Source organism: Apium graveolens, unplaced genomic scaffold (genome assembly GCF_009905375.1).
Source record: "Apium graveolens cultivar Ventura unplaced genomic scaffold, ASM990537v1 ctg5669, whole genome shotgun sequence".
Classification (NCBI taxonomy): domain Eukaryota; kingdom Viridiplantae; phylum Streptophyta; class Magnoliopsida; order Apiales; family Apiaceae; genus Apium; species Apium graveolens.
Window position 1 is genome coordinate 90,145 of NW_027419048.1, and position 72,089 is coordinate 162,233.

Genomic DNA, 72,089 nt, shown 5'->3' on the forward strand with positions numbered 1-72,089 from the left:
CAGTCACACCATTATATTTGAAAGTACTGCAGATCTCGACAAAATTTCTTATGTGCATGTTGGGGTCTTCAGTCGCAGCACCTCCGAAAGAAACAGAATTCTGCACCATTTGAATAGTACCCGGCTTGATTTCAAAGGTGTTAGCCTGAATAGCTGGATAAAGAATGCTTGACTGAATGTCATCAATTTTGGGCCGAGAAAAATCCATAAGAGTTGGATCTGCCTGAACAATACGATCACCCATGATTGATGGTTTTTTATGCTCACTTCCTGAATCCGAATCTTCAAAATATATCTTCTCCGGAATATCAAGAGCTTCGTCTGTCTCCTCAGCTGTATCTAAAGTCCTCTTGCGAGTACGAGAACGAGTTTGCATAAATGCTCGCTAAAGTACCTGAAACACAACCGGAAACAATAAGTAACACGTCTTAATCACCGAGTCCTAATGACCAATGATGGTAAGTACATAAACTAAACAAATTGTTATTCCTAGAAGACTAACAATGAGATTTACAGAAGGGGGGTTGAATGTAAATCTCAAAACTTTTTCAAGTTTTGAGCAGTTTATAAAGTTGTGTGTTCAAGAAGAACAAGTGTGTGAATTGCTTTAAGCTAATACAGACAGATATATATTCAAGCACAAATGTAAAGAACACAACAGACCTTAAAAACTTTTCTGGTGGATTTGTTGTTCCACCAGAGATGGTGTATTAGAAAATCTGTGTTCAACAATGTTGATCACAGCTGCATCCTAGTACAAACTAGATGAATTTTCTCTCAAGATATTTCTTAACAGCTCTGGAAAAATCTCTCTCTTTACTAGCTTCTTCTTGGTTCATATATATATTACCAAGTGTACAAGTGAAAAACAATATAAAATTACAATAGTAAAATAAGTTCTTCACTTGCTTCTTTTCCTGTTCACTCAAGTACTTTGTTGACTATTGCAACTTTGTACAAAAGAAGAACGGCTGCTTTTTCTGTTGATCCTGAAATTCGGCTACCACATCTCAGTTTTCTCTGTCAACCCACGTGCCTCTGCTTGTAGGTACAACTACCACTTATCAACGGCTGATTAGCAGAACATCCGTTGAAGCTTTCATCCGTTGATGACTTCATCCGTTGAAGGATGTTATCCGTTGAAGCTTTCATCCGTTGATGCTCTCATCCGTTGAAGGATGTTATCCGTTGAAGCTTTAGAGACATCCGTTGAAGCTTAGCTTCTCATCCGTTGAAGGTCTTTTAAGTCATCCGTTGATACCACTTCATTTATACAAAATTACAAGGCATGAAATATTTACAATTGGCCTTCCTATCTGCATATCATCTAGTAGTCAACATGACTCATAGTTTCTCTCAACTTCTAAGAATTACAATTTTAAATACAGAGACTGAAATATGCTACAATACTAGACTTATTTCTAAGTAAAGCTACACCATCAACGGATAGCCAAAGTGGTCTTATCCGTTGAGGCTACAGACACTAAATTTCTACTTAAGTGTTTTGTTAAACATATCATCAAACTAATGCACATATATTCCTAACAATCTCCCCCTATTTATGTCTATAAGAACTGTAGGCATAAATTCAGGGTTAACTTGATGATAACAAAACACTTAACAAATATTTGAATTGAAACTAAGTAGAAATATAAAAAGTGCTGCAAAAGTGTATGTACTAGGAGGTAATTGAAGATTTACAGTATTTCCAAGGGTGCTCCTCTAGCCTGAGCAAATCATCATTTTCTTCTTTGTTCCCTGGTTTTCTTTCCTAGCCCTTTGTCATTTCCCTCAATTTGGAGTTGGAGTTTTCTGAAGAATTCAGCTTCATCTTCATCACTGATATCCAACTTAGATTGCATTTCCTTGAGAGTTTCATTGCTGGCAATCTTGAGTTGGTCTTCAAGTCTGAAAAATCTTCTGACTCCTTTGTCATCTCTAAATTCCATCAACCAATGAGGTGATTTGTGAATTTTAGTTCCCCTTTCTTGTATGAGTAAGGTTCTGGGCAAAGCATTTGGTTCCCTCCAAGTCTTCCTTATGTTGGCAATCTTGTTGAGAATTTCAGTCTTGGCTGTTCTGGTAAAGCCAGAATCCTTTTTGATGGCTGAAAAGACTCTGATCAAGGTAGAGTAGCCTTCATTTAGAATCCTGTGGAGAGGCCATGTTCTTTCCCCAGCTCCTTTATATCTGAACACTAATCTTTCTGGTAACTGTCTGTAGGCAGCTATTCCCCTTACATCCTCCAGCTCATCCAGATAGAGTTCAATGTCTGAAATTTCTTTTATGTCACAAATGTGAACATAATCATCTTTAGAAATGGGTGACTTAGGCTTAGGTTTTTGTTTTTGAGTGAATTTCTTAGAGGTTGTGGGAGGTGTAGATTTTGGTTTTCTTTTCTGTTTCTTTGGTGGTGGAAGAGTGGTTAGAAAGGTAGGCAATGTGATGTTGTCCCAATCAATAGGTTCCTCTTTTGGAATGATTGGTTCACCATGGATATTTATAGAGGGATCAGTAACAAAAGGTTCAGGTATGGAAGGTAGTGGTTTAGATATAGATTTGGTATCTTCAGGGTTATCTTCACTCCTTCTGTGTGCCTTGGCCTTTCTTCTGTTTCCCTTCTGCCATTCCTCTCTTTCCTCCATATTTTCACCAAATATGCTCCCAAGAACCTCATCTAAGTTAGCAATCTTTTCTTCACCCCTGACTTCAATTCCTTTCATTTCTTTAACTTGGCTTGACTTTAGCTGTTTTTCAAGCTTTGCTTGTGCTCTTTTGTCAGCCTTTAATTGCTTGGCTTCTTCTTTCTTAGCTATTGAGAATTTGGGATGTCCTTGCATCACACATATGCTCTTTCCCTCTCTAATGATAATAGCTCTATTTCTCCTTACAGCCTCATCCATGGACTTTTTGAGATAGGCAATACTCCTGCCTAAGATCTTGTTCTCATCATCTTTTGAAGGAGGAAAGTCCACTTCTTTTAAAGGATTCTTTGTTGAGTCCTTATTGGATCTTTCATTGGGCTTGAGGATTATAGCTTGTAGCTTTTTGGAAGAAGCTTCTCCATCCTTAAGACTCCCTACTGGCATGAGCTCCATGTTGATTGGTTCAATCTTTGTGCTAAATTTCACAGATGTTGATTTATTTTGTGTAGAACCAAACACCAATTGCAACCTTTCATCAATTCTCCTCCATTGTTCTTTCATTTGTATTTCAGCTGCTGCTAGCTGAATCAAATCAATTCCATCAGATTTTCCCTTGATTTGAATGATTGGAGAGGTAGTGATGGCAGGAACTAGCACTTTAGATATCTGAATCTTTGTAGAGGGCTCTCCTTCCCCTTCTCTTTTATTCTCCCCCTTTTTGTTATCATCAAGGAGAGGGGTCAAGCCCTGTGCTTTTGCCAGCTGCATTAGGAGATTGGTTTGAGATTGTTGGTTGAGAAGAAGGGTGGCCACAGAATCTTCAATTCCTTGAACTCTGTCTTCCAACTTGGCCAGCCTTTGTTCAGTAACTGATTCCTTTTTCAATCTCGAAACCAAGTCCTGCAAAGTACCATAGGGCATGACTGAATCCAATTTTTCTGAAGTGAAGGATTTCAAGTCAGCAATATCTTTCCTGAGATCATTTAGACTCATATCTTGCTTTACTTTCTGCAACTTCATGAGATGCAGTGAGTCCAGGTGAGCTTGGAGGATAGCCTTGATATTTGCATTTGAAGTGTTCTGAATGGCCTGTTGAATAGTGATGATTTGTTTGACCAGGTGGACATTGAATTCACCTGTTCTATGCTCCTTAGTCAGGGCCCATTCAGGTAGATTAGGAATGGAACTAGGGTCTTCATCTCCCCCTATGTTCATGCTTCCATCAGAAGAAATAGAGTCATCATCATCAGAATTTACTCCAAATTCCTCAGATGGCTCACCAGCTGTAGAAGGCATCCTGTTAATAGCAGCTTTATCCCTTTGAAGAGATTCTGTTGAGTGCACTAGATGTAGTGTCCTCTCTGCCTCCTCATTGCCCTGAGCAGCCAACAGTTGATAGGCTGTCACAGGATGAGTAAAAGTGTCAGCATCCAAGGAAATGTTATCAATTACAGCTTTGTAATGTTGCTGAAATTGTCTTTCCTTTTCAGCATCATCCACAATCATTGACTCATGAGCAATGGCTGGTTCCACCCTTGTATCAACTGTACCTGCTTTTCTCTCTTTTTCTCTATGTTCTTGCATCAGGGGCTCCCCCTGGCTCACACATCTCACTCCCTCACCTTCACCTTCTAAGGTGGTACTCCACTCACTGACTTTTGCCATGCTGGAAGAAATAGCATGCATTTTTGTGCTCTCAATCTCTCCTTTTGCCTGGGAGCAACCCAGCCTCTCACTCAAATTTTCACTCCCTGCCCTCAATCCTAAAAGTGATTGCACAGTATTCATGTCTTCTACACTTGGAATCATTTCAGTTGTTTGTGTAGAGACTATCAACGGATGTGGAATATCCGTTGAAGTTGAAACTGTTGTTATCAACGGATAACTGCTGTTAAGCTTATCCGTTGAAGAGCAACCACTTGTCAACGGATGAGTGATATCCATTGAAGAAGGAAAAGAAGATGAAATTGAAAGTGATATAACTGTTGAATCTGTATAGATTGATTTGATATGTGTTGATACAGATCCTTCAATTATATCTGAAAGAATTTGCGGGTGATCCAACAAATCATCTAAAAGATGATGATCACCTGTATTTGAGTGGGGCTCCTCCCTGAGTTGTAAAGAGGGAGAATCAGGAATTGATGGGAATAGCATATCCACATCCAGAGATGGTGAAGAAGTATTTGGTGATTGATGTGTAGTTATTGTGAGAGAATGGGGCTGTGACTCCACATTTATTGGAGTCACATCAAACTGAGTTTGAGAAGGCACAGAGACAGATGGATGTATCTGTGCAGTGCGTGCACCCTGTGTAGAAGATTGGGTTCTAGCCTTCTTTCTTCTAATAAAGGCTTTTGTAGGTGAGTGTTTGGCTTTAGTGTCCCTCCCTCTTTTGTTCTGTGTTCCTGGTTGGGAACTCTTTTCAATAGTAACATCCTTTTGGGAGGATGCTACTAGGGATGTGCTAAAAACCTTTTCAACCACCACAGCTTTTTGAGAAACTGGGGCTTGGCTAGCTTGGGAAGCACTCAACTCTCCTTCCTTATCCTGGGGGTTTCTTTGATGTTCACCCCTCCCCTCACCACTCACACCCTGTTCACTTCCCTCAGGGTTAATGGTTGTTGTTACAACTGTTGTCTTTTGAGAAACAACAGAGGTGGTTTTCTTTGTCTTGGATTTTGAAAGTTTAGATTTGGTGACCTTGGTAGAAATCTGTTGGGGCATTGACACAGATTTCATGGCCACACTAGAAGATAAAGAAATAGAGGGGTTGGAAGAAGTAGGAGTTGTAGAAGCAATTACCTCACCTACCTGGGGTGCATTCATGATTGGTAAATATACCAATTGCACACTGCTGTTAAGATCCATTCTCTTCAAGTCTGCAAGAACTCTTTTCTCTTGTGCCCAGCACTTGAGTTTATTATTCTCATTGATTATGACTAAACCTTCAGCAACATGGTTAGCCAATAACATAAAGAATCTAGCATAATAGATGTTATTAGATCTATTAGCTTTGTTACCTAATCTAGTACCTAATTCTAGCATCACATAGTTGCTAAAGTTAAAGTACCTATCAGAAACAAGCATATAGAACATGTTAACAAGAGATGAAGTTATGGCATCAAAATTACTAATTTTCCCAGAGAAAACCTTTATGAAGGCATCCCCAAGAAAACTCCATTCTTTCCTAAGGCCTTTTCGTCTAATACCCCCTAAATTAGCAGAGTTAAGAGAGTAACCTATGGAATCTAACATGCTGGATACATCACTATCAGTGTGTGGTGTCATGGCATTGTTCTCAGGTAATTTAAAACATGCTTGTAAGTCATCACAGTTAATACAGTGATTTTTACCTTTGAGAGTGAAGGAGATAGTCATATCCATGGAGTTGAACTCAGCAGTTGTCCAAATCTCTTCAACTACTTCACAGAAAATCGTTGGGGCTTCCAGCATTGCATAGCTAAGTTTACAGTTTTTGATGAAGTCCATCATTTTGTGATAATCTGAGTGGGCTTCATTCTTCTCTACCAGAGCTATGAAATTATTCTTCTCGTAGATGAACCCAGATTGAGACATAATCTTCACGACTGGTGCCATTGTTGTGAGTAGAAATTGCAGAGAATAACTTGAGGGTTTTGCAGAGAGAAAATGGTAAATGCTTGAAATTCTAAGAAAGCGTAAAGTAATAATGAACAATCAGAAGGGCTTATATGCTTTCAAAGAAAAAAAATAAATAAAGGATTAATCAATAAATAGGTGTTAGTGAATTTCAGCCGTTTAAGAATAAACTGTAAGTATTCTAATAACTACCTTTAAAACCAATACATACAGATGTATGTATGGTATCAACGGTTAAGAAAATAGAATCAACGGCTGTGAAACACCTCAAACGTCTGATGTGACATTTCAACGGATAATGTAAATTGTCATCCGTTGAAAGGTACTTCAGCTTTATCCGTTGACGGATAAAAGTTCCAGAGATATACTTGTCTTTCAACGGATAATGAATATCCGTTGATAGAGCAATTTTGACTTTCAACGGATAGGGAACATCCGTTGATGGAATAAACTTTGTTAAAAGTCAAGTTTGTTCTAGCAACTAATATATTTCAGGCTCCACATCAAATTGCAAAGAAGACATGAATTTTAAGAGTAATTAAGCATACCTAGCTCACTTACCAATCTTGTGAATGTTGATTCATCAAGTGGCTTGGTAAATATGTCAGCAATTTGTTGTTCACTTGGAACAAAATGTAGTTCCACTGTACCATTCATGACATGCTCCCTGATGAAGTGGTACTTAATATCAATGTGCTTGGTCCTTGAGTGCTGCACAGGATTCTCGGTTATGGCTATGGCACTTGTGTTGTCACAAAAGATAGGTATTCTATCAACATGAAGTCCATAATCAAGGAGTTGATTCCTCATCCATAACATTTGAGAACAGCAACTTCCAGCAGCAATGTATTCAGCCTCAGCTGTAGAAGTAGAGACTGAATTTTGCTTTTTGCTAAACCATGATACAAGCTTGTTTCCCAGGAATTGACAGGAGCCTGTTGTACTTTTCCTGTCTATTTTGCAACCTGCATAGTCTCTAGTGAAGTGATTCTCCAAAAGAAATTTTGATAATGTTTCATACCAGGCTCTAGGTGCTTGCTTCAGTCCATAGAGTGCTTTCAACAGATAATACACATAGTCTGGAAAATTTGGATCTTCAAATCCTGGAGGTTGACTTACATAGACTTCTTCCTCTAATTTCCCATTTAGAAATGCACTCTTGACATCCATTTGATAGACTTTGAAATTGGCATGGGCTGCATAGGCTAGAAAGATTCTGATAGCTTCAAGTCTTGCAACAGGAGCATATGTCTCATCAAAATCTATTCCCTCTTGCTGAGAATAGCCTTTAGCAACCAATCTGGCTTTGTTCCTTATGATAATGCCATTTTCATCCATCTTATTTCTGAATACCCATTTTGTATCAATAGGACTCTTGTTCTTTGGTTTGGGTACCAGCTTCCAAACTTGGTTTCTCTCAAATTGGTTTAGCTCTTCCTGCATAGCTAATATCCAATCTGGATCCAATAAGGCTTCTTCCACTTTCTTAGGTTCCTCCTGAGATAGAAAACTACTATACAGACATTCATCTTGAGTAGCTCTTCTTGTTTGCACTTTAGATGATGCATCACCAATGATCAGTTCAAAGGGATGATTCTTGGTCCATTTCCTTTGAGGTGGAAGATGAGCTCTAGATGAGGTGATCTCAGTATTGTCATGATGTGAGATAGAGTTTTGATTAGTTGAAACTCCCCCTGAGTTGTTGGTCCTTTGCAGGGAACTTGGAGTTCCATCAATTAATGATGTAAATTGATTATCAGTTGATGAGCTATGATCAACGGATGCTTCATTAAGTACTTCAACGGATGATGCACAATGTCTTTCAACGGATGCTGAATTTTGTGCATTATCCAGGAGCAAATTTTGTATTCCTTTTGAAGTGTCGTCTCCATCAATCTCTTCTTCACTATCATCACAATATATTTCAATATTGTCAAATTTGAGTCTCTCATAATGTTCCTCATCTGTTAGTCCATCAATCTTTTTATCATCAAACACAACATGCACAGATTCCATAACAATGTTGGTTCTTAGATTGTAGACCCTATAAGATTTTCCAGCTGAATAACCAACAAATATTCCTTCATCAGCCTTTGCATCAAACTTCCCTTTATGGTCAGATTGATTCCTTAGTATAAAACATTTACATCCAAAGACATGAAGAAAGTTTAGAGTTGGTTTTCTTTTCTTGAACAACTGATAAGGAGTCATGCCTTTAGCTTGATTGATCAGAGAAATATTTTGAGTGAAACAGGCACAATTAACAGCTTCAGCCCAAAAATATGTTGGTAACTTTGATTCTTCAAGCATTGTTCTGGCAGCCTCAATTAAAGATCTGTTCTTTCTTTCAACTACCCCATTTTGCTGAGGTGTTCTTGGAGCTGAGAACTCATGCATGATTCCATTTTCTTCACAGAACAGCCTTAATGTCAAATTCTTGAACTCAGTTCCATTGTCACTCCTGATGTTTCTTACTTTCAAGTCAGGATGATTATTGACTTGCCTGATGTGATTGATAATGATTTCACTTGCCTCATCCTTTGATCCAAGAAAATAGACCCATGAGAACTTTGAGAAATCATCTACAATCACTAGGCAATATCTTTTTCTTGCTATTGACAATACATTGACTGGTCCAAACAAATCCATATGTAGCAGCTGTAATGGTTCATCAATTGTTGTTTCAAGCTTCTTCTGAAATGATGCTTTCCTTTGTTTGCCTTTCTGACAAGCATCACACAGACCATCCCTTGAGAATTCAACAAGAGGAATTCCTCTTACTAAGTCCTTTTTGACTAGTTCATTCATTGTCTTGAAATTCAAATGGGATAGCTTCTTGTGCCATAGCCAACTCTCAACTGAACTTGCTTTGCTGAAAAGACAAGTAATAGATTCTGCATCTGTAGAGTTGAAGTCAGCTAAGTACACATTTCCTTTTCTAACTCCAGTTAGAACCACTTTGTTGTCTTTCTTACTAGTGACAACACAGGCTTCAGAATTGAAGGAAACTGTATTCCCTCTATCACATAGTTGACTGATACTCAGTAAGTTGTGCTTGAGACCATCAACTAATGCAACTTCTTCAATGATGACATTCCTTGTTGAAATCAAGCCATATCCCATAGTAAACCCTTTGCTGTCATCTCCAAAGGTTATGCTGGGGCCAGCTCTCTCTTTAAACTCTGTGAGCAGGGAGAAATCTCCAGTCATGTGTCTTGAACAGCCACTGTCCAAGTACCATAGATTTCTTCTATTTTCCTGCACACCACAAAATCAATCAATTTGATTTTGGTACCCAAGTTTCCTTGGGTCCATTCTTGTTAGCCTTTCTCCTAGACTTCATTCCTCCTGCATCTTTAGACTTAGGTGAGTTTGAGTCAACCTTGGTCTTAGATGTGGTTGGTTGAGGTGTAGGGTTAGTCACAACATTATCCAGCACATTTATAGTATTATTAGGCATGGATTGTGCATACATGTTATTCCACATTGGCATATTGTATGGCAATTGAGGCATACTGAATGCAGCAAGATAAGAATTGTTAAAATATGGCATGTTTGCAAAATGTGCATAAGGATTTTGTTGAGACATAACAGGCAGAGCATGTAGAGGTGATACAGACATGTTAGGCATGGAAGAGGGTACAGTTATGGGAGATTTCTTAATAGATTTACAGTTAGCAGATAGATGATTAACACTACTACAATGCACACAGCTTTTTCTAGGAGCATACTTGTCAGGTGTGTAATTGTTATGTTTGTTAACTCCTACCTTCCCATTTCTGTTGGATTTCCTTTTGGATTCCTTTTTATCCTCAACCATCTTGAGCCTATTGTTTAACTGTTCTAAGGTCATGTGCCCTACATTCACCTTTCTGACATCTTTGGATGTGCTTGCTCCTTCTTTGACAAAGTTCTTTGAAGTTGAACCAAACTTTTTGTTGAGTTTCTTTAGATTTTCTCTTTTAGAAACATCTGCCTGTTTTAATTGAGGAACCTTCAACGGATGTTCCTTTTCTTCCTTCAACGGATAACTTTCATCATCCGTTGATTCCACATCCGTTGACAGTCCATCAATTAATTCCAGTTTCTTTTTATTTTTATCCCAGGCAGTTTCACAGAATGATTCAATTCCTTGGACTTTGGCAATTTGAGCACTTACATCCCTAGATGTTTTCCAGGCTTTAATCACCTCTTGCTCTTTCTCTAATTGATTGGAAAGTATTTCTACTTTCTTAATAGATTCAGCTAGTTCATTTTCAACAGATACACAATGCAGCTTAGTCTTTTCTAGGTCAATTAACTTATCTTCTAACACAGCATTTCTATTACTTAAAAACAGATTGTTCTCTTTAATCCTACTATTTTCTTTAGCAAGAGATTTAAGAGATACACGCAAATGATACAGTTCAGTAGACATGTCATTAAAAGCATCATTGCACTCTTCTTTAGTAAGCTGTGTTATATCAGTAGTAATTACCTGGTTGCTTGATGAACTAACTTCATTCTCCTCAGAATCAGCCATGAGAGCCAAGTTAACATATTCCATGTCTTCATCCTCTTCTTCTCCATCAGCTGCCCAGTCTCTTTCTTGAGTAATGAAAGCCCTTTCCTTCTGTTTGAGCAGATCAAAATATTTCTTTTTGTAATCTACTTGATCAAACTTCTTCTTTTCAGAGGTTGGCTTTCTGCACTCACTTGCAAAGTGTCCACTCATACCACAATTAAAACACTTGAACTTGGATTTGTCCACCATGTTCTTATGGGGTTTAGTGGCTCTAGTGTTTTTCCTGAACTTCATCTTTGCAAATCTCCTGGACAGAAATGCAAGATGCTCATCAATACCATCAGAGTCATCTTGACTGGAGTTGTCTTCATTTTCAGCAACTTGCCCTTTACCCTTGTCTGATTCTGGATTTCTTACACCATCTTTGGAGCTTGATGTAGATCTCACAGTTTCTTTTCTGCATTCTTTCTCATTTTCAGCTACCAATGCAACTGAACCTCCTTTCTTTCTCCCCCTCTCCAATACCTCATCCTGTTCCAACTCTAGTTCATAAGTCTTCAAGATTCCATATAATCTTTCAAGAGTAAAGTCCTTATAATCTTGAGAGTTTCTTAAGGAAACAGTCATGGGTTTCCATTCCTTTGGTAAGGATCTCAAAAATTTAAGATTTGAATCCTTCACCTGGTACACTCTACCATACAGCTTCAGTCCATTCAACAGTTTTTGGAATCTATTGAATGTGTCATTTAAAGATTCATTTTCTTCAAAATGAAAGTGCTCATACTGTTGAATGAGAAGCTGCATTTTGTTCTCTCTTACTTGTTCTGTACCTTCACACAGCAGCTGAACTGTGTCCCAAACCTCTTTGGCAGTTGAACAATTTATCACATTATCAAACATATCCTTGTCAAGACCATTAAACAAAATGTTCATAGCCTTCTTATCCTTGTGGACTTCTTCTGTGTCTTCCATTGTCCATTCTGCTCTAGGTTTTGGAATGGATTGACCAACAGCAATTGTGGCCGTAGCAACTATGGCTACTTTGTGGGGAATGTGAGGACCATTCACAATGCAGTTGACATAACCTTCATCTTGGGAGAGTAGATGAAGGTGCATTTTCACCTTCCAGTGGTGATAACTGTCTTTGTCAAGAACTGGGATCTTTACTCCAATATCCTTCTTACTCATCTTTGTTAGATTCCAAGATCTTTAAACTCTTTGTGTGTCAAGAGCCTGCTCTGATACCAATTGTTATTCCTAGAAGACTAACAATGAGATTTACAGAAGGGGGGTTGAATGTAAATCTCAAAACTTTTTCAAGTTTTGAGCAGTTTATAAAGTTGTGTGTTCAAGAAGAACAAGTGTGTGAATTGCTTTAAGCTAATACAGACAGATATATATTCAAGCACAAATGTAAAGAACACAACAGACCTTAAAAACTTTTCTGGTGGATTTGTTGTTCCACCAGAGATGGTGTATTAGAAAATCTGTGTTCAACAATGTTGATCACAGCTGCATCCTAGTACAAACTAGATGAATTTTCTCTCAAGATATTTCTTAACAGCTCTGGAAAAATCTCTCTCTTTACTAGCTTCTTCTTGGTTCATATATATATTACCAAGTGTACAAGTGAAAAACAATATAAAATTACAATAGTAAAATAAGTTCTTCACTTGCTTCTTTTCCTGTTCACTCAAGTACTTTGTTGACTATTGCAACTTTGTACAAAAGAAGAACGGCTGCTTTTTCTGTTGATCCTGAAATTCGGCTACCACATCTCAGTTTTCTCTGTCAACCCACGTGCCTCTGCTTGTAGGTACAACTACCACTTATCAACGGCTGATTAGCAGAACATCCGTTGAAGCTTTCATCCGTTGATGACTTCATCCGTTGAAGGATGTTATCCGTTGAAGCTTTCATCCGTTGATGCTCTCATCCGTTGAAGGATGTTATCCGTTGAAGCTTTAGAGACATCCGTTGAAGCTTAGCTTCTCATCCGTTGAAGGTCTTTTAAGTCATCCGTTGATACCACTTCATTTATACAAAATTACAAGGCATGAAATATTTACAATTGGCCTTCCTATCTGCATATCATCTAGTAGTCAACATGACTCATAGTTTCTCTCAACTTCTAAGAATTACAATTTTAAATACAGAGACTGAAATATGCTACAATACTAGACTTATTTCTAAGTAAAGCTACACCATCAACGGATAGCCAAAGTGGTCTTATCCGTTGAGGCTACAGACACTAAATTTCTACTTAAGTGTTTTGTTAAACATATCATCAAACTAATGCACATATATTCCTAACACAAATACGCCAAGTCCCCGGTAGCGGCGCCAAAAACTTGTTAGGACGAAAACACGCGCTAATAACACACGCAAGTATACGCGTTCGCAAGTAATATAGAATACTTTTTAGTTCGTTCCCACAGAGACTCAGACTAATTATGTTCAATTACACTCACGCACCAATGTATAATTACTTCTCAATGTTAAGACAATAACACTCAGATTTGATTAATTAATTATTACTACAATTAACTACGAGAATTAAACACTTAATTAACACTTAAGTTATCAATATTAAAACACTCATGAGATCTCAACTTCATTATTACTTCCTTCAATAGCTATTGTTATTACCCTTAGCATGCAGCAACAATGATATTAATCGAATAACATGAAACTGATAAAAGCCAACTTTCATTGTACTAATACCATTCTACCAAGTATCCACAATTAAGATAGAAGTTAAATAGGCATCAATTATGTTGAGTCCCTATATGTCTATAGAAATTGACAATATAACGATTTAAGCACAAGTTATTCCTTTTGATTACACAGGGGAATAAATCGGTTAGAGTTACCCACTAATCATGTATACTCTTACACGAACCTATGCTAGCATGGCAAGTTCTAAATCTCAAGATCCACCGTCGCTTCACAAGAGATTAACACCCTATCTTATATGTTCGCGACGCACATAAGACGAATACGCACAACCAATACTAGATATCATACAACCATCACACACTAAGGTATTAAACAATCAACTAAAGAATTCCATAATATATCTGTTACGACCCCATGATCACGATTAGCCCATGATAGCACTCATCATCATCATGGGTTCATATGAAAACATGATAATAACACACGAGAATAATAACTAAAACTACTTTTATTAAACCAGAGTACGTCACAAGAGTAACTAGGTTCAAAGTAAAGAAAACTAGCATCCAACATTACAACGTAATAAAGAATCACAAGAAAATATGCTTCCTCTTCGTTGCAATGTGCTAAAACGGTCTTCTTCCTTATCTCCTCGCTCTTCGATTAATACGATGATCCAACTTATGTGAAACGACTCTGAAAACTACTTATATACGAGTCCCATAAAACCCAGTTAACTCAGAAATTGGAAGTCCAAACAGAAATAGGAGTCTAAAATAACTAATCTGAAAATACGACCCTGCGCGGCCGCTCAGCATTTCTGAGCGGGCGCTTAACTTCTTGAGCGGTCGCTCAGCAGAGCTGAGCGGGCGCTCAGACCCCTTCTGGAAAATACTCTATTTTTCTTCCTTTTCCTCGCTGCAATCTACTCCTATCTTCCCACTTGCAATGCTAAACACATGTCAAGGCTTATTATTGATGAAATCTCTCCCGAAATGCAACTCATACCCTGAAATGCAAAAACACTAGAAAAATGCATCAAATACACAAAATACTTGATTTCAAGACACCAATTCAAGCTATTATAAGACGTTCTAAGCGGTATAAAATGCCACTTATCAATAAACAATAGAAATATTATTGTATTCATCTTCATATATCAAGATTAAAATGATGGAAAAAAAATATTTATGATGAAGAGGTGGTTAAATATAATTCCCTGGCTACATGAGAACTTTTCTTTGCAGATAAAATATAAATATTTCTGAACTCTTTTGGACCATGATCTGTTAATTTGTGGTTGGGGCAATTATCATGTAATTGAGTTAAATTTATCAAAGTGATGTAATTGCCTATATCCTATATATTTAAGATATTTTAAAAAATAGGGAAATTCTAAGAAACAAGTAGAACATATTTATTTTTGTATCGTTGGTTAAGGTGATTGATCTCATAAGAAAGATATGCTGTCTGTGTTTTTTATTAGTTGTACATATGATTTATACGCATGTTATAATTTATAGGATTTATAAGTTTAACTGAAAAATGACATTGATCATGCTGAGCCCTGACATTGAAGATGTTTCGGCAGTACTTCTGAAATTCATAACCACTTCTTAAGTTTAATGTACTTGGTCCGATTGTTCCAATTTATGCTTTTGATTAGTATAATACTGAGATTAAATATGTCAACCAGGTTTCAAGATACAGTTAAAGAAATATGCAGTAAGCTGGAAGAGCAAAAAACTGAATCACTATGAGATGTTAAAAGTTAAGAAAATGTGGACTTACTGGAGATGTTAAAAGGATCAAAGAGAGGCGATTTTGAGGTCTCTGAGCTAAGAATTTACATGGCCACGGAACAAGCTTTTGAATTCGTGATTGAATCATTAAAGCCTGAGTTTAATACAGTGAAGGATGAGAAGCTTCTAAGAACTCAAGATATAGAAGGATGGATCGGCGATCTCTAAAGAAATGTAAGTTTACACCCACATATATTGCAATATTGGTTTTTTTTTTGTGATTATTAATGAACAGATGAGTGTTTTCTAAAATATGGATATTTCATTTTTTTACTGTGATTACTTTTCTTTTTGTTCGCGAAGTTGGCAACTTTTTTTGCTTTTCTGTGCGGAGTTTGGATCTTTTTGGGAAATGAGGTGTTTTCGGTTTAATACAATCTAGAAATGCAAGTTAATTATACGACCACATTAAAATATTGGGTGTTTTTTATATAATTATCAAAGAACGTGTGAGAGATTTTTAGAAATGTTAGTGTTTGATCGGGACTCTGATAAGTATCTGCTGATTAGACAAAATATTTTTGTGGTATTCCTTTTCACGTTTTGGATCTTTTTAGACAATGAGGTGTTTTAAATTTGTTACAAGCTATAAATATGTAGGTGTTTTATTCCAATGATTCTTTTTTCTAGATGTGATTAGAAGATGGGAAATTTTCCATGTTTCTGTAGGCATAATTAAGAGAATTTCTTTGCAAGAAGAAAATGAAGCACATCTACAAGCTGTATTGAAATAAGAGAAGAAGATATATGACAAAATTGTAGGAAGCAGATCTTCTTAACAATAAGTTAAAGGTTCGAGCTTTAGTACCAGGATTTGTATATTATACAGATCATTGTAGCTTTTTTGGAAATTAGGAAAATTAAATTAAATAAATTACCACTGAAGGTACACGATAAAGTGCAAAAAACTGTACATATAACTAAGCAAGTTAGAAGCCTACTTGATTTCCACCACCCTGATACAAAATATTTACATACTGCCCCACCTCGCCCAAATCTCCTTTTAAATCTCTTACAGTTTATATGTATGACCTCGTGACGTGTTGGAGAATGAATGATAATGTATGTGTTGCATGTCAGGCTTTGTGTGTATATTTTGCAGTTTGATTTGTGAAGTAATCGTGCATAATGTGCATTGGAGGTATGCTTGGATCATCCCTCCATTTTCGTAAGTTATATCCTTTTCTCTCTGACGTAAATGAGGTAATAAAATTTGACTTTCACGCATCAGTCAATTTACCATCCAAAATAGGTATGCATGTTGTGTTTTATTTTTTCTTTTTCGCGTAGTAGTAGAGTAGCTGTACCGAAATAGGTTAAAAGGACTAATAAGCTAGGGGTATTTTTTTATTTAAATAATTTCTCCATCACATCCTTGGGGTTTCTTCATCTCTTTGATAGAATATCAGCATGAAGAGAAATGTGAATTTGAACATGTTTGATTGTTATGTTTGTTGCATATAAAATTTGTATGTTTTTTATTTTAAAAAATAAAATGAGATGGTGTGTGAACCAATATTGACTTTTATAAATTTATGTATTTGATATAATATTTAATTCTGAATGGTGATATTTTAGTAAGATGTATGCTTCAACTAATGTATTTTAAAAACTGGGAAGCCTTATAAGTTATAATTTTTATTATTTTGCAAGATGTGCGTACTCATTTGTAGAGAAAAGTAGTTGGACACGGGTATTATAAGTAGTCGAGTATACCCTGTAATAGATCTTTCCTTTTTTATCATGTTCATTGCCCTCTTAATTTGGTCTCTCTCAGCCTACTTTGAAATAATTTTGGGAAAAATTTCGACAAAATCAGCATCAAAGAGTGGGAAAGAAGTGTAAAAATTGATAACTAATGTGACATATGTACATCGATTATTTTATACAATGATATTAATGACTTTGTGTATGATACTTTTGGGTATGCGGCATGTGGGAAGTCATGTTGGACAATGCAGCACCAAGGCTAGCTTAATCGGAAACATATGTTTAGCGTTTGTTCTTTAATTTGTTTAGAAAAGAACAATATAATCTCGAAATTAAGGACTTGAAATCCTTATATATTTTGAAGGAAGCAGCATAAAAAACACACAATTTTCTGTGAAAGAAACAACAACTGATGGCTGGTGTTCAGGCTGCTGTTTACAGAAGTGGAAAATGTGTGCTTGACCCTAGTCTCTTCCGTGAAGTCATAGATTGTAAAGTTGTATAGCTATCGACAAAGAGAATATGGCAGTGCAAAGTGCATCATAGAAACCTTTGCTTATTGATGCAAGTCAAAAGAAGGATGAAGATGTAAAAAACCAGCAAATGTTTCTGCTCTTCTCTTTTCCAATTAGGAACTCATAGCATAGTATGTGGGTGGCTAGCTGGAAAGCAGGTCAAGACTTGTAGAATCTGGAAATTATGACTAAGCACAAGTCATGTTCTGGTCACAGTCCAAGGAGGAGGATATAAGTGAAGGTTATTAGATTGTGTCAACTCAGGTGGTACTAAATCAGCTATTTTTGAAGGCGCTTATCACCAACTTTTCTAATTTTGATTAAATACCTCACTTAAAATTATTTTATTTGAAGAGTTTTTTAGGATTAAACTTTATTACTGGGTAAAGTTTTAATCATAATATATAATTCAAAAAACGTTCTGATTTCCAATATTGTTTTAAACCTATTTACATTATAAATATAATAAAAAAAAATTGTATTTTGTGATAAAGTATATTAAATCATACTGTATGAAAAATTGCCAATCTTGAAAATCAAATATTAAAATGTTTTTTTTAGATATTTTATTTGAAAGTAATTAATTAAATTTAATTAATATAAATTTTAATACGTATTTTAAATATTATGAAAATTATTAAAAATAAAAAAATGTCAAACTATGCTTGATTTATTATTTTTACTTGATAAAATATCAGATACATTTTTTTTCTTTCTCTAAAAAAATCTATTTCATAAAATATTTAAGTGGCTTCATTCTGAGGTTCCCTTACAACCCACTCTTCACTAACAAAACTTTAATATAATTATTAAATTTTATATAATGAATTTAATCTCGAATTATTTTGATTACATTGAATAAGAATTATTTTTTTCAAATTTAAAATAAAAATATTAAATCATACTTAATGATGAGTAATAAAATTATACTTAATGATCAGTAATAAAATTATTTTCTGTTGAGAATTAAAATTGGTTTTGTAGAATTTAAACATTTTCACTAATAATAAATTAGTTTTAAATCCTTATAAATTTATGGTTCCACCAACTTAAAATTTTAGCTTCTCCGTAATTTAATCTATCCATTTGTCTAATATATTATTATCAATATTATAATTGTACTATATTTCCTTTGTTATAAATGAGAATATCTTTTCCTTATAAAAATGCAATTAATATCAAATTTATAACTTTATGTACAGGAAGAATGAGTAATAAAATTTACTATAATTTTATTTTTGTAGATTTTAAGAAAAAATATTTTAATCTCAAGAAAAAAAAAAGAATTTAGAAGAAAGTTTCTAGACATGGTAGCTAAATTAAATTGATATATAATTTTTTGAAAAAATATTATATATAATTTGAAATAATTTTGAGACTTATATAGATTTTGTATAAAATTTTGATAAATGTATAATTTTATTTTTGTAGATTTTAAGAAAAAATATTTTAATCTCAAGAAAAAAAAAAGAATTTAGAAGAAAGTTTCTAGACATGGTAGCTAAATTAAATTGATATATAATTTTTTGAAAAAATATTATATATAATTTGAAATAATTTTGAGACTTATATAGATTATGTATAAAATTTTGATAAATGCTGTTTTTACAAATATTTATACAACTATTTACAAAATACTTTTATAATAATGTGAATTCACCTTTCTTTTAACAAAAAGTTTAGGTTAGAGTTTAATTTTTTAAAGTCAAGTAGACTTATATTTAGTTGTATTTCTACCATGAGAATACGGTTCCTAAATTTAACTTTAGGAAAATTATCTCAAGTGACTATGATTTTTTATATGAAATTTCAATGACATTTTTGTAATAATTTAATTAACGTCGGCATTTACAAAAATAACCTTGATTTTGTTTTGGAAAGTGACTTAATTTTAGGAGTTTAGATAATTCTCTAAATTAATTTTAGGATTCTTAAGTCTTTTATCATTATTAAAAATTAATGATAATTAATTTAGTGATGTACAATTATCTAAACAAATTAAAAAAAAAAGAAAGAGAATATAATTCATGAATTTAAATTTTTGAGGAAAATAGGATTAATTGGTGCTGTAAAAATGTAACTATTATCACATTTATAACTTTGAGTATAGGATGAATGAGAAATAAAATTTATTATAATTTTATTTTTGTAGATTTAAATAAAAAATATTTTAATCTCAAGAAAAGAAAAGAATTTAGGAAAAAGTTTATACACATGGTAGCTAAATCAAATTGATATATAATTTCTGAAAAATATTATATATAATTTGAAATAATTTTGAGACTTATATAGAGTTTGTATAAAATTTGGGTAAATACTGTTTTTATTAATATTTGTACAACTATTTACAAAATACTTTTATAACAATGTGAATTGACCTTTCTTTTAACAAAAGTTTAGGTTAGAGTTTAATTTTTTAAAGCCAAATCAGGCTTATATTTAGTTGTATTTTTATCATGAGAAAATGGTTCCTAAATTTAACTTTAGGAAAATTACCCTAAGTGACTAAAATTTTGTATATAAAACTTCAATGACATTTTTGTAATAATTGAATTAACCCCTGCATTTACAAAAATAACATTGATTTTGTTTTACAAAATGACTTAACTTTAGGAGTTTAGATAATTCTCTAAAATTAATTTTAGGATTCTTGAACCTTTTATCATTATTTAAAAATTTAAATTTTATAAATTTTTAGGGATATACAATTATCTAAACAAATTAAAGAGAGAGAATATATTTCAAGAATTTGAATTTTTTAGGAAAATTAGATTAATTGGTGCTGTAAATGGATCGAGTATCTCTAATTTTTGAATTTTAAATAATGGTTAGCGTGTAATATGTATGTGATTGATATGATATCTGGATAGGATTAGTAGATAAAATGTAGATTAGTAGATAAAATGTATCTACGGATCTAATGAAGAAACTATCATGTTTCAATGCTTTATAATGAAAATGTTGATAATAGGTGAATGTATATTAGTTACCTCATCAAGAATATTTATTTTTATGTAGCTTGCCATGGAGTGAGGTTATTTTCCACATATTTTCCCCCATTCAGCCATCAATAATTATTAGGTCCATCAACCACTAAATGTTAGTGGGCCTTTAAAATCTGTACTAAATTTTTACCATTTTATTGATATGATACATGGATTGTGAATATAATTGAGCTTTTTTAGACCGGGTTTGATGGAGTACATGGAACTTAAAATGAGGATGAGTCACTCCTGCTAAGGTATTGAATTAATATGAAGGTTCCTTACTGAACATCTTCAAATTAATATAGGTTGATGTTTAACATATAGATATGGTTCATAAGAACGGATGAAGCAAGCTGTTGTGAAATCCGGTATTTTTAGCATTCTGTAAATTGCTGGTAAATGCTAAATTCATAAATTACCTTAATACTGTCTCAATCTTCCTTAAAAGTAGCATCATTGTTGCCAAAACTGACAAAAGTGACATACTAGAATTCAGGACATAAAAAATTTAATACTGTCTCACTCTTCCTTAAATTTGCACCTTAAGAATATTATGTAGACTAACTACAAATCTATTATTATTATATAAAAGACGAAATATTGAAAGTTTTGGTACGGTACGGTACCTGTTTTTTGGTACACGCTGAATTTACTGAATTATCATTATTTTACTTAAAAGTTTTATTAAGCCTTAGGAAACGAATTATAATAGAAAAAGAAATAAAAATTGTTTTCAATTATAACACGTTACCTTTTTTATTTTTCTAAATTAAAATAATTTCTTTAAATATCACACCCTTAGTAATCGAATTATAATAGAAAAAAAAATAAAAGTCGTTACCAACTATAAAATGTTACCTTTTTATTTCTCTCAATTAAAACAACTTCGCTAAATATCACAGACAAGTTTATTTAATAAAATATAATAATGATATTATAACCACCAATAACTAATAAATTACCTATTTCAACTACTTAATTGTTTATTTTATTTAATTATTATTTTACTTAAAGACTTTGTTAAGCTCCTTAACTTTAACAATCAATAAATTCTTAACTGCTTTACAAAAATAACTTAGCATCATAATCCCTATTCCTCGACAACAATAACAATCTCATCTCATAATGCAAAACTCTCTCTTCTTAAAACAATGCAAAAGTCAAAATTATCTGCAGTTCTAACCAATAGTTGTCACAGATATATTTTTTACGGGGTCCACATTAAAAAATATTTATTTTATATAATTTTTAGTAAAAATGTAAAGACAAATATAAAGTAAGTATTATCTTACAATTAAATTGCATAAACAAAATAGAAAAAAATTATTTGATTTTTGAAGTCGAATTATTTATCTATCTATATTATTATATTAAATACGAAACTTTACGGTACTTCCTTCAATTACATAATTTCCATTTTTTAATTTTTTTTAAGACAAAATATTTAAAGTTTTGGTACGGTACCTGTTTTTTGGTACACGCTGAATTTACTGAATTATCCTTATTTTACTTAAAAGTTTTATTAGCCTTAGTAATCGAATTATAATAGAAAAAGAAATAAAAATCGTTTTCAATTATAACACATTACCTTTTTTATTTTTCTAAATTAAAACAATTTCTTTAAATATCACACCCAGAGTAATCGAATTATAATAGAAAAAAAAGATAAAAGTCGTTACCAACTATAAAACGTTACCTTTTTATTTCTCTCAATTAAAACAACTTCTCTAAATATCATAGATAAGTTTATTTAATAAAATAGAATAATAATATTATAACCACCAATAACTAATAAATTACCTCTTTCAACTACTTAATTATTATTTTACTTAAAGACTTTGTTAAGCTCCTTAACTTTAACAATCAATAAATTTTTAACTGTTTTACAAAAATAACTTAGCATCATCATCCCTATTACTCGACAACAATAACAATCTCATCTCATAATGCAAAACTCTCTCTTCTTGAAACAATGCAAAAGTCAAAATAATCTACACTTCTAACCAGTAGTTGTCGCAGATATATTTTTTACGGGGTCCACATTAAAAAGTATTTGTTTTATATAATTTTTAGTATTAATGTAAAGACAAATATCCTTAAAGTAATTATTATCTTACAATTCAATTACATAAACAAAATAGGAAAAAAATTATTTGATTTTTGAAGTCGAATAATTTATCTATCTATATTATTATATTAAATACGAAACTTTACGGTACTTCCTTCAATTACATAATTTCCATTTTTATATTTTTTTTAATATTTTACTCAAATGCCCTTACTTAATTAATATCTAACCAATTACTTTTATAAGTAAAATGCGTTGTTTTTTTTTATTTTCACCAACTAAAACAGCTCTTTCTCTACAAATATTTTAGACAATTCTTTTTAGTCTATACCTTTTTTAAATAAAACATGTTGTCTTTTCTATTTTCTTCAAATAAAACAAATCTTTCTCTAAAAAAATTATGCACAATTCTTTTAAATATATGTTGATTATCTATCTATTAATCTATCTATCTTCTATATTTTCTATACTATTATATTAAAAACGAAACAATCTAAGTTTTGTTGATAGTCGGTCTGGTCACCGCAATTATAGTATTATTTTAAATAAAACACTTTCATAAATAGAAAAATATTCATGACAAATTTATAATATGTCTAATGATTTTCGTTAAAACAAAAATAAAATATAAAATTCACCCGGTCGGGCTAAACAAAATTATACTATTGATCAAATTTTAAATAAAATATTAAAAAAATTACATATAGTTAGTTGTATTTGAAGAATCGGGATAAAATAAAATAATAAATTTTTTATTTTAACCCTTACCAACTGGATCTTGTCGCCCCTGGCAATAAACATGCGTGAACCATTTCACGGAGTATATGTCCAGATAGTCCAAAGTCTCGATCATCTCTTTCTGATCCTAGATTACGTCCGAAAAAACCTGCTACGGAACTAGCGAGTTTAAGGGTCAATCTGACAAAATTATTCATTTCTTATTATTGATCCTACTAAAAATATTTTATTATTGGACCAGACCTTAACAAGAATAAAAATTTGAAAGGAAATTTGTGAGGTCGATATAATGTCATCAAACTAAAACAAAATAATACATATTATCCATTCGGTCTAAAATATAATAGTAATCACCCTGGGCTAAAAAAAATAGTAAATATAATTAGCTGGATTTTGTTAATATAACGGGACTCAAACTAACATAATTTTTTTGCCATTAGTACATAAAATTTTAACATGGATTCGGGTTTTAACTTATTAAACAAACATAAATCTGAATATAGTTAGTTGGATTTAATCGGTGAACAGAGTAATGACAGTTCGTATACTATTGATCTCAGCTAAAATTTACATTTTAATTAAATATAATAATCTTTCGTAAACGCGCTTATAACTATCAATAAATATATAAATTTCAATCATTAAATTATTTTTAAAACTGTAATGTCACTAACTTATACAACTATGTGTATATTAATAAGCATTATCAAATCATATTATTAAAATTTCAAATAAATAAGTTTCAAAACTTAAATTTTTTACTTCAAATTAAATTCAAAACAATTATATAATATTAAAAATAATCCGTGCATCGCACGGGTTTTAGGTTAGTTATAATATAATGTATATTGTGTAAATTTTAATTAATAATCTTATTGATTTGTAATATAATACTGTCTCATATATCTTTTTCATGATAGACTTCATAGCAATCATTCCTTTTGTATGTAGTTAGTAATCTTATTAGGCCTCATGTTCCAAACAAAAATTCATCAAACAACTAATCTTCAATCGAGCGATAAAAAACTGCCAATTGAATTTTGATGCACCATATGAAGTCAAGTTTTTAGTATATTTGTTAAAATCTTAAAATTGAAAATTCATTTTGTTAAGCACTAATTCATGATAGTTAATCCTTCATACTGTATCTTTTCATTAGTTCACTTCATATATAATAGTAGCCCACTTCATATATAAAATAGTAGTCCTTTAGTAATTCTCAAATGGATCATCAACATTCTATTTGGCATCATTGGACATTTTAAGCATTGACATTATGCACTCTTGGACTTCTTAAGTATTGTCAAGCATTTCCAAACATGTCAATAAGATTGTGCTTAGTATAAAGAGTATAGAAGAAAGTTATGACTCACGCAAATGAACATTTTTTGTCACTAACTATACCTGTTATGCATCATAAACGAGGTAATGTACGTGTTATATTAATTAACAAAACATTCAGATTGTTATTAAGTTCACTTCTTATAATCGTCAATTGCTTAACGCTGAAATTTTTGTGGCAAATATAATCCGGGCATTGATGTGAGATTTTAATCAAGCAATAGGTTCATGTATTTTTCTTTGAAAATGACAATTATGTTTTTTGGTGCATCTTTATTTGTTCGTTAATATAATTAAGAGTTCATCATCTCGGAATACGATATACCGTTTTTTTCATTTTTATAACAGTTTACGTTTAATAAATTGTCGGATAACAAGTTTGCGTAGTGCATGTTAAAGTCCCTAGTAATATATAATTGATGAGAGTTGAACCATTAATATAATTCTTATATAATAATATAAATAATTTGAACAAAAAATTTCATATAAATTTTTATAAATAATAATATAAATGAGTGGCCATAGGCGGCCTTAATTTATTACACGCGCTGCTGCGTGCACTGGATCCACTGCGATCGTTTCAAAATTTTTATTGCGCACTAGGTAATATGTATAATATTTCAATTTTTTTATTATTTGAGTTGATTAGAAGTCCACGTAATTTTGATATTAATTAATTAATTTATTATTATTGATTTTGTGATTTTCTTTGGGTGTGTGTTAGGTTATAACATATCGTATATTCTCGGGTTTATCCAACCCATGTTATCTCTTATTAAATATAGTTTAAACACATTATCCTAATGTATTGGCTTAAAATTCGTAATTTTTGTATAATTTTAAAGATATTTATCTTTATTTTATTTTTATATAACAAACTTCAAAATACTGAATATCAAATTAAGGTAGGGACGAGACTCCTGTCATAACACTTGTATAATTTATTTATTTTTTTGACAAATGCAGAAAACTTTCATTAACTTGAATATAATATAGTCAGGACAAACCTCCAACCGTCGATACAACCATACAACCAGGTGAGAAAACAAATATCATACTAAAAACAATTAGATGATTTGTTTCCTGATCGTTTAACACAGAATTTAAAAATTCTTGAAATTAAAAAAGAAATCAAAGACATCCCAAGCGATCCAAATTGTACCAACATCTCTGAAAATAGGAACATCGCAATTGACCATATCACATAAAAACAATTGCTAGCCCAATGTTCAGAAACACCAATCACATAAACTGAGATTGGAGAAGCGACACCACAGCTATCTACTTGCCGGACACAAGTTATAGACATGCCGACATGCCGAAAACACCTCAGCTATCTATATGCCAGATACCAGCTATAGACATGCCGAAAGTGTAAACCCGTGAAAGATAAACAATCTTTGGTTGTGAAAGGTGAGCTCTTGTAATAATCAACACCGCTCCAAATTCGATGCAGGCTTTGCAGATCACCAAGAATATCAATAAACTCGTTCTCAACCGATTCAACACCAAATAAACCCAACCATAATTAAACAAAAACATAACAAAACACTCCAAAAGGAGAGACAAAACACACACTCCAAAAGGAGAGACACACAAACACCCAAAAAATTGGGTTTTATTGGAGGGAAATTAATAAGAACAAAGGAGAATGAAGGGGTTGGGGTTTTCCACCGGAGAAAACTGGTGGAAGCCCCTCGATTTACTTAGAAAATGAAAAAAGAGGAGAGGAGAGGAGGGAAATCCCTAAAAAGTATTTGTTTTTTTAAAAAAATTGGTTTCACATTTTTAAACAGGGCCCAAGAAAACTAAGGCCAGTTAGTAGGCACAGAGACAAGAATGAGCTGCATGTGAAACTAAACTGAAGGTACTAATTCTATCATATCTGCTATGTTGTATTGTATTCTATGTTCTTATACTATATAGTTTCTTCGTAATTAGTTCTATATACAAGAATGTGAGCTATTCCCGTATTAATAATGATCACTGAGAAACTAGCTTTCCAGGACCAGAACTAGATAGAATGTATATGACTTCGACATGGAAAAATCTCAGGTGTTTGATTTTTTGTCTTTCTTTCCTGCAAGAATCATCGAAATTTGGAGACCTCTGCTGAAAGCTTGATTAAAGAGCAGCCTTATTTGGAATTCCGATACGAAAGGGAACCAGGATAATATAACTATTGGCATGAATATCACCAAAGACATCATGCATTCATATGCCCTAGCCAACTCCATCAAGGAATTCCAGAACCCTATACCTTTCAAAGCAGGCCTGCATGCTTGTCCGATCTGCGAAGAACAAGGGATAACAGAACTTGATTATTATTAGTGCACATTAGCCTTCAAAAGCTTTTGATAGAGTATATTTCTTGGGCAATATTGGTGCATTACAGTAGGTACAAGAAGGGGCCTATGTGACATCAGGTTTTAGTTGCACCATTTTTCGGAGAAAAGCATAGGTTAGATTATAGATACTGCAATGGGCCTGGTTTACTATGTGTGCAATGTACTCATACAATTACAAACATATCTTTTAAAAATAATACTGTGCTGATGCAACTTACCAAGAGAAATGCCCACCCAGTGGGTGCGAAAGCAAGGAGGGCAGCAAATATGTCGGTTATGGTGAGGCCGCATACAAGAAATAAGATAGTCATAACCGTTACAAATCCAAAGAACAAAAGCACCTTTACAATCCTGAACATGAGCTGAAAGTCGGTACCAAATTTTCTTCTGCCCATCGATAGCAGCTGGAGGTACACAAACATGCTGAGATGAGAGATAAGAATTAAGAAACACCAGTTGCGCGTCACCTGGTAATGCACAACATAACTACTATACAGAGAGCAGGGGCTGTGCAAAAAAATTCGGAGCCCTGCACGCGCGCATTTTCATAATCGGGCCTCTAGCTAATTTGTACTTCAATATAAATTTAAATAATTTTGGTAAAACATAATAAATTACTAAACTACATTGTAAACAAGAAATATACTCCGACAAAACAATCCACTTTTTTTTAAAAATTTCAAATTTAGGTGATTTGTCAATAATCTTACCTTTAGTACCAGAAGGATTGTTGCCATGACGAACCAAGAAAGACCGTAAACCTACAAAAATTTGTGCTGGTGAACTCATTGATTAATGACATAGTTAAAGAGCGAAAGACTGTGAAACAAAGACTACTTACAGCTATATTCTTGCTTTCGCGAGCTATGTCAAGATGATAGACGATGCCATATTGGTAAATAAAGAAACGAAGTGCAAGGATTATCTCAAGCACTCTACTCCTTAGGTTTGTGCTTTTTAAGTGCTCTTGTTCTCCATCCCACCAGGACTCCCAGCTTTTATCAGGAGCAATACCAATACCACCCCTATTTCCCATCCACCTCTTCCAGTCTGCCCAATCATCCACTGTTTTCTGCCAGTCAAATCCTGAAGGATTGAATACAAACGGAGCAAACAACCAGGACCCCACCAGGAACCACATTGAGAGAGTAATAAACAAGTTTAGACTTGAACTACGATACGATTCCCCATAGACTCGATATATGATCAGCAATATAGCCATCTCCAACCCTTTAACAAAATGACTGCGCGAGTACAACCTGTAATTATCAGCAAATTTTGCATGGAAGACGACAAATCCGCGGCCTGTTGCACGATACTTGGAGCCCCCATGCAGAATTGTTCTACCATAGTAATGGGCTTTTGTCCCAAGCTGGAAGGTAAAGAACACAGATGCCAACTGTAGCTGCATAATTATGAAATCACCAACAGCAGTCCGAAACCCTCTTTCCAGACCAATTTCCATGACCATAGGTAGCACAAGTAACAACCCCAGCTGATTTACAGACTGCGGGGCCAAAGCCTCTTCCAGAGATTTGTTTATATGAAGATCTGGATTGTTAATAATACGCTTTTCCAACCCACTTAGGACCATGTAAAGACGTCCATACAAAAAGACATATACTATAAGCACAGTGACCTGAAAAATGTGATTTTCAAATCAAACTCAAAATCACATTTTAAATGTATACGATTGTTAGCCAAATGTGTTATTATTGTTAATACTAAATGAAGTGCAAACTGAAAAATAAGAAGCTTAGCATAAAAAAAATCCTAGAAGCCTACAAGTAGCTTCATTTTAAGGGACAGCTAGCTCATGAAGAGAAATAGATGTAAGCAAGTCAGGTATGCCCATAAACATCGTAAGGAGACCAGTAAACATAGATACGAAAGAACACTAAAAGGAAATATGGAACTGAAATCAGTAGATGAGCAAACTAGAGAATGGCCTTTATTGTCTGGTTGTAATCCTTGACAATCAAAAGAATGAAAATCGTGAACATCATTATAAATGTTTGTCAGTAATCTAGTAATTCTAGGGTCTGCACTTGGTAGCAGTTTCACTCTATAAAGCATCTCCGCTCATTTGGTTATACTATACGCTAGATAGCATTATTATTATTATATCCCATTGTTTACCCCTAGGACAAAGAACGATGTTTTCAAATATAGTATCACAAGCAGAACTCATACTCATAACTTTCTGAAACAGTGAAGCTAGAAGACTCCTAGACCATTATATACATTGTATGGACGGTTAGGCATTGTTAAATAATGATACCTATAGTCATGTAACTTATAAAATATGTAAAGAATTAAGCTACTAAATCCTTTTCCTAGTAAATATACCATGCTGCTAAAGTAGAAACCAACTGTGGTGAAGTAGAAAGAGAGCATCCTATAAAAGTCAAACCGGCGTCCAAGTCGATAAACATCACGACTAAGTGTCTGCTCTCCATTTCCATTGGCAACCTTAGCTTCAAACTGGGATATTTGATTCATCCCAACATCCCGACCTTTTCCTACCTGTATATACTCGTGATGCGTGATATATCCACCTCGTAGAATCGAATTGTAACCTGAAAAATTTCACAGTCAATCATTAACTACTTATTCAATATACAAAAGACAGGCATCCTGGAACGAATTCATTTACCTGAAAATATGTCTTCACTCAAGTTAACTATTTTTGAAGCTTTGCTTATGCCACCCCTTGTTAAGTGAAAGAGTCTGTCAAAGATATCAGGATGTCCATAGTGGAAGCGAACTCTGCAAAAATACACATTTGTGATAATCACTTAAACAAACAATTGTATACTTATTAAATATTTACAGAAAGGAAAACAAATCAACGTTCATTTAAATGATGACTTTCACATATGGTCACAGATCACTTATTAGTAAACTTCAAAAATATGCCAAGAGATCACTGGGTTCGTTAATGGTTTACTTTCACATATGGTCACAGATCACTTATTAGAAAACTTTAAAACTGATTACTTTACACGGTTTGACTTGAGGCCCAACTAGTACCAAGTTGTCCACTATAATACAACCATTATCAAACATGAGTACACGACTATTACATATTAAATCTATGGTGACATGACAAAGCAAACGTTGCTGCCAAAATAAAGAGAAAGCGGGAGCATGCGGGGCATAATCTCCATCAGGTTTCAAGTACCTATGATTTCATGCTTCATGCAGTCATAGAACTGAATTTGACAAAAGATGATTAGTATTCTAGCCAGACAGTTTCATCGACAACTTATTTTGTTACTCTACAATTGAAAGAAGAAAGTAGTATGAAATAAAATGCCATCAACCAATGGCAAAAAAGAAACATAATAGAGGCCAAGAATACTTGATACAGTAAAAAAACTACACTTCTTTTTATTGTTCTGCTAAAACAATTATTGTAAAAGATATATACAGGTATATAAACTTGAAGAAAGCCATTTACTTTTTTAACAAAAGTTTTCTATTTATATGCAGTTTTACTATCATTAGCTCCCCAAGAAACAGCCAAGTCAGATGGACGAATATTATAGTAGATACACGTCACACTTGTACTTTGTTAATATTTAGGTTTCTAGTAAGGAGGAAGATGGCCCTACCTTAGCGGATCTGCCAATACTCTTTGACCAATAGTTACGAAACTAGTCTCCTGATTGGACATAAACCAAGCCAGAGAAGAAACACTGAAAAAACAAAAAGAAACCAATAAGAAAAACCTATTACTCTATCAAAATAATTTAGGTAAATATCATCGGTTGACCATACCAGGATACATTACAATGAAGAACTTTAAAAATTAATTTCAACATAACCAACCTTCCTGTAAAAATATGTTCTCTCAATCCCAATATTGTTGGTCTTCTTGTCCCATGATGAGTTTTCAGAAATTCCTCAAGTACATTTCTCATTTTGAAAGCTTCCTCAAAGTAATTATCCTGTAAGTAGAGAAGTTGGTCACTTGACTATACTATATTCATATGGACTGAAAAAGGTCTAAAGGTCACCTGATTCATGTCGATGGTCTGAAGGGCTTCCCCACGTGTGAATATGATGGCATGATTCTGATTTTCAGGTTTCCCTTCACCTATTTCAGTAGGAGAACCAGGAAGCTTGATGCGATATATTTCCTAATTTCACAACAATATCAAAAATAAGCATAGGAAATGTTTCGTCAAGTAGCCACCAAAAAATCATCATGAACTATATAACAACATCATCATGAGCTATATAACAACTCATTTTACTGGACTGATAAACCAAAGCCCTCCTTCATTGTATAATATTTCCTCATAGTTAGTGACTCACCTCATCTAACTTATCCCCGCCCTTGACAAGAACAGAGTAGTAAACTTTCTTAGATTTGCCATCAATAGGTTCCTCTCTTTCGTCGATGTACGCAACACGCAAAGATGGATACCTGAAAATTGAAATGAAATTTAAGTTTTATCAAATTTTAAACACGCCAATGACAGAGACAGTAGCATTATAACCTACGTTAGCATGAGATTTAAGATGTTGGAGTAACAACTGTGATCTCGACCGTCGCTGGACTTTTTCTGCGCACCATAAACCTGACAAGATACAACATATGTGAACTTCAAATCGGCCAAAGCTTGGGCGTGTTCCTTGAGATTTTTATGTTCATTCATATCAATAGTCCGATAGCCTCCAAAGATAGCTGAAAAGAACATGAATAGTCATAAGAGAATATGCCTTCACGTGCAATCTATAGATAAACAAAGAGGTGAACCATATATTGGCTGTAAGTGCAATGTTTTTTTGACAGAAACACTAACCATTATCCCCAGCAAAATCCAAGAAGCATTGAAGTTCAAGAGCTTCCTTGTAATACATCATTCCTCTCACTGCAACATGTATATTTATATAATTCATACAAAAATGTCAAAGTCAGAATCTTTCCTGATGCCGAATACCAGAAAATATGATTAAAAAACAGTTGCGGTTTTGTTACCTGTTCTTGAAAGTGTCTGGCCCCTGTATGAAACCCATTGGCGTGTTAACTCAGCCATATCTTTTGTAGAATATCCAAGTTTTGGATCTTTGATACGATCCTCAAAATTCTTCCATTCATCTAATTTTTCATACAAAACAGTCCACTTAAGAGCAGTAGTATCGATAAAAGGATTATGACCAAATATTCAATTTTATGCACCTGGATATATTTTCTGAAGGTAAAATAAAATTGATATCCCATCTTCATTTTCCTTATTAAGCTCGTCTTCTGAATAAAGGACATCTTCCTTGTAATATGGAGTCAAAACACTGATACCAAGTCACAAGAACAGTAAAATTTGGAGTTCTACGTAGATACCAAGATGTCGATTATAATCAGATATAATGTAATTACGAATACTATTTTATTTTTGCAAACTTGTGCTTGATGCTTAAGCAAGTGAAACATCACGAAGTTGGAATCAGCAATATTTATTTTTCACTAGTCGAATAACTCATCAACAGGCAATTCATATGACTAGTTTATGTGTACAATTGTATCTGTACGATCATGAACCAACTCTGATAATATTGTATCCTTTATATTCACCTTCCATACATAGCATTGCTAGGTTTGTACTTTAGTCTATAATTTACTTTAAATGAAGTTGCATCTACATAGAGTAACTTCAATACATAAGGATCATAGTAGCTTTATTTGCAAAAGCAATCAAAGTAAATTTAAGTACTATGCATGGATTAAAGTATATGAAAATTTCTGATCAGTGGAGATGGTAAAAGAGAACAACGGTTGCTGCTTTAGCTCTTCAGTAAGAAAATAAGTTGCATGTTTTTGATTTAGAACATGACGAAAGGATGTCAACAATATGTAGTTTCAGTAAAAGAAGTTAGCCACTGACATATAAGCGATTAGGATAATAAAAGATATAGGTTCTATGAGGATCCAAAACTTTCAGAACTAAAAAACAAAAAGGACCATTCTTAGATTATAATACTTGACAAAACCTTGAACCCGTTAACATAGGTAGGTCACAGCATTAACAGTAAAGAGACAAAGTTTAGGTTTATTCATAAACTTATCGAGAATTCTTGGGACATCTGAAGATATTACTCAAGCTGCTAGATTATCCAGTCAAGTTGTTGACTTCACTACTGATTTAACTTCTGCTGTGAGTTCAGCTGGTCCTTTTAAAGGCATAGAAGTTTCTCAATAAAGAAACTGAAACATACAATGACCTAGACAGTAAAAGATCACAAATAGAAAGATATAACAAGAATGTACCCAGGTTCTGTCTATAACAGAAATCTAAGTGCAACAACCACATGCTTGCACTATTGCATTTCAATTTACTTATATATATATATTATTTCTTACAAAAATTGGTGAGTTTTAATAAGTGATACTTGCATTCTGTTCTCATACATTCGAAGTTTAAAGAATATCCTGATGCTACACAAATGACCATTAGTCAACCTGAGATGGGAGGAGCATGAGAATTATCCGATCAGAACGGAAAGTCTCATATTGGGCTTCGATAGATCTACGATATATCTACAAGTTATAACAGAACTGCAACCTTTTTGTGCCAAAACATAACAATCTGGAAAGTAAAGAATCGTCCTCGAATGTTGAATCAAACATACAAAAATATTGCTTCACAGAGGTTTGGTTTCTAGGTAAACAAGAATACGAAAAGAGAACTCATATACTATGTCAAAAAATTAGCAAGACTAAAAGTCATAGGCTTCCATATATATGTTCTAAAAGAGTGAACTTGCTTTTGGGCAATTGACATTATTATAATGCAAAACATTAAATACATGATAAGTGGGCTGTGAAAAAGTGTGCAAAAAAATGCATGGATTAAGAGGAACAGACCTAAAAGAGAGCATGTCACGAACTTTTGGAGCACTTGGCATATTCATGTATAAGGAATTTGTAAAGAAAGTGATGCGACGACGAGCTTCTATATTCATAGGAACATTAATGGCTGATTCTTTGACAGTGAGAAGCAAATGAAGTCTAACAACCTGTAAAAACATGAAGAAAAAACAGACATAAATGATCCTATATCGACTAGGACAATAGTTTGAGCAAATACCTTCTCTCTCCAGGATCGATTCTGAGTGAGGCGAATATTGATACTCTCAAACTTTTCCTTTTTGCTATCTTGATTATCCAGATGGTCTGGATGAGGCTTGTCAAGAATCCTGTAATGAGAAAGAAAAGTTAGGATATTCAAACTCATTCTAAAGCAGAATTAAATAGATAAATGTACATAGCCATGTGTTCATCAAAAAATGAACTCACTCCTGTCCGCTGTTCATAACATCTGTTGTAATAATCTCCATAATATCTTGGAGTACGTTAATGATTGTAGATTTGTATTGCTCCTCATCGTCATAATCTTCTAGCTGTTTGTGTGATCAAGTAAAAAGTAGTAAAAAGAAAGGCCCACGCCCTTCGCTTCCAAAATTGAGAAAACAGTTATTATAAATTATGTTGATAGTAACACATTACCAGAAGATTTAGGAACTTCTCTAACTTATCATTCAGCAAAGGCAAACCACTCATCCGAAATTCATTTAAGAATCTCCGCTGTTGTATGCTAACATCCAGTTCATGGCATATCTGCCTAATTATCCTATAGAAGGAGAATAAAAGTTATTGAAGGCATCTGTGCAGGCACATGCAAAATAATCTTGTCACTTTATGACATTCGTATCGTCTTAACACAAATCTAAAAAGAATGCTTACTGACCTAACATTGTATTTGATTATTGGCTATTTTGAACGTTGAAAGATATTTCATTCTATTTTAATGTCACTGAGGAATAAAAGAAATGGGCAAAATAGATCATGATTAAATGTAATGGCAATTCACCACTGGGTAAAAACAACAATCGCAGATAGTTTTATTTGGGCGTTCTTATTATACTATCTGAAGATTTTCCATCAAAAAATTTAAAAACATTCGTGAAGGTAGTGTGATCTGACTTACATCTTATCTCCTTGATCTTCGAGAAGGCCATAGAGCACCTCCCTTAGTGTCTCATAGCATTCTATGACTGCTGAATGCATATAATGATCAGCAGTAATCTTCCTAAACAAATCAGCATCCTCCTTTTTCTTGAAATCTTTTGCCATGTCCAAAGCAATTGGAATCTTATATATAGAAGCAAAAAGTCAATACAAGGGAATCCGAGGATATCTAGAAACAACGTACAAGCACGGGATCATCACCTTACTAGCAAGCAAGAAAGGAGGCCACTGGACTACAGAGACTGTACTGTTCGACGTGTATGGTACAAGTAACAGATCTCTCTCCCTAAAACACGAAAGCGTATTAAATTAATTATGAAGAGCTCAGATTGAATTAACTGCTTGTGGGAAAACACTTTTTAACCAAAATTAAAGAAACTTCTACCTATGGCTTATGAGGTCCTCCATTCTCATAGAGAAAATAAATTCATTCCACACCTGGGAAAATTTTGCAGAACTCTTTTTTCCCATTGGATCATCCTAATGGAAAGTATTATGCAAACCAGAATAAGAACGAAACTTCTAGTGCAAAAATAACATATTGCTCACACATAGATGTCATGACTATATTTAACTAATGTAAAAGATAGGTGAATATGGAAGATTGGAATTACCAAATGCTCTATCCTGGCCATTTCTTTAGAGTATGGAACAAGACGTTTACGGAAAGCTGAAGGTACGGAATCAAATCGAGAGCGCAACATCCCAAGTGTCCGTACCTAAATATTAGTTTAATGAACTTAAAAGTAAATGTGAAGAAGAAGCAACGTGCTAAATTTTGGCTGATATGATACCTATCTTGAAACTGGTAAACAGAACTCAATGCATCTGGATGGTTACTAACCTCACCCAGGTGGCTGAATGCTCCATTGACCCCTCCAATAATCGTTGCATAAATTGCATACCATATCTGTGTATCCATGAAATAGACCTAGAACACGCCAATTTCTCTGGATTCAGAACTACCACAAAACAGAAACTAGAAGCCAAAAAACTCTTTATGGCCACTTACCATGACAACAGGAGTCCATATAGCAATAACAATGCCAATATTGTGAGTTCCTGTATCAAATGAAGAATAGTTGGGAAATACCCTGGATATAACATTTACTTAATATTATAAATTTCATTTTAAAGTTATTGACATATTACCATTTGGAAAGAACTCGTGCCATTCATAGTTACCAACATTAACCCTCATGATCACCTTCGTGGGTCCAACCAATGGCAGTATCTACACAAAAATGACAGAAAGGACAAATAGCTTATCAGGAGCACAATCAAATGCGTTCTGAAAGGAACTCTGAATTATTAATATAAGAACTAGATTTTAAAATCTAGTTCTTAATGCAAGTGCACGCCCTCCAGATATGGTACTTCTTAATGGGAAAAGGCTCGGTGTACACAAAATTTAAGCAATAAATTAAAAGGTGACTTAAAATCTGGACGAGTTTAGATCAGATTTTGTATCTCATGTTTTGACAATAAATCAATAACCCAATTATAAGCATGCAAATGCGAAATTCTTGCAGTAACTACCTGTATACGTTCCATGTGGAGGCTACCCACTATAACATCATGTTCATCTTTGTTTACTATGTAATCATATCCAAAGTAAACATTTTAATGTGATAATATCCAGAATAGATAATATTACCTCCACATAGTAGCTAAATGCTAGCTTGCTAATCAACAGCGTAATCCAAAACATAGTGTACCTAAACAGATAGGTGTTTTTCCGTCAGAAGGATGAGGAAGTATGAAGAATTTATAAGTTATAATGCCACATGGTGAACATATATTAATCTTAAAAAAACTGCTTAATTAGGTCATCCTGCCAGTGCTCGTAAAACTGAGAAAAGGAAAATAGAATATACTTACTTAAGAAGGGAAAACATGTCTTCATGCATTCCTCTTCCAACATAGAGCTTTGGCTGAGTAAAATCAACAAAAATTGTTATTATATATGACCAAAAGAACTAATTTCCCTAATATAAGATATGAAGCTTCATTTTCTTGCCTGCGCCCACCACATAAGAAGACTAATTATTCGCCAGTTTGACCGCTCCATGGATCTTCGCAGTGGAGGAAGCAGAAACATTAAGGCAGCCAGAAGGTTGGGTATTAGATAAATTGCAACACAATAGCTAAAAAATGATTGAGCCCGCCAGTTCCCACCCAAGGTACTGAAAAATTTCACAATTCCTGTCGGGTTCTGAAACGATCTTGAGTAGCTAACTGACAGGAGCACAACCCAAAATGCGGCCACTAAGAATTTCAGAAGGTAGCGAATGATCTGGCTCCATTTTAAGCTTCTCCAAGCATTGAAACTAAGGATTATATCTAGGGTAGCTGTAAAACATTTGGTAAAGTAATAATCAAACCAAAGGGAAAATTCGATAATTGCTTAAAAAACCAATAATAACATTCGTGATACTAATCAACAAAAAACCCCTAAAGAGTGGAAATTTCGAATACCTTGCAGAAAGTTGAGATAAGTAAGAGTGACAAAAATGCTTAAAATGCTTTTAAAAACGTCAGCTTCAAATATGACAGTAAGAGATCCGTTATGATTCCATGCAACAATCACCATGGCCTGAAATAATAAATTTCGCAGCCAGTAATCTACTGCACAGATGCTTAAAAACCAGGGTAAATCCTGGTAATATGCAAAATGTTCACAAGAGATCTCAGTATCGGAATACCTGTAGTGCCAGTATGAAAAATATCCACATCCGATCAAAACTTCTATAAATATGCAAAAATGTTCGAATTTCGACAAAATTGGTCTTAGGCTTCCTCTTTCCAGTAGTAACCTCATTACGTCCCTGAAAATGTAAGACATTTATCAAAATTGTTTCGGAAACTATATTAAGATAGCTCAAGTCATGACAAGCTTAACACAGCGTGATAAAGAAATTGCGGAAACATGAATAAGTTTATTTATATATTCAACTCTATGAACTGCAGATGGTTGGCTGGTAGTTACATTCATTATTCTAGTAATTTTACTATGATATCCAACGAGGTCATTCTGCTATTTTTCCCCAATCTGCATCAGCTTCTCAGTGAGCAGGCATAATTCTCTTAGATTTCCCTTGTATTATGCATCAAAGTATCAAACTTAACATTCCTAAACACTGAGATTAGTTAAAAACACTTTTCACAACTTTAACCTGTGACTTTAGCAATTTGTAGTTGTTATTTTAAAATTACATTGCAGTAAGAGAAAACTGCACCCAAAGGCGAAAGCCACTGAGTTGAAAACAGAGGAAAAAAAATCTACAGCCTGTATTGCAACTTGGTGTGCACTATGTTTCTACTTTATTGGTCATAGACAGAGTACGTACTACAAATAATTTATAACCCACATCTAGAGCTGCTACTAGATGCAAGAGTAAATATTCGCTTGCGTGAAAATGGGGTAGTGTAACATAACCAGATTTTAAATGTTTAAAATTCTAGAGGTAAGCTTGAATAAGACATGAACATCACAGAATATTGACTAATGCTATGTTCATGATACCACTTTATTCACCGAATCCCAGTATCGATTAGGCATACGAGCACTTAAACTTTGGGCATTAAAAAACCCTAACAAAAGAATTCAAAGCAAAGATTTGGAATTTTTACTATTTGGCACACATACTATTAGGTTTTACGTAGTTTCCCGAGGACACCATTAGCTCTCAGTCACAAATAATTATGTTTGGCACACCCAAAAAGTTCTTTTATCATTTTCATGCTTATAATCAATAAGTAATATTAGCTTACTAAGGTAATCTTTATGCAGTTCACTATTGCAAGTTCTAAAATACACAAATTGTTGGAACAAAACTGAAGCATACAAGTTGACACAGTTTCCATCGTAACATATAGATGTATATACGCAAGGGCCCATTATACATTACCGAAGTATCTTGCACGGGCAAATGAGATGCATTAGCAGCTGGCTTATCGGGTTGCACAAAAAAGTCGGCCTTTTTGTCCATTGGCCATCCAAGCTTAAAACATTTGTCAGTCCTGAAAAACGAAAGGTTATGGTGCAACTTGTTTATATATGCTAGCAATCTAATCGAAACAATAAATATGGAAAGAAACATAATTGGTATTACTACCAGAAATATTCATTGAGATCGTCATAGTTTCTCCATGATGAATGGCTTGCTTTGCCATTTTTGTTTCTCCTTGCTTCCTATATACACCGAAAATTACTCAATTAAGATAAACACTTGTTTGAAATTTGTATTAAAAATGCCTCTCCTCCAAATGACATCTTGAATAAATTTTTTTTATCACACATCTTGAATAAATTGAAAATCGAGGTAAAGGCTTCCTTCCACATCGAATAGTCTTATATAATGTACGTACATAGCAGCTTATTAAGACCTATTTAGTGGGAAAATGGAATCCTGTTAACTGACCGAGGACATAATTAAAAATGTAAATTCAATCAAGCTAACCTTGCGCAAGACCTCATAGATAGGAGTCACAACCTCTCGGAGAAATGATTCTTCATCCCGTGGTGCTGATTGATATGCACCTCCACTTACTGGCTGGACATTACTAAACAATATTCCATGGATTTCATTTGACATCTGGGTAATAAAAAAATGTTACACTCAAAGTTTAAAGCCAATTAAATTGAGATTTAGTAGTTTAACTTCTCATTAATATTGCATGACAGTAAAAGCAAGTACAGGTAAAATTGTAGGAATGCTTGCTCCTTAATTTTTGTTATATGCCTTCCATTCATGTTCTGATAAAAATTTTACACGACACCAGCAAAATGAAGCTAAAGATAGGAAATAAACAAAAAAATTTAATGAAAGTTGCAAATCATACTAAAGAAAAGTCAACAGGGTCAAGAGAAAACTACGCTCTAATTAAAATCGACAAATGAGGTACCGAAGCCATGCTCTTGAGTCTAAAGCACTGTGATAAAAAATCGAGAGGTCAATATGATCAAAGGGAGGGATATATTTGGCTTCCCACCTAAGAGTCCGCAACTCTAACATAATGCCAGAAACATACTAACATACATATATCCGCTATTACTTTTCATTATGAAGAATACCACCACTGTCTTAGCTATTAATCATGATAACTATACGAAGTCAACACGTTCCCTCTAACTCGTAAAGAACCTCAGAATGTAATAGATAATGATGCAATAATCAAATCTTCCGTGCATATAAAGATCTGTTCACGATGAATTTAATATACTGTAAAACAGTTTACGTAGTTATGAAAATCAGACATGCTACCATCACTGCAAAACAAATTATAGAGTAAAGAATATAGTAGATTTTGTACAAAGATGCTTTGATATAATATATATTAGAATAAGGTGTTTACATAGGTGATGAAGAAGATCAGATGTCAAAATATTACAGTTATCAGTGAGACCTGCTAAATTACAAATATTAATAATAGGATTTAGATATCAACAGCCCATAATTCTCTTAATAAATGTACATTTAAATTTAAACAAACTCAAAAATAAACCAACTACATATTGGGTTTAAAATGCAATATTTGTTAATTCAAGTGTTTATGATGATAAGAGTTCTTAGCAACAGAATGAAGACTTCAGATTGGAATCATCCGAGATCTCAGCAATGTTTATCAGAATGCAGTTGGTTCAATCTTCCTGGAAGTCTATCCCGCAGGTTTAGTATTAGGTTGTTAGGGTTTGTGTATATCTTGTTTATCTGGATAAACCTTATCTCAAACAAACTCACCACCTTATCTTATAAATCAAGTTTAAATCTCTCAAGCCTTATCTTTTTACTTGATTTATCTTTTTCAAACGTACTAACAGATTAGTTTCAAAGTTTCATTCAAATATTTTCAAACAAACTTATCTTCCAATCTTATCTTGTGTTTGAAAATAATTCTGTTAGAACTTTGCTTATAAATACAACTCTTCATTTCAGATTTGTAGCTAACATTTTCTCGAGAATCCTTCATCATCTGAAATCATTTTCTTGTTTCATGCCCGAGATATTCATATCCAGAAAAACAAGAAACTTAGCTTGAGTTGTAATCAATTTGTTTATTCTTGTAACTGAATAGTGTATTCATATCAACTTTGTGCCGGGTTGTGGCAAGCTTGATTTCAAAGTATAGCAAAGTAGCTAGAAGGCTAAGGAATAGCAGTGGGCTAGGTAGCAAGGTAGCTTGGGAAAGGGGTTCTTTCAGGTGCTATATTTGTAATCAAGGAAAAGATTGTAAGTTCTTTTATTAAAGTTGATATAATACATTCTCTATGCTAGTTGGCATGGGGACTTGGATGTAGGCCATAGACTAGGTGTAGGGGCCGGACCAAGTGAAAACTTCTGATGTTTTTTACTTTTCAGTTTTCAGCATTCTGCATTTTATTTCTGTCATTTATTTTCTGCAGTGTAATTGAGACTGTCTCATACCCTGTCTCATTTGTAAAGGGACTGTCCCATTTGCATAAGAGACTGTCCCATTTGCCTTGACAGTTAGAATATTATTTTATCTATCGAGCTATCGAATTTCATTTGGTATCAGAGCAGGTGCATTTAATTCTCTTTTTTAGTGTTTATTTTGCTAGCGATCCATGGCTCAACCAGATAGGTATTCAAACAATTATCCACCACTGCTTCATGGTGCTGAAAACTACAATGACTGGAAGTTTCGAATGAAAATCTTTCTCCAGCGTGATGCATTTGAATGGGATGCTGTAGAAAATGGTTTCACAATTCCTATGAAAGAAGGAAAGCCAAAATCTCTCAAGGATCTCTCTCCCGAAGAAGTGAACGCAATGAATTCCAATGCTAAAGCTATGAACTCACTTCTCAATGGCATGGTAGCTACAGAATTAAGAAAAGTTTCAGCATGTACTACTGCCAAGCAGATTTGGGATACGATCAAAGTCAGCCACGAAGGCACGTCTAAGGTACGTGAAGTAAAATTAAGTATGCTAATGAGTGACTATGAAGGTTTCAGGTTGGAAAGAGATGAAAGCGTGCGAGATGCTCAAGGGAGGTTTCTGACATTGATGAATTCCATCTCACTTCTGGAAAGGATCATTCCTCAATCTGAGATAAATAGGAAAATCCTCAGAGCAATGCCAAAGAAGTTTGCTCCAAAGGTTACCATTCTGCAGGATTCAACACTGCTTTCGACTATGGATACTCTAACACTGTTCAGTGAATTGGAGGAATTCGAAAATCAGCTACGTAGATATGATGAAGAAGATGAAGCTCCTCGTAAGAAAACTCTTGCACTTAATGCAGATGCAGATGAGTCTCCTGACGATTCTGATGAAGATATTGCTCTTCTAACAAAGAAGTTTCATAAATTTCTTGCCAAACGGAATGCCTCCAAACGACCTGTGAAATCGCAGTTTATGAAGAAGGACTTCAAATCTAATCCGAGCAAGGAGGTTAAAGTGAATCAAAGCAAAGATACTTGCTTTGAGTGTGGAAAGAAAGGGCACTTCAAAAAGGACTGTTACAAGCTGAAGAACAAAAAGAAGGCATTAATTACTTGGAGTGATGATGAATCTGACGTGGAGATCGATTCAGACGATGAAGTTGCTCAACTTTGCTTTGCTGGACTAGAGGACAACTCCAGTGACAATGATGAGGTACAGAATATTAAGTATAATTCAAATATATCTTCATCTATGTTGAATTTGCAGGTCCAGGTTAAAAAGTTAAAAGAAAAGAATGCTTATTTAAAACAAGCATTAAGTGAAGTTCTTAGTGAAATGGATGACCCCATGAAGGAAGAAGCTTTAGTTGCTGAGAACAAATCATTGCTTGAAAGGGTTTCAAAACTTACTGAAGAAAATCTATATCTCAAAAATGAGATTGAGATGAAAGATGTATGTCTTGAAGCCTTGAAGAAAGAGTCAATATCTGTTGATTCAGAAACCGTTAAAGAAGACAGTGTTCCTGATCCCCTGGTTCCTGAATTAAAGCAGAAAGTCGAACAGCTTGAAAAGGATTTAGCTAAATGTTTTCATGGAGAAGGAACTTTGAATGCTCTTCTTGGTGAACAAAAATCTTCTCTTGATAAAGGAGGTTTAGGATGTGAGTCAATCAAGAAACGTGCATTTCAAGGCGGTTACAAGCGAACTCCTATGAAGTATAAGATGCCTTATGAGAAATGTCGAGATTGTGGGAAAGCTGGCCACCCTACATCTGAATCTAGATTATGTGGTATCAAGGGCCACTCTTCTAACTCATCTTATAAATCGTCTGCTAGATATAAATCTACTAATACTTCTGTTAATATCGTTCAGATGTGGATTAAGAAATCAGATAGACATTTATATAAGATTTGTGATACTAACCAACCAGGACCCAAGGTTAAGTGGGTACCTAAGACATAAAGCAATTCTTGCAGGTTTGTTTGAAGGTCCATGTTCCGCGAAATAAATGGATCATCGACAGTGGCTGTTCACGTCACATGACAGGTGATAAATCCAAGTTTTTATCTCTAGTTGCCAAGGAAGGTGGCTTAGTTACTCTTGGAGATTCAAACACCGTCAGAATTATTGGAAAAGGCACTATTGGTAATGACAGGTTTGCTATTTCTAATGTTCGTTTAGTTGATGGTTTGAAATATAATCTTATTAGTGTAAGTCAACTTACTGATGCTGGTCATAAGGTTAAATTCGATAAAGATGTATGTAATATTGGTACTCATACTAACGAGTTTGCTTTAGTTGCCAAAAGAAAAGGAAATATTTTCGTATTAGATTTTGATGAACAGCAAGAAGAAATTTGTCTAGCTACCGTTCAAGAACAACAAGATCTGTGGCATAGACGTCTTGGCCATGTTCACATGGATCTTCTTCGGAAGATATCTTCTCATGATCTGGTTCGAGGTCTACCAAAGCTGAAGTACAAGAAAATAGAACCTTGTTCAGCTTGCCAGCTTGGAAAAAAAGGTGAAAACTTCCTTTACTGCTAAGAATAAAGTATCAACTTCTGTTCCTTTGCAGCTCCTTCATCTAGATCTTTTTGGTCCAGAAAGGTATGTAAGCCTAGGAGGTAAGACTTATGCTTTTGTTATAGTTGATGATTATTCTCGTTTCACTTGGGTATTATTTTTACGAACTAAGGATGAAGCTTTTGTTGAGTTTAAGGATCTTATTACTAACCTTGAGACTAAGTATTCATTTAAGCTCAAGACTATTCGTAGTGATCATGGAGGTGAATTCGAGAAGGATTTCATAACCTTCTGTAAATCAAGAGGAATCACTCATGAATTCTCAGCTCCTCGAACTCCTCAGCAGAACGGAGTAGTAGAACGCAAGAACAGGACTCTACAGGAAACTGCCAGAACTCTACTGCATGAGAGTAAGCTTCCAAGAAAATTTTGGGCTGAAGCGGTACACACTTCCTGTTATGTTTTAAATAGAGTACTTATCCGTCCTATTTTGCTTAAAACTCCGTATGAATTGCTTAAGAAAAGGACTCCTAACATTAGTTATTTTCGAGTATTTGGTTCCAAGTGTTTTATTTTAGATACTCAAAATAATCGAGGCAAGTTCGATGCGAAATCCACGGAAGGAATCTTCTTGGGATATTCTACAACAAGCAAAGCTTATCGTGTTTATAATTCTTTCAAGAACAAAGTAGAAGAATCCATCAATATTACATTCAATGAATCCTCAAGGAATATATCTCAAATTGATGAAGACACTGCGGATCTATCATCTCATTCCCAAATGAGACAGTCTCATTCTGAAAAGAGTCAGTCTCATTCTGACAAATCAAACAGTCAAGACTCTCCGGGTCCATCTCAGTCTTCTGATAATTCTTCAGGATCTACTCAAGCTTCAGATGAATCTTCTGGCTCTCCAAAGACTCCCGATAGTGTTTCAAATGTGAATTCTGTTACTCCTCTGGATAAATCATCACAAGCGGAAATGAGGCAGTCTCTTTTGAATGAGACAATTCCTATTCATTTCCAGGCAGACAATTCTAATGAGGAAGAAATGAGTAATATTCAACTTCCTAAGTCTTCTAGGACTGTGAAGAATCATCTACCAGATAATCTTCTCACTGATTTAGATCAAGGGATTTCTACTCGAAGCAGACTTCATAATCTATGTGCATTCTGTGCTTTTGTTGCTGAATTCGAACCAAAGAATGCTCAAGAAGCAGTTGCAGACGAACACTGGTCTGTTGCAATGCAGGAGGAATTGAACCAGTTCGAGCGTTGTGATGTTTGGGAACTCGTCCCACCTCCTCAGGATGCCAAGATCATTGGTACTCGCTGGGTTTTCAAGAATAAGAAGGATGAAGATGGCAACATTATTCGAAATAAAGCTCGTTTGGTTGCTCAGGGATACAACCAGCAGGAAGGAATCGATTACGATTAGACATATGCTCCAGTAGCTCGTTTAGAAGCTATTCGAATCTTAATGGCCTTTGCAGCTCACAAGAAGTTCAAGCTCTATCAGATGGACGTCAAAAGCGCATTTCTAAATGGCTATCTCAAGGAAGAAGTCTACGTGAAGCAGCCTCCAGGTTTCATTCACGAGAAGTACCCTAACTATGTTTACAAGCTCAAGAAATCTGTCTATGGATTGAGACAGTCCCCTCGTTGTTGGTACGAGCGTCTCAGTCAATTTCTTGTGAACAATGGTTTCATTCGTGGTACACTCGATCCAACTCTCTTTATTTTTCATAAACGTGATAACTTTCTTTTAGTACAAGTTTATGTTGATGATATAGTATTTGGATCTTCTAACGAATCTCTGTGTAAATGGTTTTCTGATTGCATGCATAAGGAATTCGATATGAGTTTGATGGGTGAATTGCAGTACTTTCTAGGTTTGCAAATTAATCAGTCTAATGCAGGAATATTTATTCACCAAGGCAAGTACATAAAGGATCTACTCAAAAGATTTGCACTTGATCATGTCACACCTAAATCAACTCCGATGAGTACTTCAGTTAAGCTTACAAAGGATGAACAAGGTACACCTGTAGATGTCACTAAATTTCGAGGTATGATTGGTTCATTGTTATATTTAACTGCCTCACGACCTGACAGTATGTATAGTGTATGCTTGTGTGCTCGTTTTCAATCTTAACCTAAAGAATCTCATTTGAAGGCCGTTAAACGTATTTTTAAATATTTGAAAGGTACGAGTGACTTGGGATTATTTTATCCAAGCTCCTCTTCCTTTGACTTAATCGGTTTTTCAGATGCTGACTATGCAGGGTCACAGGTTGATAGAAAAAGCACAAGTGGTGCTTGTGAATTTTTAGGAGATTGTTTAGTTGCATGGCATAGTAAAAAGCAAACTTCAGTAGCTCTCTCTACAGCTGAAGGAGAGTACATTGCAGCTGGAAGTTGCTGTGCTCAAATTTTGTGGATGCAACAAACATTGTAGGATTTTGGTATTTCTTACTCAAATATTCCTATATATTGTGATAATACCTCTGCAATTAATGTCTCTAAAAATCCTGTTATGCATTCTCGTACTAAGCATATTGATGTTCGTCATCATTTTCTACGAGATAATGTTTCTAAAGGTAATATTGAGCTTATTTATATTTCTACTGAGAAACAGCGTGCAGATATCTTCACTAAGCCTTTAGCTGAAGATAGATTTTGTTTAATGCGTCGTGAATTAGGTATGTGTTCTCTGTAATTTATTACGTGATTTTATGTAATTTATATGTTTAAACATGAATTATGTCATTATACTTAAATATATGTTGTGTATTTATTATTTGAGTAATTAGGTTCCTGTTTATGAATTTGTGGTTTTTATTTTATTTGTCCGTGTGTTTTTGCGTGTATATAACATTAGATTTTGTAAATCTTTTGATTAGACTTTTCATTTCCTTGAAACTCGTGCATGTATCATTCATTCAATACATCACTTCTGTTTTGCACCTCTTCATCTCCTCTTCCATCTCTAACTCTTCAGTTTCTACTTCTTTTTAAACTCTCTTTCTTAATCTTTTCATTTTCTTTTCTCACTCTACTCTCTCATTCTCTCAAAATTCTATCCTTTCTCTCTTAACCCTAAAATCTTCTTTCTTCCATGGCTCGCCGTTCAAGATCCACCGCTAACCAAACCCCGACCCCTGGTCCGTCTGGTTCGAAGCGTCGTCGTATGGCCGCAGTTGTTTCCGAAGCATCTAGTGAAGCATCTCCTAATTCTTCCGAGCGTCATGCAAAGGAAAGCACTACTAAGGCGTGGAACAAGTCCATTCTGAAAGAAAGGTTGTGTGATACTGATCTTCTCTCCAAGATTGGCGTATCATCGTTGTTTGAAGCTGTTAGGTGTGTTGGGTTGTTATCGCCGTCGGATGTGATCTATCCAGATTTGGTAAAGGAGTTCTATGCAAATTTTTCGATTTTGGCCGACAATATTGTGTTCTCTTCGGTGAAAGGAAGTCCAGTTTGCTTTAAGGCGGATTTACTGGCCAGACTCACAGCCGTATCCGATCAAGGTCCCTGCCCGTTTACCACTCATCAGGCGTTTGACGAGATTCCTGGATTGCAATATGAGGAACAACTCAAAGCTATTCTCGGTGACAACTTTGTTTCTGTGTCTGTCAAACCATTGGTAACTGATTTAACTCCTATGTGCTTATTATTGTTTAAACTGTTTCATTCGAATGTTTTGCCTCGTAAATCTGGTCGTGATAGAGTCACATTTCAGGATTCTATTCTTCTGTCTGTGTTTGTTAAGAAAACCCCTTGTAATTTGGCTTCATTAATTATTTCCAACATGAATCATTGTGCTAAACATGAATCCATGCATCTTCCATACCCTGCTTTGTTAACAAAGATTTTTCAGTATTTTCGTGTTCCTTTTGAGTTTGCTAAATCAGAAAAATTGAATGTTGTTTTTGACTTGTCTGTTTTAACTGCGAATGGTCTCGTAGTTTCTGAATCAAATGAGTTAGTTTTTGATGATGCTTCTAGAAATGTTGGTGGTATTCCTAAGTCTCCTAATTATGCATCAGACCCCTTTGATCAGCCTACCAATACTCTTCTTAATTCTCTGTTGATCAAATTAAATGAAAATTCTGCTGCTTTGGCTAATCTAAATCAGCATTTTGCTTCTGTCAAAACTCTTGGATCACTCACTTCTGAAGTTAGTATTCTAAATGCTTCCTTTGAGTTGTTTAGGAAGTATGTCTGTTCATCTTTGGATGATATCAATGCTAAACTCTCTGTATTGCATACTTCTGATGTCAAGTTGTCTAAGACCATAGATTTTGAGTTTGGGACTCTGCAGGAAGGGATGGTTTCCTCTGCTAAGGCATGGGAAAAGGAATTTGTTAAGTTGTTTTTTAAGCTTGGGTCAGAGACTAAGTTTTTATCTCAGCAGTTGTCAGCCATGCAAGACAAGAGCAAGATGTATTGGCACAAGAAAAGAGACTGGATTGGAGATTGTACTTTAGAAGAAATCACTGCTCCTCTGCCACTCCCTGCCATTCCTCCACCTTCAGTTTTTGGTATGACCAGAGAAGAATACAAGGCAAAGATTTTTGACTGGCTTCGTGAAAGGGACGGAAAGGCACCAGCTCAGGAAGCTTTTGACAAGCTATTTTCAGAGTACGGCTCAGCTCCAGTGTTTCCTTCATCCCAGAACAAGGCTTCTGGTTCAGGCAAACGCAAAGCTCCAGTTAACGTTGATGACGATTCCGATTAAGGACCCTTTTATGATGAAGGGGGAGAAATTATGAGATGTTTTTAAGACGTTTGAGACTATGTTTCTTTGATGGGTGTTTCGTACTTAAGTCTATGTGTTGGTGTTGGTGTTTGAACTTAATTTTTTGATGGATGATTTTATGTGTTTAACTGATATTCTGGATTTGTTAGATAACTATTGCAACTGGACATCCTGGTTTAGGGATGGGTTGTTCTGTTTTAAGTGTTTAATGTTTGAGACTGTTTCTTTTATGCATATTGTTCTGTTGTCTCATTCATTCTTTAGTTGTCTCATTCTCATATAATTGCACATATCATAAACTGCAATATATTCTGTTGGTTCTAACTTTGTTTTACAGGCCTTTAGTGTTTTTGATAGGGGGAGCATTTATGTTTTCTTTGTCATCATCATAAAAGGGGGAGAATGTTAATTCAAGTGTTTATGATGATAAGAGTTCTTAGCAACAGAATGAAGACTTCAGATTGGAATCATCCGAGATCTCAGCAATGTTTATCAGAATGCAGTTGGTTCAATCTTCCTGGAAGTCTATCCCGCAGGTTTAGTATTAGGTTGTTAGGGTTTGTGTATATCTTGTTTATCTGGATAAACCTTATCTCAAACAAACTCACCACCTTATCTTATAAATCAAGTTTAAATCTCTCAAGCCTTATCTTTTTACTTGATTTATCTTTTTCAAACGTACTAACAGATTAGTTTCAAAGTTTCATTCAAATATTTTCAAACAAACTTATCTTCCAATCTTATCTTGTGTTTGAAAATAATTCTGTTAGAACTTTGCTTATAAATACAACTCTTCATTTCAGATTTGTAGCTAACATTTTCTCGAGAATCCTTCATCATCTGAAATCATTTTCTTGTTTCATACCCGAGATATTCATATCCAGAAAAACAAGAAACTTAGCTTGAGTTGTAATCAATTTGTTTATTCTTGTAACTGAATAGTGTATTCATATCAACTTTGTGCCGGGTTGTGGCAAGCTTGATTTCAAAGTATAGCAAAGTAGCTAGAAGGCTAAGGAATAGCAGTGGGCTAGGTAGCAAGGTAGCTTGGGAAAGGGGTTCTTTCAGGTGCTATATTTGTAATCAAGGAAAAGATTGTAAGTTCTTTTATTAAAGTTGATATAATACATTCTCTATGCTAGTTGGCATGGGGACTTGGATGTAGGCCATAGACTAGGTGTAGGGGCCGAACCAAGTGAAAACTTCTGATGTTTTTTACTTTTCAGTTTTCAGCATTCTGCATTTTATTTCTGTCATTTATTTTCTGCAGTGTAATTGAGACTGTCTCATACCCTGTCTCATTTGTAAAGGGACTGTCCCATTTGCATAAGAGACTGTCCCATTTGCCTTGACAGTTAGAATATTATTTTATCTATCGAGCTATCGAATTTCAATATTAACTCACATTTTTCTGACAAGTTTTAAGAAACATACCTTATGGAAAATATAGCATATGCACTCGGGCATAAATCGAATATTTGATGCTTCACCCCAAATAAGAAGAAAAAGGCCAATGTAGATAAGTTCTAGCTGTTGCCTAGCAGAACCATGTGGAAACCTGGATAACAAATAAGACATAAAACTTCGGGCATAGACACACACACATATATCAGGAGTAAAATAGTTGAGAATTTGAGGTGCTCAGATTATTTAAAAACCCGTATTATGTCCTGATCTGAAATTGACTTACGTAATATTAGATGGACAGTGCAAATAGGCACACCATGACCGATAATTCTTGAAAATTTTATCCATCAAAAGATCTACAGTATTGTTATCCAACTGCAGAAATTCATTAACAATATTTAACATTTCAGCAAAAGTATAATTGTGCAGCTCACTGGAGAGATGTTTGCTCATGTACATAGTAGCGTACAAAAACATGCGCAAGTCATAAACAAATGATAGAGGATATACCAGCTCATACTCTTCATAATTCTTATTCCTTGAGTCAATGTTTGCAAGTAGTAATATCAAGTGCTCCCGCTGATTAGCAACATTTCCTTTCTTCATTTGCAAATGACAAATAAATAGTCAATAGTCAGTGCATATAAGCTAGTTCCGACATCATCCATTTACATTAAAGATGGATGGAAGTTGAAATCATAGTGTCAGAACCAATGTTTCAAATTTCGTAGGAAACATCTTAAAATTCAATACTGTGCTTTCTAAGGAAATACCCAAAGCAATGGCAGCTTCAATGTTTCCACAACAGACACACATCCAACAGTAGATTCAAATAAGATCTGTTGTAAGGTTGTTCAGTATATTTCGTTTAATGATTGGAAGTGCAATCAATATCTACTCTCTAGTATGTAACTATGTATATATATGTAGATGTAAGTTTCACTGTAAACCTGAATTGCACTTGTACTCCTGATTTATTATTTTTGTTCTCATTTTAATATGAGGATTCTGTAAGTTCAAATATAAATGCCTTTTAGGGACTCAGACCTCCTAGTATCGACATCTAACTGGCAAGATATGTGAGGAAAAGGTGGAATGATGATGATCACTAATTTTTACAAGGACATTGTCATGTAATATAGTTATGAGGGTATTGAGCTGATAAAAAACACTCCCTCTAGATTAAGATGCAAGTGCACCAGCTTTAGTATAGTTCGCGCATCTAGAACGTTGTCATCCGAATTTCCCTTGACATGGGGAAGGAATGAGGGTTGACAGTTGCAAAATTAAATATCGGGCAAAAATTACAGAACCACCCATCCCTTTGCAATGCTTTCTACATACCCTATATTGCTTATGTGACAAATTAAGTAACAAATATGTGAACCTGAAGTGTAATGAACATATTTGAGCATTTGCATCGTACTTATGGCTTCTGATGATTGATGAACAATAAAGCAATAACTGCAGTTGGTAGTGGAATAAACAGCTTACTATGGGTTATCCTTATATTGTTATATAGACTAGTCAAGTCTTTGAACTCCTTAAAAGTACTTACTAATGTGCTCCTTAACTGGGTAGGTTCAATGACATACTCAAATAATGATCCAGGGAGAGCAGCCTATAGAATGAAAATACCTGAAATCCAAAGATGGTAGAAAGCCATTCAAGTATATCACTGACAGATTTATCTGTGTCTTCCGGAATCCTGAGTACTGGGAGATTTTCTATATTCCGCAAAGCCCGAAGTGCTGCCTTAATCTGTATTAGGGCAAACAAACCAAATACATTTTTATTATTTACTGAAAATAAGAAATGTAGCAAGTAAAGTTGATAGGGATCGTGATGAAAAGTGGTGTTCAATAACAACACATTGTTATCGGTCAAAACTAACAATTCCAATCACACTAGTGCATTTGATTGGACAACCTCTGGGAGTTCCATGATTGCTGGCTTGACTCCGACAGCATACAATGGAAGAATATTATAATGCTCATGTTGCTCTTTTTTTTCCTCGACTTCCTTGGCATATTTTTGGGTCTGTGGAAGCCACATCGATAGACATGTTTATAGTATACTTAATGTCAGGTTCAACATTATTTTAAATATTACTTTAATGGACATTGTTAGAGAACATACCTTTTCATCAACTTTTGCAGAAGGAACAACTGTTCTCAGCACATCATACAGTACGGTTGCAATTTGATAAATCTTAGCCATCTCCTCCCTTCATTGAAAGATATGAATGTACAGATAAATGACAGGTACAAAACAGTAAACCAAATATAGTTCAAAATCAAAATATAAACAAGCATACGGTTTTTTTGTATATTGGCCCTCTCTGATATTGTTCTCGTAAAAGTACTGGTAATATTTCTGGATCTCTCTGGGATCATTTTCCGAAAGTTGTGGTTTTGTGTCCACTTCATCCTGCAACCAAAAGAAATATGTTTACCATTGAAGATATATTTGTGATTGTTGAAAGGCCCACCAGTTCATGCAGGATTTTTATTTCAGATACCACCATCTTTCGTAAGCATGCTGGTTTGAAATAATCACTCATTAAGAGGAAATGCAGTGATCACGAAATACCTTCTCAAGTTTATGTAACAGATAGGTCTTGAACTGTCGCACACCACGTCCACTCGACTTTGGATCCATCCCGTGAGCCTTTTCAAATGCATGGAAACGGCCTAATTAGAAAGAATGCATGGAATTAAATTGATTAAAAAGAAAGAATAGTTCTACTAATCAGCACAAAGTCCTTCGCAACAATTTATTAAAACGCCTAGTATCTAGAGGACTGACATTAAGTACATTGCTGCACAGCATGACTAACTAGCTGAACTATTTGAGCGAAGATACTTCAATTCAAATTGCCAAGGAATCATTAAAAGAAAAGTAAATAGAGAAGGTATGCTGACAATAATGTATTTATCCTCCAAAAGCCAGTGCAATATAAGCTCACATTATAATTTCAGGTTAAAATCTTCCGAACACCTAATATTTTATTCGAAATACAAAATTGGAGATCCAAGGAAAGTCAGAGGCCAATCATGCCCTTTCTGTCGCCTTTCCTGCATAACTTTGGCATAGTTTTTTTTTACTGACCAATAAATAGATTGTGAGACAGGGAACAAGTCATCCTTACAGCATATAGCCCCGTGAATATGCCATGAATTGTTAACCCCATTACACTGAAAAATTGTGTCAATGACTGTTGGGAAAGCATGGCACATAAAAATGCTTAAAATGTAAAATGAGAATAATATTTAGCATCTAATGCGATTATGAAATTGCACAATTAAGGGTGAACATCCTTATCAAAGTTGAGGGTCCCCAAGTCCTACCTTTACTAATCTCATCAATGGAAAGTCTCACAAAAAGACTATAAATCCACCAAGTCCCAATTAAAATCCAGTATACTCTTGTTACACCTAATTTCTCAAGCAATACATTTTTTCAAGTTCCAAATACAAGCATTTTTTTACACCCTTGTCCAAACCATTAACAAGTTTACAAATTCGAAACAATACAGAGCAAAAAAAAAAGACAAAATCACGAAATCGAACACAAACATACATCAAACATCAAAAAAAAATATATAATAAATTCAAGAATGAAGATTAAAAAAAAGGAGCTTACACAAATAAGCAACCCTAGGGTTCTCCTTTTCGACTTCATTAGCAACACGAAGAATAGGAGCAATGGATGCAAGAGAAGAAGGAACAAGCTCACTATCAACAGCAGGTTCATCATGATTAGGATCAATCATAGTAGGCAACCTGGACAGGGTCCTGGACAGTGATATAGGTGGGCCCACTTCATATTTGGTCCCACTGCCACTAGCCATTGAACTCAGTCCTTAGCTTCCACAAACCCCTTGAACAGTAGCTAAAACCCCAGCAAGAATGAAGAAAGAGTATATCTTTAAGTAAAATGTAATAAATGGTAATGTAAGAATGAAAAATCTTGGAAAAGTGAACAAAGGGTGAATATATATAGGAAAAATGAAGATTCTTTGATTGCATGGTGGGACAATGCAGGTGAGGCAGGCTGATAAAAATATATTAAAATGAAAGAAAAAAGAATGGATAGTTTTGTTTCTCCTCAGGAGCAAGTAAAGAATAGAAAAGGAGGACACAACAAGTGAAGATTTTTGTGTAGACTACTTGCAGTTGTAGTACTAGTAGTGCTTTTGCTTTAATCTCAAATGGGATACAAATAGAGTGTGTGTGTGTATGCATGTATATAAAAGGAGTTTGATTGAACTAAGGAATTGCTTTTAGTGGTTTTGCTTTTAAATAAATTAGAGATATGCAAAAACATAGGAAAGACACCACGTTAGCTTTGGCTTTGCTGCTTTTTACTTCTGATTTTATTTATATCTTTTTGTCCGCTGCCCTATTATTACCGCTTTCTTTCCACATTCCCCATCATTGACGCTTCCAAGCTGCTGCCTATTTTTATCGGAGTAGTCCAATGCTATAGTTATACAGGTAAATTTCAATTAATTAATACCTTGGATTATTCAAAATTTATTAATTAATTCAAATTTTAATTAATCAATAAATTAATATTATATTAGTTCATCAATATTTTCATGTAATATCAATTTATTAATTTATATATCAAAGTCTTATTTTAAAAGTAAATCTTAAAATAAATAATCATATTATTTTGATGTAATATCAATTTATCAATTTATATATTATATGAGACTTGTATATTTTAATAAAAAATTATTATTTTATAAATTTAGCAAATTATTAATTTATATTACATGGCCCGAGTCGGGGCTATAAAAAATTATTAATTTATTAAGTATTAATTTACCGAGATTTAACCATAATTGACATTAATAAAGCACTCCGTCCCCTGGATAGTTTATGTACACGTATTTCGACACTTCAATAAGGTATAATTTCATAATGTTTTTTATGAAACATTTTTTCAGATTTAAAAAAAAAATATCATGAAAGTATACTTTGAGTATTGAATAACATAAACAATCCAGAGGGACAGGTTTAGTTATAAAATAGTTGATGATGTGACAGGCATAACCACAAGTCCACAACTAGCTAGCGCCCTGCACAATATTTATATTAGTTCGTTCATCTTGAAAGTTCCATGTTAAGGTGCAACCCATAAATTGTAGTCCCTCAGAAAGTAGAAGTATATGTATCTTATTTATCCACATAGTTCACTTTTCTTCTATTGAAGAGTGTCTACACCACCTTAAGAAGTTTCACCTTGTTCATATACAAAAAATAAATCGCAACATTGCACATCTCTTTGAATCCTAGGAATGTGCCACACAGCTATCCACATATTATTAATAAAATAAAATTAAACAAGTTGAGAAGAAAGGAATGCGCATCTTTGAATTATGATGGAATGGAGAACAGCCTATGGATCCTCAGAAAGATCCCGCACACAAACTCTCTCTGGCTCGCTCTTTTCAAAAATCAAAACTGGACTCGCAGGCTTTCAGACTGGTGCCTAAAATACGATATCATTCTGGACATGTTTTGAGCATGCATCATATTAGCAACCGAAAGATCAAGGAGAACGTTGTTAGCCATCAAAGTCTTGTGTTGCCCAATCAGTACTACTCTTGTAATGTCTCGGGTCTTCGGGTTTCTAATTCTCTTGCCTGGCTATCCATATCAACTGAATCACAACTCTCTTTTATGGATTCAATTTCCATGCTAGTAGTTCGGGTCTTCCGGTTTCTACGATCCTGCAAACAATATTACGTTCCTCAGAATTATTTCATCAAATTCAATACTCCAAACAAAATGTGCTTGGGCATGCATGATTTGCATGAAGACTTGTTGATCAGAATGCCAATTACGATAATCATGTTATCTTTTGGACAGGTGAAATGATACCCGGAAGTTTTGCACAGATCCTAAAATTACATAAGAGCACTACTAGTACTGAGTACGAAAACAATGAAGGTCTTTAGCCACACCCACATGTTGCCAATTAGCTCCTGTTTTGTTCCTGACTTCCTAACTATTACGACAGCATGAAAGACACTGTACGAAGTTTATAGAACTTGATAGCTAATGACAAACACGCATAATTGACGGGCCACATTGATGGTCAATCACAGAAGAACCGTATTTATTGCACCTATTAACAAAAGGATGCAGAGTGCTGGAATGACGGAGATAAACACTTGTTGACAAGAATTGACTATACAGCTGAAACATAAACCAAGCAACATGCCATTAAATATGGCCCGTTACCGTGAAATGCCAATTTTTTGGTACTAAGCTTTGGTGACCGTTTATCCCTAATGACCTGTCATTAAAGCTAACTAAGAGCAAAGAATCTGTCCATCACTCTTGTGTTTAAAAAGAATTTATTTAGTTTACCTATGACTAACAATATTATGTGGTCAATTCAAAGTCATTGGTGAGCAGTTTGTTACTGTAAGCATCTGCTGAGGAGCATAACAAATGCTACTATGGCTTAGCCCCCGAGTTTTGTGAAATGCTGGTACGAGAACTGATATGAGCATGTTAACCTTACTGGGTTCAAAACTACACAGAGGAATTGTTCTATCAGTTTTACCTTTGGTTTTACGTAGTGTGTACTCGTTCATTTTGTTTTACCAACTGTGAACGTCAAGTTCAAAAGTAAATTAAATTGAAGGAAACAAATAAAAATAGAGAACATCAGGCTAAGTGGGAAACCGATCATCACCTCGCGGTAAGGGAAATCGTCAGCTTCAAGCATCCGAACAACTTGACTCATTTTTGGTCGTTTTACTGAATCCGGATCAACACACCTAAGTGCAACTAGAAGTGCACGTTTTAGGGCACGAGTGGCAGGCTTAGTTTCAAGGTCTGGATCCACAACATCTTCAGTCCTCCTACTCCCGACCATCATTTTTAGCCATTCGACAAGGTTAACCTGCCATGAGCTCACGGAGTTACTATTAGTAGGGGTGCTAATACATGTAGATGTAAGAAAAGAAAAGATGGAGAGAGGAACAACCTCACTAGCAGGCCGACCATAGTCTACAGGATCTCTTCCAGTTACTGCTTCTAGCAGGAGTACCCCAAAACTATAAATATCACTCTTTTCATTTAACATACCGGTGTTTGCATACTCTGGAGCCACATAACTGCATATCATAAAAAAACTGATGACTGAATGTAAAATCCCAAGTCCTAAATCATGTAAAGCACTTGAAAAGGCTAAGCTTGTAATGTTTGATGGCATATTACACTCACCCAAAAGTTCCCATCACTCTAGTAGTTACGTGGCTTTCACCTGATTCCAAGAGCTTGGCCAATCCAAAATCAGAAACTTTTGAATTAAATTCATGATCGATCAGAATGTTGCTTGCTTTGATGTCCCGGTGAACAACTTTGGGTTCAATAGCTTCATGCAAATATGCAAGCCTGCAAAACCAAATATGTTTGGCCAAGTTCTCAAATTATTCAATGGATCTATCACTCTAAGGTGCATAAAGGATTTCAGCATCTTTATTGCACATTTATGCAAGCAATATGATTGGAAATGCTAACATATGTAAATTCGACTACAATGTAGCAATGACACAATATTTAGCTAAGTAATTGTAATTAGATCATGATATTTCCACGATTAAAAGCAGACAGTCCTACTGTAGAAGAGTGTGTACTAGTTTGGGAGAGTTAAGATCCCAACAATTTTAATATAAAGATTAACTTACGCCTTTGCGGTACCGAGAAGGACCTTCATACGTGCTTCCCATGTAAGGACACCATGTTGGCGCATGGTTCCATGAAGCCATTGTTCCAAGTTACCATTATTAACATATTCATATACAAGCATCCTGCATAATTAATAAAATAGACAACCATCAACAATTAATATACATAATTTGACCTGATTATCAAGATTATAAAGGACAGTGATCAAATAAGAACCTGATAATAAATAAGAACTAGAGAAACTTCTAGAAAATATGAAGGCAATAAAGTCAATATTAGATACCTCTGAACTCCTTCCACGCAATATCCCAGAAGTCGCACAAGATTCTTATGCCTAACATGACCTATTGCATCCACTTCGACTTTAAATTCCCTCTCAGCCTGCCCCCTATACATCAAATATATTGTATCATGAGAAAGTGATTCTAGACAGAAAGTATTGAATTAAAGAATTGCACGGTTTTCAACTTGTACTCACATATTATTAAAAAGTTTCTTCACTGCTACTTCAGACCCATTGATTAGTACACCACGATAAACTGTTCCATATCCACCCTCACCAATCACATTTTCTGCAGAAAAACGATTTGTTGCTAGCTGAAGATCTCTAAGAGTAAACCAATGACCCCACCCAAGATGTGACATTTCTGGTAAACCAATTAAAGGAGAAGCCATTCCATACGAGGACTGCTTCTGGACAGTTCCTAAAGACCCATCTTCCACAGAATGTGAACTATAGGTCCTCTCATGATGATAGACCGAGCTGCACTGGCTAATATTATCTGTCTCGCCAGATTTAATCGCCCCTAGCTGCACTAACATCTTTTCAGAATTCTTGTCACTTGATTTATCATTAACTGTGACAGAAAAACTTTCTGGATGATCACTGCGATTTCGGCCTCCTAATCTGTCAACCCCAATATCTTTTGCAACATAGGGTATTTGAGAAAATGTGTAGTTACTGAAGGTCTTTTTAGATTTTCTTCGGAATGCAAGCCACAAATATAGACTGCAAACGATTAATACTATAAGTACACCAACACATATGCCAATGACTGCCCATAGCTTCATGCCTAAAATTGATGTTGTCTTTGACAATCCATTCTCTAGACCACCAGAAGACATCTTGGTAATTAAATAAAGTAAACAAAAATGTGCTCTGCTCTGCAAGTTATCCCATTCCCTCCTGGATCCCACAAGCCTAATATAACTGTATAATAATCCAAATGGCAACAAAAATCCAGATATTATTCTATGGACTTGTCATAAATACACATACATATATTTGGAACACAGCTTAGTCTACATTCTGGTCCAAGAATAGCAAGGGAATCCAATGTGAAATATACAGATATTTATATTTATATATATATACATGTGTGTATATCAAGAATTCATTATTTATGCAGTTTATTTGGTTAAGCAAACAAAAAGAGCTACGTAAATAAATCACTGTCTCTATGCAATAAAGAACAACTGATTTTGAAATAACTTCATCAATTCACGAGTGCAGTTACCATAACCACACACCTTTTTGCTCATCTAACAAAGTAAATAAACATAGTTTGCTACATTAATGCTTAACTAAAAAGGAGCATCACATTAACCCACATTTAATTAATACTTAAAATTAACGCACCTGCATTTTTTTTCAAATACGTCTTAACAATTTTTAATACATCTTGTTAACTTTCAAAATTTACTAGACAACAAGAAAGCAAGGTCTGAGTACATTTTATTCTTCCTGAACATGGGCATGTTTTTTTTAATTTCATATAATTAACACACCAATCTAATCCTAGGAGAATTGCAAAACAAATTTCTTGACACACACACCTAGTTTATAGGTGAGAGATCAGAAAGAGAGAGAGAGAGAGAGAGATGAGCAGAGAGAGATGACCTTGAAGTTCAATTAACACCTAAAGTTTTTGTCTTGATATTTCTTCCTCGAAACGCCTGTATCTAAATCAATAAAATCAAGAATCCACAAGCACATTAAACAATGCAGGGTTACAAAACACACACACCAACAAAGAACAAAGCAAAATGGTAAAAACAATGTGGAGAAGTAGTTTAGAAGTAAAAGAAAGCATACCCAGAAATGGGCCAAAGATAATTAAGGACAAAGGCATCCAAATATCCAATCTTTAGAGGACAATTGTAGATACAGAAAGTGAGCTTATTTCTTTTTTATCCTTGTAATAATAGTAATGGGAGGTAGAAAAGTTTGGTGGGTGCGGGGGGGGTATGTGTAAGTATAGAGATAAGAGAGATAGGGACCTTTGAAAGCTGGAAAGAAAGCTTGGTTTGCAATGGAGGAAACACAAGACAGGGAGAGATTACTGAGTAGTAAAGAGAAAGCAATACTGACTATGAAAGAAATAAGTAAATATAGGCCCCTATATATAGATTTTTAGAAATAAGTAAATATAGGCCCCTATATATAGATTTTTAGAAATTTATCAAAAATATAATTTTTTATAAAATTATTTGTCTATGTTACCCATTTCTGAAAAAAAATTGAGAATATATCATTTTATTCTAAAAATATTTACAAAAATACTAGCTTTCTGAAATATTTACAAAAAAATGATGTTAAATTTAATATGAATTGTGCAACTGTTTTAAGTTGAATTTTATGTTGCATTGTTGTATTTTAGGTTACAAGTTATGTTGCAAATATAGTGTAAATTTGCAGAATGTAATTTTGTAAATATTTTTAAAAATTCAAGTTTCAAACGTGCTTGCAAAATGATTTCAAAGTTGTAGAACATATATTTTTTTATTCAAAAGGAGAAATTTCATTAACTCAAAATATCACGCTCAACAAACTCCACCACACACAGATGTAGGAGAAGGCGTAAAAAGATTATGGCTATTAGCTAAACAAGGAATTCTCGCAAACTCATGAGCTACCCTATTAGCTTGTTTCCGAATAAAATGAACAGAGACCCGGGCATATCGTGAAGTAACAATCTGCACCTCCCGAGAACCTCTGCAACCTCCAACCAATTCATTGTCCTGTTGTTAAGACCTTGAACAGTGAGCAATGAGTCCGTTTCTACCAACACCTTTGTATGTTGTAGATGACGAGCCTTGATCCAAGAAAGAGCCTCTCTGGCACCGATCGTTTCTGCTTCAAACACACTATCCACTGCAAGAAAGCTGAGATTCTTGCCTGCAACAAACGTTCCCTGATAAACTATAATGACCATACCAACCGTGATGGTAGAATAACCTGGAAATACTGATGCATCCACATTAATCTTCAGAGCACCTTCCTCCGGAGGCATCCACTTACTACTGTGCTTCTTAATTTGGTGTCGACTAACTTGAACCTCTCTGTTACTTGTGTGTCTTGCTTTCTTCCATTCAGATACACTATTGAAGGCACCATCCATAGGTAGAACATGATTGATTACTCTCTTTCCCAAACCCTCTTATTTCTCCAGAACCAAACTCCTCAAAGCAACGTACAAATTCTTATTATCTCCTCAGCCGAGCACACGTCAAGTTTAGATAATAACCAATTTGGAGCACACTCTAACTCCCTCATGTCATAACTGAGATTTACATGACTCCAGCATTGAGCAACAAAATTACACTCAAAGAAAGCAAGTATCATATTTTCACCATCAATATTACACATTGGACATACATTGGGAAGAATTACACCCTTTGTGCTTAATCTTTCACGCACCGGAATATTATTTCGACAGAATCGCCAGATAAAGATTTTCATTTTGTGAGGAATAGATAACTTCCAAATTCTACTCCAACCTTTACTGTGAGGAACATTATATGTACCTTGATTCCTCTCATGTCAGAACCTGTAGCCTTCTTTTACACCATAAAAACCATTGCTTGAATTAGCCCAGACTACTTTATCCGAGATATCACGTTGAGGGATAGTAATTGCTAGTATTGCATCAACATCCTTTCTCCGAAAGTTCTCCTGAATGTAGCTGGCATACTATTTTGAGTTCGGTAGGAAATGGACTTTTAACCTTTTCATGGACTCTTAACCTTTTCATCCCTGCCTTCATAAGTATGACTTTTCTCGACACAAAAATCCTCCTTTTTCCTCAGCCAAGGATCTTTCGTTGCATTAATTTCTCTGTCATCCCCCACGATCCAACGAAAACCCTTCTTCAACTCCTCCTTCGCAGTCCAAATGCCAGACCAAATAAAACTGCCATCCCTCCCCTTACCTGCCTTTAAAAAGTTACAATTCGAAAAGTACTTGGCTTTAAACAATCTAGACACCAAAGAATTAGGGTTATGCAAGAAATTTCAGCAGTGCTTCCCTAGTAAAGCGATATTAAACACGTACAGACCTTTAAACCTTAAGTCTCCTTTACTCTTCAACATACTCATTTTACTCCAAAAGCACCAAGTGATCCTTTTACTATCCCTTGATCATGAGTTCCACCAATACCTGTTAAACATAGTCTCTAGCTCCTGGTAAAGAGTTCTGGGTAACAGAAAATATGACTTAGTATAAGCTGGGATCGACTGAGCTACATTACGAATTAACACCGTTTTTCCAGCACGTGAGATAGGCTTGGTTTGCCAACTCTGGATGCGTTTACTGGCTCGTTCCTTCAAGTACCCAAAAACTCATTTTTTAGACCTGCCCACCAACGAAGAGAGACCAGGATACTTGGAATTTGAGATATCATTATGCACTCCCAGTATACCAGCTAGTTCCAACTTTTTGTCACGCCGCACATTTGATGAGAAAAATATCCCTGACTTTTGAACATTCACTGACTGCCCTGACCACTTCTCATAATTTTTTAACAAAACTTTAATAACAGTTGCCTCCTCCATAGTTCCTCTAAAAATAGGAAACTATCGTCTGCAAACAAGAGATGAGAGATAGTTGGAGCCAATGGACTGATAGTGCAACCATGGATAACACTGTTAGTAGATGTTTCATCAATAGCATTTGACAACCCCTCAACACAAATGAGGAACAAATAGGGGGAAAGAGGATCCCCTTATCGCAAGCCTCTCTTAGGAAAAACTGGACCTACGTATGTACCATACAAATAAAAATTGTACGAAACTGTTTTAACGCATAACATCATCCAATCAATCCATTTATTGTAGAAGCCCATCAATCTCATTCTTTGTCGAAGATAGTTCCAATTAACACGATCATATGCTTTACTAATGTCAAGTTTAAGAGCCACCTCTCTGTCACTGCCCCTATTCTTCATTCTCATATGATAAAATCACCTCGAAAGCTACAAGTACATTATCTTTTATGCTTCGACCTTGGATAAAAGCTGATTGATTCTCTGATATAACCTCAGGGAAAACAACTTTTAATCTATTAGCCAAGACTTTAGCAAGAATTTTATATAGCACATTACACAAGACAATGGGTCTAAGATCTTTCATACTCAATGCATTTTTCTTCTTATGAATGAGAACTACATTTGTGCTATTTAACTCATCTGGAAAAGATCTCGTACACAGCCAGCTTTTACAGTATCGAACACCTCAAGGCCCAATATCGACCAGAAATTCTGAAAAACGTTGAATTTAATCCGTCAGGTCCCGAAGCCTTTTCAGGATGCATTTGTTTAACTGTAACTGTAAACTCTTCAAATGATAATTCCTCAGTTAGTCTCAAATTATGCTCCAACTTAATAGTTCTATAGCTACCAGTTTGTCCAGAATCATCATTTTCAACCTCCCCTGCAAAAAAATCAGTGCAGTAGTTCTTAACTATATCACATTAACCATTATGATCATCAACTCGAACCCCATTATCAGTATCAAGATGAGTGATATGATTAACTTTCTTCCGAGCAGTAGCACTTGCGTGAAAAACCTTGGTATTTTCATCACCATCAGCAAGCCAAAAAAGTTTAGCTCGTTACTTCCAATATGTCTCCTCCTGAAGTAACAGAGAGTTCATATTTTCTCTTTCGCATAAATATTCTTTCACACTAGCATCATCCATTCTATCAACCAAACGCGTAAGATTAGCTCTACACACCTTTAACTTTTTCCTGAACTTATGTAAAAAAGTCCTACCCTACCTTGCCATGAAAGAGGATACCACTAAAAGCTTAGGAAGAATATGAATTGGAGGGAGATTTACCCAAGCTTCAGAGACTTCTTTTATAAAATTTGCATCTTTGAGCCACGAATTTTCAAAGCGGAACCTGAATTTCTTCTTCGCCATATTTGTATGTAGCAAGTCTAACATTATAGGTTCATGATTTGATCTTGCTGTATGAAGGTTTGTAAGACTACAGAGAGGAAACTTTTCCCACCAACCAGCTGTAGCAAAAGCTCTTTCTAAACGTTCCCTCACCCATTCATTCGACCATCTCTTTTTTCCCACGTATACTTCCCCAATAAGATCCACTTCTGATAATAGGCAACTATTTATCGTATTACGGAATCCCTCTAAAAGACTATAGGGATGGGAATGCATATCTTTTTTATCAGCATCATAGAACATATCATTGAAATCCCCCCAGATGTACCAAGGAAGCATTGAAAGACTCTCCAGACTTCGAATAAGGTCCCACGAATTCCTCCTCCTGCTACGTTCCGGGGAACCGTAGAAACATGACAGACGCCAACTCATAACATTATTCTCTGAGAAAACAACATCTATATGATTTTGTGAATAGCCTATGATCTGACATTGAACATGACGCTTCCACATAATTGTCAAACCACCACCTCGACCTACTGTAACGACCGGGAAATTTACGTTGTATTATATCATATTTATAATAAAATATATGTATTAATATGTCATTTATGTGTGATTATCTGTTAAACCCTAATTGTTATGTGTTACGTGTATTCCGTATCATTTCTGTATTTTTAAGGTATTTTTCAGATATTTTATATCGTATTCATAGGTTTCATTTCAAACGTTTTACGACCCAAACAATGATTTTAAAGCCAGTATTTCAAATAAAATAATGGGCCTTATTTTTCATCAAACGGCTTTTACAATCGCAATATTCTGAACATCTAGATATTTTATAAATTTTCTCGTTTTACGAAAAATGACTTTTCCGGACCCCATTGGGTGTTAAAAACCCCACAAAAATCATATTTTTATTTTTATAAAATTATAGGACTTTTATTTATACCATTTCTTTATATTTTTGATTTATTCACAATTTTTGGGAATTTTTGGCATATATATTGTATATATAAAACATTTATAAATTAAATTTTAATACCCAAAAATTATGAAAATTAGGGCCAAATATTTTTATTAGGAGTGTAATTAGCCCCTTAATTTTATTTAGGGGTATTATTTTTCATAGTATAAATAGCCTAATTTCTATTAATTAATTATTAATTAATCACAAAAATTCAGAAAAATTCAGAAAAGGGGGATTAGGGTTATTGGAGTTCTTGGAATCAAAGCCACTTTTGATCGTGATTCTGTTAACCAAATCGAGCATGTAAGTAACCGTTTTGAAGCTTATTGAATTCTCTACTTGATTCTGTAGTTGATTTTGTTGATAGATTACACGATTTTAAATTCGTATATTCGAGTTTTTATTTTGAATTCGGGTTGAATGAATCGTTAGTTGTTTGATGTTGGGGATGATTAGATCGTTGAATTTCGGTTCATTTGGCACCGGTTTCGTCGATTTTGGTTTAGGATTTAGCCTCGCCGGAACCGCGGCATCGCCGCCGCTGTTCTTGGTTTCGCCGGCGTCGTGTTTGTCGAGGACGAAGGAGAAACAGAGGGGGGCGTTCTGTGGTTGCTGTGGAACAAAAATGGTGAAGGAACGGGATTAAAATCGGAGTCGAGATCGTTGTTTTTGCTTCGCCGGAATTCCCCCGCCGTGCCGGTTTCTGGGCACGTTCGTGTTCATCGTCGACCCGGGTTCGACCCGGTTTGCAACCCGGTTTCGACCCGGGTTTGATCCTGAAAACCTAACCCTGAACCCTGATTTTGTGTTTCTGGTTATTTTAATATTTATTCTATTTTTCTAAAATCAGAAATTAGTTTTAGTAATTCTAAAAATTTAATAAAAATCAGTTTTAAATTTTAAAAAATAGTATTATTAATTTCTAAATTATTTTAGTAAATTATAAATTCGAATTTATTTATTTAATTATTTAATTATTTATCTAATTATTTATTAGTTATCTAATTAATTAATAATTAGGTAATTAATTAATAATTAGGTAATTAAATAATAAATAATGATTAAATAATACGATTAATAATCCGATAATTAGTGAATATTACGTGTAACTCGTATCTATGCGAGTAGTGATTCGATAATTAAAATTATTATTCGAGCGATAATTATTTGAAGAATACCGTTATAATTATTCGTATCGTATAATTAAATACCGATAATCGATTAAATCGTATAAGTTGTAATAATAATCGTAATAATTCAATAATTATACGAGAAAGGTGAATGACTCGTATTTATACGAGTAATTGATTGTTGAGTTGGATTATGATTCGAATAATAACTGATTATCCGATAAATAATGTAACAGCTAGTTGTATCCATTATTGATTTATAATCGATCTAATCGAATAAATAACGATGAGTTGTGAATATTTGTAATAAATTGTGATTAATCCTAATAATTAGGGATTAATTATTTTAAATTATTAAATAATTATTTATTAATTATTTATTAGTTATTTATTTATTAAATATTTAAAAAATGATTAATTATTTCGATAATTAATCACATAATTTTCAATAAATCATAAATTCTTCATTTTAACTCCAAAAATTATAAAAAAATTATTTTTGACTTTGATTTTTCTTAAATAATTATTTAAAAATTATTTTAGGATTTAAAAGGTTGTAAAAATTATTTATATTGAAGAATAAATTGAATTATCAGTGTTTAATTGATAATAATTCAACCGTTGTCCGATTTGAGCGAAACGAAAGCCATTTTACTCAGAAAAATGAATTCTTTTCATTAAAAATAATATGAAGACCTAATTTCTTCTCGAAATTAGTTGACTTTATTAATTGCTTGATTATTAGTCGAAATACATGTCGAGACGAGTCCGAAAAATTCCGGAAAAATGGGAAATGAAGCAAAAGGTGATCAACGAAGCAATCAACGAGTCGATTTTGATTCTAAAAATTATTTTAACTATAGAAATGATTATGTGCTTATGTGCTTATGTGCTTATGTGTATTATGTGGTTAATCGAGTCATACTTGCTTATATGTAATATAAGAGTCAGTCATAAGCGCATGGGTAGATAATAGGAACGAAATGATGTCGATTCAAGATGCAAATTGAAGTACAAAATGACTTAACCAGTCTATTTTGCTAACAGAAGCTAAGCCAGCAAGGCAGGTCAAGTAGGGGATAGACGGAAGTGATTTAATTGCAGTAAGTCGCGCAGAAGGCAAGTTTCTCCTCTATTCTATTTTTCAGAATAGTGATATTCTTTTCAGATTCTTATTATATTTGCACTATTTTAATTCCTTTATTCATATCTCAGTTTGATTCTTGAATCATTCTTTTCATTTGAATTTATTATTCATATTCCAATTGTTACTCACAGTTATTGATATATTCTGGTGATTAGAATATATCAAAGCATACCGATTTGTTCCGGTTGCTATTCCAGGGACTGGATAATACTGCTTTTGGGATTAAGTCTACTTAATCCTAAGGACCGGGGCATAACCGGATCCTTGAAACGGGCCGTAGTGTCTGGGTGCCCGACGGGATCTATATAGTGAGATATAAATCTGCACTGTATCCTGGCTGATCAGCAGGGTATAGCTGCGAACTTGAGTCCAGTTTAGTTCGTTTGCATTCGCCAGTGATGGCCTTCTTTCTATTCTTATGAGGTTATATCTTTGCAGATATACCTGGTTTACGGATTCAATTATAATGCTTTAACATTGTTTATATTTTGTGGACTTGTTGAGCAATTTTTGGCTCACCCTTTTTTTGTTGTTATTCGCCTTATTGTTTTCAGTTAAGAAGGAATATGAAACCCATCAGGACACGAGTGGTAAAGAAGCGGGTCAAGCCTCGGGATCCTCTTATACCCAAGGTGTTGATCCCAATTCAGGAAGAAAGCTTTGAGTTGCCCGAGCAGGTGGAGTGTTGATAGATAGTATGTGTGTTTGAATAAAAGTTGAACTTAGTTTAAAAAATAAATTAGACAATGGTTTGTAATAAAGAGAGTTTGTGAGATTTTAAATGTTGGTTTGTAATAAAAGTAGCTAGTGGTTCTTGTTTTCATACTTCAACCTAAAAAGGTCCTGGTTAGTGTTAAAGGGGTTTAGTTTCATTTCTTTATTATTTATTAATAAGCTTGTACAGGTTTGGTGATTAGCTCGTAACCCCCAGACTTATACCCCGGGTCTGGAGGGCGTTACAGTTTGGCATCAGAGCTGTAGGTTTGGTCCCTAAAAACAAGAATATTAGGATTAAGATAGGATAGGGAGATCACATAAGATAGGGATAGTCAGATTAGGAAGAATAGTGTTAGGATTTAGGTCAGATTAGAATAGGAAAGTATAAAATCTTAGGATTGTTTAATGACCTTTTCTTTTCTTTGGTATATTATCAGATGGCATCTTCTGGTTATTCCGCATCTTCCGAGAGGACAGTCACTGGACCAGCAACACCAGTTATACCTCCAGTATCTGAGTATATGTTTCCTCCTTTACCACTTTCACCACCATTGTCACAAGAGCCGGTACCACCAGTTTCGGGGATAGTTCATGACCCCATAGAGATGTTTGATCATTTTGAGTTCTTCGAGCCGATGGTTCCTTTACCTATTGAGCATCGGTTTATACCGGGTATTGAGCAGGAGTTACCACCACCACCATTGTTACCTCCTATACCAGTGTATGCCCCAGAGCCAGACATAGTTCAGATGATTCTAGTCGAGGGGATGGGAGAGCATGATGTGGATCTATAGCTAGGATTACCACAGCAGGGTGCAGATATTCCGAGGGTTCCTTCCCAGGAGTCAGTAGGTCAGGTTGCTCAGCCGCATATGGTACCATACCATGAGTATAGAGTTATGAGGGATGATATGGAGTATTGGCGGGCACAGTGTCGGGAGATTATGCACCTGTTTGATCAGAGGGACAGAGGACCGTTAGCGGCCCTACAACCAGATTACTATATGAGGCAACGACTGCAGTCAGTTTTGATGAGCGCTACTTGGGAGCTTGATGATTTGACCCATGATGGACCTCCTTCTTTTGCGGAGTTCTATCGAATATTCCGCTTGGCACGGACTTTGGTTCAGGCACTTAGAGAGGAGGTTAGGCGTATTCCGCCTGGGTTCTGAGACAGGGACAGTTGAGACAGTGACTTCAGGGTATAGATGTATATAGAGACATCATAGTATAACCTAGTGAGTAGTGTGTATGTGTGTACTAGTAGTTTAACCTGTAGTAGGATTTTGACTTGTAGTAGTAGTATGACTTGTAGCCCCGATGATTTCCAGCAGAGCGAGACTTTTTGTATCAAGCATTTACACCTGAGGCTGGTGTCATATATATAAACTGAACTTTTCCAATTTCTTTTATTTAAATTTCAGTCTTTACAGTTTACAGCATTTACTTTCATTTTATTGTTTTACAGCTTTCCATATTATAATTCATGTTGAAAAAAAAAGAAACAGAAAAGAAAAGAATAAACATTTTATTTAACTGTTTACATTTCCAGTTTTTACATTCAGTAACTGTTTTCTTTAAATAAACCATGTTATTAATACAGGATAAATTATTTTCCTTACATATTGTCAATTGTTTATTAAATTATTAAATAAATATCACTTGTTTTATTATCAGAAGAAGATGGCACCAAAGAGAAAGACTAGGGCTGAGACCTCTAACAGCAATTCCGAAGGTCAGACTAATGAGACCATGAACCAAATGTTCCATCTGATGCAACAACTGATGGTAATGATACAGCAGCAGATGCAACATCAGCAACAACAGATACAACAACAAATGTTACAACAGCTACCTCGTCCTGAGCCTCAATTACCACCAGTATTACTTGTTGTTACTTTTAAGCAGTTTCAGTCAGTTAAACCTCCAGAATTTGATGGGTCTACTGATCCTATTAAAGCTATCACCTGGTTAAAAGAAATAGAGAAAACATTTGCACTAGTGAAGATAGGTGAGGACCAGAAGACTGATTTTGCTAGTTATTTGTTGAAGGGAGAGGCAAATTATTGGTGGGAATCTAAAAAGGCTTTAGAGGGTGAAGATGTTATCGCTTGGGATAGGTTTAAAGAGTTATTTTTAGAAAAGCATTTTCCTCGCTATGTAAGGAATCAGATGCAGATAAAGTTTTTAGAGCTGAAGCAAGGAAGTATGTATGTGACAGAGTATGAAGCCAAATTTAATGAATTGGATAGGTTTGTTCTGGAACAGGTAGACACTGAAGAGAAGCGAGTTCAGAGATTTCAAAAGGGATTACGACCATGGATACACGGACAGGTTGCAGTTTTCGAATTAATAACCTATACCGTTGTAGTCCAGAAAGCTTTGATCATCGAAGGAGAAAGTGAAAGATCTCAACAAGACAGAGGACAGGGAAGTTTCCAAGACCGTTCCAGCAGGAAGCCAGGATTTCAAGCCCGAGCAAATTTGAATTTCAAAAGGATAGGACAGGGTACACAAAAAGCAGGTAATCGTTTCCAAGCCTCCAAACAGCAGGGAATTGTTAAGGTTTCAGTGCCATATTGCAAAACTTGTGGACGCAAGCATACCGGCGTATGTATTAAAGCAGATGTGATATGTTTCAAATGCAAGCAGAAAGGGCACTACTCTAGCGAATGTCCAACAGGAAAAACAGCAGAAATCACTTGCTATCAATGCGGAAAGAAAGGGCATATCGCTAGGAATTGTAAAGGACCAGCAATGGCAGCCAGTATTCCGAAAGTATTGGCATTACCTCCGCCACCGCCGCCGAATCAACCCAAAGTAAGGACTTTTAACATGACAATGAAAGAAGCAGTGCAGAGTCCAAGTGTGATCGCAGGTACGCTTTTGGTGAACTCCGTAGATTCAAAAGTATTAATTGATTCTGGAGCTAACCGTTCATTTATTTCTGAAGAATTTCTTGATAAGTTACATTGCGAAATCGAATGGTTGGGCGAGACGTTAATTATAAAATTAGCGAATGACGACCAAGTTCCAGTAGATCGTGTATGTCCTGCGTGTGATGTAGAAATAGCTGGACATCATTTCTCTGTAGACTTAATTCCTTTTAAGCTAGGAGAATTCGATGTGATTTTGGGAATGGATTGGTTAGCATGTCATAAGGCTCAGATAGATTGCGCGAATAAGAAAGTTAAATTGCGAACTGCGGAAAATGCAACAGTAATATTCAAGGGTGAAAAATAGCGAAATAAATTTCTCACTGTGATGCAGACTAAACGATTGCTACGCCAAGGTTGTGAAGCGTATATAGCTTACGTGTTAGATACTGAAAAAGGAAGTCCTAGAATAGAAGACATTCTAGCGGTATGCGTGTTTTCAGACGTCTTTCCAGACGAGCTTCCAGGGTTACCACTAGATCGAGAAATTGAGTTCACGATTGATCTAGCACCATGCACAGAACCAGTTTCGAAAGCTCCTTATCGAATGGCTCCCGTTGAGATGAAGGAGTTGTCAACGCAACTGCAAGATCTTCTAGACCGATGCATCATACGACCTAGTGTATCCCCATGGGGTACACCGGTATTATTTGTGAAGAAGAAGGACGACAACATGCGATTGTGCATTGACTATCGGGAGTTGAATAAGCTCACTATTAAGAACAAGTATCCTTTACCGAGAATCGACGATTTGTTCGACCAGCTAAAACGAGCTGCATGGTTTTCGAAAATAGATTTGCGATCAGGCTATCATCAATTGAAGATTAAAACTGAAAATATTCCCAAGACTGTGTTTCGTACAAGATATGGACATTACGAGTTCCTTGTAATGGCATTCGGTTTGACAAACGCGTCAGCTGCATTCATGGATTTGATGAACAGGGTATTCAAGAAATATTTGGATAAATTTGTGATTGTATTCATTGATGACATCTTGATTTATTTTAAGACGAAAGAAGAGCATGCAGAACATTTGAGGATAGCTTTGGAAATTCTAAGGAAAGAGCAACTATACGCAAAATTCTCAAAATGTGAATTCTGGTTAAGGGAAGTACAATTTCAGGGCATATCATCAGTAGAGAAGGCATCCAAGTCGATCCAGTGAAAATTGAAGCTGTGTTGAATTGGGAACGACCG

The 72,089-nt window shown here is 34.7% G+C and overlaps 2 protein-coding genes across 4 annotated transcripts; both read right to left on the reverse strand.

Moving 5' to 3' along the window:
• Nucleotides 1-26,353: 26,353 nt before the first annotated feature.
• On the reverse strand, nt 26,354-54,422 carry LOC141702765 (callose synthase 7-like). 3 transcript variants are annotated; one of them, XM_074506383.1, is made up of 42 exons: nt 53,742-54,413; nt 52,689-52,789; nt 52,414-52,526; nt 52,236-52,323; nt 52,026-52,136; nt 51,735-51,857; nt 50,607-50,696; nt 50,380-50,471; nt 50,124-50,247; nt 39,457-39,591; nt 39,112-39,188; nt 38,905-39,016; nt 37,699-37,821; nt 37,472-37,589; nt 37,014-37,345; nt 36,875-36,927; nt 36,651-36,711; nt 36,146-36,227; nt 36,006-36,055; nt 35,838-35,924; nt 35,608-35,712; nt 35,379-35,473; nt 35,195-35,279; nt 34,953-35,116; nt 34,472-34,595; nt 34,262-34,365; nt 34,053-34,161; nt 33,830-33,981; nt 32,150-32,259; nt 31,949-32,068; nt 31,773-31,841; nt 31,471-31,654; nt 31,282-31,393; nt 30,981-31,103; nt 30,793-30,911; nt 30,576-30,659; nt 29,615-29,727; nt 29,308-29,537; nt 27,800-28,597; nt 27,669-27,719; nt 27,177-27,362; nt 26,354-26,901 (listed from the first exon to the last, which is right to left on the reverse strand). In XM_074506383.1, the coding sequence occupies exons 1-42, from the start codon at nt 53,947-53,949 to the stop codon at nt 26,662-26,664; spliced, it is 5,757 nt and encodes a 1,918-aa protein (XP_074362484.1). In that variant the 5' UTR covers nt 53,950-54,413; the 3' UTR covers nt 26,354-26,661. The 3 variants fall into 3 exon arrangements, with proteins under 3 accessions (XP_074362484.1, XP_074362485.1, XP_074362486.1); XM_074506384.1 differs by having other exon boundaries at nt 52,689-52,766; nt 53,742-53,849; XM_074506385.1 differs by having other exon boundaries at nt 26,696-26,901; nt 27,177-27,381; nt 53,742-54,422.
• An 840-nt stretch (nt 54,423-55,262) lies between these two features.
• Nucleotides 55,263-60,175, reverse strand: LOC141702762 (putative receptor-like protein kinase At2g42960). Its single transcript, XM_074506379.1, has 9 exons — nt 59,907-60,175; nt 59,712-59,773; nt 58,290-59,021; nt 58,095-58,199; nt 57,811-57,933; nt 57,347-57,517; nt 57,108-57,237; nt 56,814-57,023; nt 55,263-55,839 (listed from the first exon to the last, which is right to left on the reverse strand). Exons 3-9 carry the CDS (start codon nt 58,934-58,936, stop codon nt 55,708-55,710), a joined length of 1,518 nt encoding a protein of 505 aa, XP_074362480.1. The 5' UTR covers nt 58,937-59,021; nt 59,712-59,773; nt 59,907-60,175; the 3' UTR covers nt 55,263-55,707.
• Nucleotides 60,176-72,089: the final 11,914 nt, after the last annotated feature.

Excerpts from the sequence above, each read along its gene's own strand:
- LOC141702765 (XM_074506383.1), bottom strand. The coding sequence starts at position 53,949 with ATGGCTAGTGGCAGTGGGACCAAATATGAAGTGGGCCCACCTATATCA. Across the intron at positions 36,928-37,013 it reads TTCTTATGTGGTGGGCGCAG|CCAAAGCTCTATGTTGGAAG; the intron begins GCAAGAAAATGA and ends GATTTTACTCAG. Across the intron at positions 28,598-29,307 it reads GTTTCTACTTTAGCAGCATG|GTCACTGTGCTTATAGTATA; the intron begins GTATATTTACTA and ends CACATTTTTCAG.
- LOC141702762 (XM_074506379.1), bottom strand. The coding sequence starts at position 58,936 with ATGTCTTCTGGTGGTCTAGAGAATGGATTGTCAAAGACAACATCAATT. Across the intron at positions 57,024-57,107 it reads ATGGTCGGCCTGCTAGTGAG|GTTAACCTTGTCGAATGGCT; the intron begins GTTGTTCCTCTC and ends AGCTCATGGCAG. Across the intron at positions 55,840-56,813 it reads ACGATTTCCCTTACCGCGAG|GATCGTAGAAACCGGAAGAC; the intron begins GTGATGATCGGT and ends TATTGTTTGCAG.